At 45.2% G+C, this 71289-nt stretch overlaps 4 protein-coding genes across 4 annotated transcripts; 3 read left to right on the top strand and 1 right to left on the bottom strand.

Annotated features, from left to right (window-relative positions):
• The first annotated feature begins 39081 nt into the window (after nucleotides 1-39081).
• LOC123060411 (uncharacterized) lies at nucleotides 39082-40043 on the top strand. Its single transcript, XM_044483120.1, has 2 exons — nucleotides 39082-39557; nucleotides 39655-40043. Exons 1-2 carry the CDS (start codon nucleotides 39222-39224, stop codon nucleotides 39877-39879), a joined length of 561 nt encoding a protein of 186 aa, XP_044339055.1. The 5' UTR covers nucleotides 39082-39221; the 3' UTR covers nucleotides 39880-40043.
• Nucleotides 40044-40063: 20 nt separating this feature from the next.
• Nucleotides 40064-42534, bottom strand: LOC123060409 (phosducin-like protein 3). The gene is made up of 4 exons (XM_044483118.1): nucleotides 42197-42534; nucleotides 41796-41939; nucleotides 40982-41190; nucleotides 40064-40405 (listed from the first exon to the last, which is right to left on the bottom strand). Exons 1-4 carry the CDS (start codon nucleotides 42436-42438, stop codon nucleotides 40260-40262), a joined length of 741 nt encoding a protein of 246 aa, XP_044339053.1. The 5' UTR covers nucleotides 42439-42534; the 3' UTR covers nucleotides 40064-40259.
• Nucleotides 42533-46700, top strand: LOC123060410 (FACT complex subunit SSRP1). The gene is made up of 11 exons (XM_044483119.1): nucleotides 42533-42797; nucleotides 43684-43757; nucleotides 43842-43950; nucleotides 44037-44123; nucleotides 44255-44347; nucleotides 45346-45543; nucleotides 45630-45781; nucleotides 45874-45922; nucleotides 46021-46122; nucleotides 46230-46373; nucleotides 46477-46700. Exons 1-10 carry the CDS (start codon nucleotides 42744-42746, stop codon nucleotides 46332-46334), a joined length of 1023 nt encoding a protein of 340 aa, XP_044339054.1. The 5' UTR covers nucleotides 42533-42743; the 3' UTR covers nucleotides 46335-46373; nucleotides 46477-46700.
• A 9496-nt stretch (nucleotides 46701-56196) lies between these two features.
• Nucleotides 56197-62968, top strand: LOC123060408 (FACT complex subunit SSRP1-A). Its single transcript, XM_044483116.1, has 16 exons — nucleotides 56197-56462; nucleotides 57326-57511; nucleotides 58477-58582; nucleotides 58659-58795; nucleotides 58913-58996; nucleotides 59083-59180; nucleotides 59286-59394; nucleotides 59497-59583; nucleotides 59681-59773; nucleotides 60543-60740; nucleotides 60868-61019; nucleotides 61113-61263; nucleotides 61359-61457; nucleotides 61556-61759; nucleotides 62411-62489; nucleotides 62635-62968. The coding sequence occupies exons 1-16, from the start codon at nucleotides 56409-56411 to the stop codon at nucleotides 62760-62762; spliced, it is 1965 nt and encodes a 654-aa protein (XP_044339051.1). The 5' UTR covers nucleotides 56197-56408; the 3' UTR covers nucleotides 62763-62968.
• Nucleotides 62969-71289: the final 8321 nt, after the last annotated feature.

Here is a 71289-nt window from a genome sequence, read left to right as displayed (position 1 = left end):
CGCCATATAAAACGAGTGAAGGGGCAATGAATACACAAATGTTGAACTGACTCACCCTAATCACACAAGCAACATTTATTGCTTTGTGTCTAATTATGCTTAGTCAGGTTATCCTTCAAGGTAAATCCCTTACAAAGATGTCGCACAAACATCTTCATTTCTTATTGATTTTTTAGTTTTCAAATAACATTGTTGGTTGAGTTGGGTTAGAATGTACTCCCTCCGGTCCTTTTTAGTTCGCATATAAGATTTAACTGAAGTCAAGCCTCGTAAAGTTTGACCAACTTTATAGAAAAAAGTACCAACATTCACAATCTGAAATCAATATCAATAGATGTGTCATGACTTAAAGTTTCATATTGTATAACTTTAGCATGGCAGATGTTGATATTTTTTCATATAATACGGTCAAACTTTGTGAAGTTTGACTTTAGAGAATTCTAATATGCAGAGTAAAAAGGACCGGAGGGAGTATGGATCTTTTGGTTTCCAAATAAACCTTGCCGGTTAGAGTTGGACTATAAGGTGATTTTGTGTCAGGACTTGGGAGAAATATTTCATGTTTTTTTCTTGTGCACTAGTCCCTCTAGCTTGGTTTTTTTAATAACCCTATGTTCAACACGTTTACAGTTTACCCAAGGCACGCAATTAAGAAAAAAAACACCCCCGCAAGATTTGCAATCTACATATACAAGCGCGAGCCCGTGAAGGTTAGCATACAAGTATACCAAAAAGTCAACCTAATGCACTTTTGTTCATTCATATAAGACTGGCTTCAAAATGACTTGTATGCGGGATTCAAGGGATGCCCACTTTCATCCTTATATGTATGTGCTAGTATGTCTACATGGAACAGTGCATGATCACCATCCATACATGGCTCTGCTTATAGAAAAATATATGCATATTAGGTCACACTCATCCATACATGGATTTACTTTCATTGCAATGCAAGTTAACCACTTGTTCGTTTCCAAGGTTGGCATATTCATCAACAAGTGAACACTAAGAGCAATAGAGCATTATAGGTGGCATTGGACTGGATTGCCATCCACCCTTCTTGACACGGGTTGCTGCAAACAGGTAAGCAAAATGTGTGTTCAGAATTTCAACTTACTCAAATAAAAACAAGCAATGGTTGAAAAATATGGAGCATTCAAATGCAAGAACACATTAGCAAGTGGATTCTAAAATTGTGATACAAACATTTTTCTTGTGCCAAAAAACACCAAACTGCATCGCTAAGAGATACAAAGGTGCACACGCACTAGAGAGCGTTAAAAAATACATGAAGAAGTGGAGTCATATCATGAACAGTACCTCAAACGGGTAATTAGAATTACAAGGAATAGCTTGTTCAGCTATCATCGAATTCAACATCCCTGAGGTAAGAAGAAAGCAAAAAAATCCTTCAAGCTCAGAATGATATCAGGGAGCTCTTTAAGGCATTTTAGAACTCCTGGTTCAAACTTTAAACTCCTGGGCACTGACGGTGTAGTTGGAGAGGAACTGGATAATTGTAAAGGGAAGCTCAACATGAAGAAGGAAGGTAAAACATATCGTGCTCATGGCTCTGAAGATCCTCTCTTTTATCCCTTCCTTGAGGTCACACTAGTAGATTTCACAATAAAACAACGATATGTATGCGTCGTTTTAGCGGGTCATAAAATTCTTAAAAGGAAGAACAACCAATGTCTCGGAAGGATGTGTTGGAAATATGAGCAATTTACCATATGATTTTATTAACAGAAATGGTTGATAAAACATGACTATTATAGTAGGGATGAAACTAGTCATGTAATCTAGCAGAGTGAAGGCAAATAGCATCTGCACATGTGAACTAGAATAGAACATATGTAGAACAGAGGCTAGAACAAGAAAGGCTAGAGGAAGAAACTTAGGCAAGATCTTAAACAGAGAGAACACGAAGACATATGGAGCAACGGCAGAAGCACCAGTCTTGGGGCAGTGTCCTCGCCAGCCATGTCGTCGAAGAGGTTGTCGACATCGGGGAAAAAGTCGTCTTTGGGGAAGTGGTTGTCGGTATCCGGAGCGTCCGTGATGAACCGGTCAGTAGTCGCACAAAGCGCTCCCCAAAAACCTTATTAGCCTTCTCCCGTACAGGACTCAAAGAGGTGGGGTTTCAGAGGCCTACTGTCTCGACCTATGGTGCACGCTGCAAGCCGGGGTGTGGAAGATCGTAACAGTAGCTCAGTGCTCGGGTACTCGATGGCGAGAGGAAGATGATGTTCTGATTGAAGGAAATATGCCCTAGAGGCAATAATAAAGTTATTATTTATTTCCTTATTTCATGATAAATGTTTATTATTCATGCTAGAATTGTATTAACCGGAAACATAATACATGTGTGAATACATAGACAAACAGAGTGTCACTAGTATGCCTCTACTTGACTAGCTCGTTGATCAAAGATGGTTAAGTTTCCTAACCATAGACATGAGTTGTCATTTGATTAACAGGATCACATCATTAGGAGAATGATGTGATTGACTTGACCCATTCCGTTAGCTTAGCACTTGATTGTTTAGTTTGTTGCGATTGCTTTCTTCATGACTTATACATGTTCCTATGACTATGAGATTATGCAACTCTCGTTTACCGGATGAACACTTTGTGTGCCACCAAACATCACAACGTAACTGGGTGATTGTAAAGGTGCTCTACAGGTGTCTCCAAAGGTACTTGGGGCTGGCGTATTTCGAGATTAGGATTTGTCACTCCGATTGTCGGAGAGGTATCTCTGGGCCCACTCGGTAATGCACATCACTATAAGCCTTGCAAGCATTGCAACTAATGAGTTAGTTGCGGGATGATGTATTACGGAACGAGTAAAGAGACTTGCCGGTAACGAGATTGAACTAGGTATTGAGATACCGACGATCGAATCTCGGGCAAGTAACATACCGATGACAAAGGGAAAAACGTATGTTGTTATGCGGTCTGACCGATAAAGATCTTCGTAGAATATGTAGGAGCCAATATGGGCATCCAGGTCCCGCTATTGGTTATTGACCAGAGAGGTGTCTCGGTCATGTCTACATAGTTCTCGAACCCGTAGGGTCCGCACGCTTAACGTTCGTTGACGATATAGTACTATATGAGTTATGTATATTGATGACCGAATGTTGTTCGGAGTTCGGGATGAGATCACGAACATGACGAGGAACTCCGGAATGGTCCGGAGATAAAGTTTGATATATGGGATAATAGTGTTTGATCACCGGAAGGGTTCCGGAATTCATCGGAAGGGGTTCCGGATGTTTCCCAAAATGTTTGGGTACGAGAACACTTTATTTGGGCCAAAGGGGAAAGCCCACAAGGTTTTTGGAAAGCATAAAAGGAAGTTTTGCGGAGTCCAGGGGCCAGACGCCAGGGTCCCTGGCGTCTGGGTCCAGATGCCGGGAACCCTGGCGTCTGGCCTTGGAGTCCGAGAAGGACTCTTGCCTTTCGGGTGAAACCGACTTTGTGGAGGCTTTTACTCCAAGTTTCGACCCCAATGCTCAACATATAAATAGAGGGGTAGGGCTAGCACCCAAGACACATCAAGAAACACCAAGCCATGTGCCGGCAACCCCGTCCCCTCTAGTTTATCCTCCGTCATAGTTTTCGTAGTGCTTAGGCGAAGCCCTGCGGAGATTGTTCTTCACCAACAACGTCACCACGCTGTCGTGCTGCCGGAACTCATCTACTACTTCGCCCCTCTTGCTGGATCGAGAAGGCGAGGACGTCACCAAGCCGAACGTGTGCAGTACTCGGAAGTACCGTGCTTTCGGTACTTGGATCGGTCGAACATGAAGACGTACGACTACATCAACCGCGTTGATATAACGCTTCCGTGAACGGTCTACGAGGGTACTTAGACAACACTCTCCCCTCTCGTTGCTATGCATCTCCATGATCCTGCGTGTGCGTAGGAATTTTTTTGAAATTACTACGTCCCCTAACACTGATGTGTCTCTCTGGAGAGGAGCGGCCTCTCTTTTATACGCACGGGAGAAGGAGGCGAACTAGCTGTGACGGAAGGTGAAGCAAAAGAAGAAGATGAAGCGAATAACCTACAGCCGAAGAGACCGTTCATATACCCGTCTTGCATGGCAAAAATTTAGACATCGGCTCGGCTAATTCCCGCAACCCGCGGCGCGTCGTAGCGAGGTGAGGCGGGCGACGGAGGAGGAGCGTGCGTGAATGTCCCTCTTATTCTCATGCTCATACATGTGGGGAAACAACCTCCCTTATAAAGAGGTTCAATTCCTACCAAACTAGCAACGTGGGACTAAACTTTGGTAGCACCCCTTGCCTTGCACGAATGGGCTAAGTGGGCCTCTAGGATTTATTAGGAATTTATGGAATTACTATTGGCCTGTCCCAAATTAGACTAAATTCTAGCAGGATGAGCATCGAAAGACCTCATCAGAACAAAGGTACCATTGCTCACATAATTTCCAATGTAGATAACACCAATAAACTCAGCCTCTTATAAGGATAAGTGTGCTTGTCCTCCCGCGTATTGAAACGTCCACTGCCAACAACAAACATAAGTCATAAAATAACCAAGGTGTGTGCATAACCACATAACGAGTGACAAAAATAGCAACCATCTCCTCGGTGATCAGGGGCATCGTGAAACAAACCAAGTAGCCAATGAAAGGGTTGAGGATGCATGTCACGCGAGGCAACTTCATGTCCATGAAGATGAAGGAGCCACCTTGTGTGGTAGCGACAACATAGTAGTTGTGTAGCAATAGATGTCCTTGTGGAGGGCGCAACATATGGTGATGTTCACCAAAAAGTGCATAAATGTGTTAAAATTAGTTGACCTCGTTGATCATGATACACTATTTTGGGAAGAAACTAAGATCTGGCTTATTCTTCGGGTAGTCAGTAACATGGTGCTAGGTGTTGCACAGGAAGCAGAGGTCCATGTAATAGCGGAGACAGTTGGCGAGATGGTTCATGAGATCATACGAGAGCAAAGACCGGCCTGCAGATTCCGCCATGATGACCCGAAGGTTTCACAACAGATAGAACACACAAGAACTTGATTATACTTTGCCCTTTCGTTGGTGTTGGAAATATGCCCTAGAGGCAATAATAAAATGGTTATTATTATATTTCCTTGTTCATGGTAATTGTCTATTGTTCATGCTATAATTGTGTTATCCGGAAATCGTAATACATGTGTGAATACATATACCACAACATGTCCCTAGTGAGCCTCTAGTTAACTAGCTCGTTGATCAATAGATAGTCATGGTTTCCTGACTATGGACATTGGATGTCATTGATAACGGGATCACATCATTAGGAGAATGATGTGATGGACAAGACCCAATCCTAAGCATAGCACAAGATCGTGTAGTTCGTTTGCTAGAGCTTTTCCAATGTCAAGTATCATTTCCTTAGACCATGAGATCGTGTAACTCCCGGATGCCGTAGGAGTGCTTTGGGTGTACCAAACGTCACAACGTAACTGGGTGACTATAAAGGTATACTACAGGTATCCCCGAAAGTATCTGTTGGGTTGACACGGATCAAGACTGGTATTTGTCACTCCGTATGACGGAGAGGTATCTCTGGGCCCACTCGGTAATGCATCATCATAATGAGCTCAATGTGACCAAGTGTTTGGTCACGGGATCATGCATTACGGTACGAGTAAAGTGACTTGCCGTTAACGAGATTGAACGAGGTATTGGGATACCGACGATCGAATCTCGGGCAAGTAACGTACCGATTGACAAAGGGAATTGAATACGGGATTGATTGAATCCTTGACATCGTGGTTCATCCGATGAGATCATCGTGGAACATGTGGGAGCCAACATGGGTATCCAGATCCCGCTGTTGGTTATTGACCGGAGAGTCATCTTGGTCATGTCTGCATGTCTCCCGAACTCGTAGGGTCTACACACTTATGGTTCGGTGACGCTAGGGTTGTAGAGATATTAGTATGCGGTAACCCGAAAGTTGTTTGGAGTCCCGGATGAGATCCCGGACGTCACGAGGAGTTCCGGAATGGTCCGGAGGTGAAGATTTATATATAGGAAGTCCAGTTTCGGCCATCGGGAAAGTTTCGGGGGTAATCGGTATTGTACCGGGACCACCGAAAGGGTCCCGGGGGTCCACCGGGTGGGGCCACCTATCCCGGAGGGCCCCATGGGCTGAAGTGGGAGGGGAACCAGCCCCTGATGGGCTGGTGCGCCCCCCATGGGCCTCCCCCTGGGCCTAGGGTTGGAAACTCTAGGGGTGGGGGGCGCCCCACTTGGCTTGGGGGGCAAGTCCCCTTGGCCGCCGCCCCCCTTGGAGATCCCATCTCCTAGGGCCGGCGCCCCCCCTAGGGGCCCTATATATAGTGGGGAGGGAGGGCAGCCGTACCCAAGTCCCTGGCGCCTCCCTCTCCCCTCGTAACACCTCTCTCTCTCTCTCGTTGGAGCTTGGCGAAGTCCTGCCAAGATCACCGCTGCTTCCACCACCACGCCGTCGTGCTGCTGGATCTCCATCAACCTCTCCTTCCCCTTGATGGATCAAGAAGGATGAGACGTCTTCCCAACCGTACGTGTGTTGAACGCGAAGGTGCCGTCCGTTCGGCGCTCGGTCATCGGTGATTTGGATCACGACGAGTACGACTCCATCAACCCCGTTCTCTTGAACGCTTCCGCTCGCGATCTACAAGGGTATGTAGATGCACTCCCCTCTCCCTCATTGCTAGATGACTCCATAGATTGATCTTGATGATGCGTAGAAAATTTTAAAATTTTGCTAGGTTCCCCAACCACTAGTGCAGAACCGGGCAATAGCACCGGTTCGTAAGGCCCTTTAGTGCCGGTTCGGTAACCGGCACTAAAGTGTGGGCACTAAATCCCCCCCCTTTAGTACTGGTTCAGCACGAACCGGTGCTAAAGGGCAACCACGTGGCACGAGCCAGCTTCGGGGGCAGGGAGCCCTTTAGTACCGGTTGGTGACACCAATCAGTATTAAAAGGTTGGGGGGGGTTGGGTTTATGATTTCTTTTTCATTTAATTTTGTGTTTTCCATTTAATTCTTTTTCGTTTGCTGGTATTTTACGATACTACATATTGTACACGTTATGCATATATATAAATAGACTTTCTAGTAGAACCGGTCATAATATATATATATATCATCGAATGTCTCACAACCACCATTAATTAATTCACACATATATACACACATGTATATATATACAATTAGCTAGCTATCTACAATTTCTCCTAATTGGTGCCTTCGGAGCCAGTGGCATTAGCCTAATTGGTGCCTTCGGAGCACGATAACAATTGGAAGTGGTTCATAGGGGCGGTAGCGGGTAATAGTATTCTCCTTTGGGATCTATGACCTGGTCGAGCAAAAATCCCGCTATTTCCTCTTGAATTGCTTCTATGCGGTCCTCTGGTAGGAGCTTCTCCCGCACCTCTTTGAACTATTAAGAAGGAGATCAATATGCATGTGTATTAGTTGTGTGACTACATATCGATAATGGTGTAAAAATTGTGAATAGTGTTCTGACAAACGTACCCACTCCTGTCTTTGAGACCTGCTCCTTTCGGACGCCATCATGCGAATGTTCTTGCAAACATAGTATGCACATAGATTATTCCCCAGCGCCTGCTTCAGGGCCTTTACGAGAATGGAATTTGATCAGATAATAATTAATCAATCATGATAATTAAAGAGATGGCAGCTAGCTAGTACTACTTAATTACTTACCTGGGGTCGATACCATTTTAGATTTTGTTTCCATGGGCCTGGAGTGACCCTGATGAACTTTGCCCAAGCCCTGCCCGCCGACAAAGAAAATGAATAACTGGGTTATTAAATAGTTGTTATCAGGAAATGACGAACTAATTAAATAGGCTGAGATATAGTTAATAATGATTGAAATTACCTGTTGACTATCCCCTTCACGATGGTGTAGTCAGTTGGTTTCTTAAGTAGTGAGTCTAGTACTTCAACTGTTCCTTCATCAACTTTAATGATTAACAAGATCCAGTAAAATCTGCATGCACACACGTTTGCATGTCTTAATTAAGCGGGCATATGTAAGCAAAAACATGTAGCTAGCTAGTAGGCAAAAACAGAATTTGTAGTACAAGACAGTGTGACTCACTCGAAGTTGTAAGGAAGTAGTATATCTTCATTGTATTTGAGGCGCTTGAAGAACTCTAGCATGCTTTTATCTACACTTTTTTCGTAATATGGATCTAATTTCCATGTATATTCATTAATGGTATTTGGGTCAACGAACCCAATGCCATAGCGTCCACCTTTTTTCATTTAATAAATCTTCATCCTGCATAATACCACAGAAAAGAATATAGTGAGGATAATTACAGGTAATGATTGATCAAAATGATCACTACAGCTAGCTCGAGACTTAAATTACAGAAAGAAATCACTTACAGACAATAGCAACTGACGATAGATTTGTCGAGTGCGTCTTGATTGTATAGCTGAAATAGTTCTGAATACTCAATGGACACAACTTTCTCATGGTAGTAATGATCCTTCTTGACATTCACCATGAGGGACTCTCGATTGGAAATCTTGGTAATGTCCATGTACCATTGATGCAATTCATACATTCTCGTTGGGAGCTTCTTGACCTCGTCTGGCTCGACCAAAGGTTGGCCCCGGACATATTTCCGTTTTATTTCCTCCTCTCTAGTCGGAGACATGGGCTCGATATCGAGGAGTTGTCCAACAGTGATCATGAGCGTTTCAGCCTGCTCAATATGCTCCTCGGTTATTACCACATCGCCCAGCCCGGGAACGTTAACGGTTTGCCCACAATAATATTGGGCGCGCCTACTCTCATGTGTTGTTGGCACAACAAGCGGGGGGATTGATTGCGCCACCTGTTCTCCCAGCTGGGGAACGGTTTTACCGCTCCTTTTGCCAGCTGATTTGCTCGAGCTCGAGCTCGCCTCTTTCTGTAGACGTGCTCGATTTAACTTCTTGATGTGGCGCTCATAGTCTGTGTCAACAGGCTTGGGAGCTGGTGCTCTAGCCATACGAATGAAGTGGTCAATCTTTTCCTCAGGCACTTTCTCCCTTGGCGGCGGTGGCGGTTTCGGTGCAAAATGGGCTTCCACCTCGGCCTTCGATATGGCTATGTTTTCCTCCTCGGACTTGTTGTAAGGCCTTTGCGGAAGAGGCGCGAGGCTTGGACCATATTGAAATCGCTTGCCTCCGCCTGTACCTCCAGTACTACCTCAACTTGTACCGCTACACACCATAGCTGAGGCGGCTCTCTTCCGTGATTGCTGAGGCGGCGAAGACGGCTGACGTGGCTGAGTTGGAGGAGGAGGAGTGGCCTGAAGTTGTGCCGGACTCGGAGGAGGAGTGGCCTGAAGCTGTGCCGGACTCGGAGGAGGAGTGGCCTGAAGCTGTGCCAGACTTGGAGGAGGAGTGGCCTGATGCTTTGCCGGACTTGGAGGAGGAGGAGTGGCCTGAAGCTGTGCCGGACTTGGAGGAGGAGTGGCCTGAAGCTGTGCCGGACTTGGAGGAGGAGTGGCCTGACACGTTGGTGGACTTGGAGGAGCGGGAGTCTGCTGACTCGGTGGCGGACTTCGACGAGGAGTCGGATGACGCGGTGTCGGTGGCCTTTGAAAGATGATGCAATCCTTTCTCCATAGGATGATACGATGGTTGGCCTCTCCCAGTGTGTGCTCATCGTCACCTCCAGGAATGTCAAGCTCTAGCCCCGAATATTGGTCCACCACCTCATCAACCAAGACACGACCATAGCCCGCTGGAATCGGGTTGCAATGGAAGGTTGCCTCGAGGGGATTTGTAAAAGCAAGGGCGTCCGCCACCTTCATGGATATGTTCTTCATTTTGAAGTGTAGCTCACAGTTAGTGTTCTCCATGATGTCATCCACTGGGTAGCTATCCAGCAATGCGTCGCCCGGGGCGGAACCTACGCTGCTTCTTGGCATGGATGGGATGGTGCTATCCAATGCTGGATCATCCGCTAGCTGTTGCAGCTGCTGAGACCCCATTTGCTGGCTAAGTGAGTCGATCTGCTCCTGCTGCCGCTGGAATTTGACTGCCAAGTCCGCGTGCGCTGATTCTAGGCCTTGAAGGCGTTCATAGTCTAGCTTCCTCTGCTCCTCCTCCATCTTCCTCTTCTTCTCCTTCGCAATCTTCTTTCTCGCACGGGTTCTGTAGTCAGTGTTCCAGTCCGAAAACCCCTCATACCACGGAATAGCGCCCATGCCTCGTGTTCTTCCCGGGTGTTCAGGATTTCCTAGGGCACGCGTAAGCTCGTCGTTCTCTCTGTTGGGCTAGAACACCCCCGATCGAGCCTCTTCTATTGCAACAAGTAGCTTATCTTCGGCTCCGTCCAGACATGCCTTCTTCGAAACTTTGCCTGTCTTCGGGTCCAACTCCCCCACATGCGCATAGAACCAAGTCCTGCACCTGGGGGGCCAGCTTAATGTTTCTGGAGTGACACCTGCATCCTCCATCTCTTTCTCAGACTTATCCCACTTAGGCATTCCCACCGCATAGCCACCTGGCCCCAGCTTATGGAACTTATCCTTTTTTTGCGGCATTGGCCTTGTTTATTCTCGACCGTTCCTTAGATAATTCTGAATCCTTGAATTTCATGAAATCGTCCCAATGAGCACTTTGCTTCTCTAGTGTTCCCTCGAATACTGGAGTCTTCTGTAATGCCCTCGATGCGGCTATAGCTCCCACGTGTCGAGGCACGACTTAGAGGCATAACCGCATTGAAAGCAATGTCACAAGTTAGGCAATCATCACAACATCCCATGTAATATAGATAATAAAAGGGGAGATACATAGTTGGCTTACAGTTGCCACGTCAATCAAAGTACATGAATATCATTACAACATTCAAACACTCATGGCCCGACTACAGCGCCAAAACAAAAGATAACCCAACATGCGACACGGTCCCGATCACCCCAACTGGGCACCACTACTGATCATCAGGGAAAGACACGTAGTAACAGCGTGAGTCCTCGTCGAACTCCCACTTGACCTCAAGTGCATCATCTAGAGCGGAATCATCAGGCCCTGCATCTGGTTTGGAAGTAATCTGTGAGCCACAGGGACTCAGCAATCTCGCACCCTCGCGATCAAGACTATTTAAGCTTAAAGGTAAGGCAAGGTAATTATGTGGAGCTGCAGCAAGCGACTAGCATATATGGTGGCTATCCTGTTTGCAAAAGAGAGCGAGAAGAGAGGGCAAAGCGCGAACGAGAAACTAGAGAACAACCTGCGCAAGCATTACTCCAACACCGTGTTCACTTCCCGGACTCCACCGAGAAGAGACCATCACGGCAACTCACACAGTTGATTCATTTTAATTAAATTAAGGTTCAAGTTATCTACAACCGGACATTAACAAATTCCCATCTGCCCATAACCGCGGGCATGGCTTTCGAAAGTTCAAATCCCTGCAGGGGAGTCCCAACTTAGCCCATGACAAGCTCTCATGGTCAACGAAGGAATAGACCTCCTCCCGAGACATTCCGATCAGACTCGGTATCCCGGTTCATCAAGACACTTCGACAAGTCAAAACCAATCCAGCAACACCGCCCGAATGTGCCGACAAATCCCGATAGGAGCTGCACATATCTCTTTCTCAGGGCACACTCAGATTGTCCTAGGTACGGGTAGGCCAGCCCAGAGTTGCCCCTGGTGGCCACCGGCAGCTGACAGGTGGACCAACACTCAGAGGAGCACTGGCCCGGGGGGGGGGGTCTAAAATAAGATGACCCTCGGGCTCCGGAAACCCAAGGGAAAAAGAGGCTAGGTGGCAAATGGTAAAACCGAGGTTGGGCATTGCTGGAAAAGCTTTAATCAAGGCGAACTATCAAGGGGTTCCCATTATCACCCAACCGCGTAGGGAACACAAAAATCCGGGAACATAACACCGATATGACGGAAACTAGGGCGGCAAGAGTGGAACAAAACACTAGGCGAGAGGCCGAGCCTTCCACCCTTTACCAAGTATATAGATGCATTAAGATAAAAGGCAATATAATGATATCCCAACAAGTAAATAATGTTCCAACAAGGAATGGTCTCCAATCTTCACCTGCAACTAGCAACGCTATAAGAGGGGCTGAGCAAAGCGGTAACATAGCCAATAAACGGTTTGCTAGGACATGGTGGGTTAGAGGTTTTACATGGCAATTTTGGAGGCATGATAAGCAAGTGGTAGGCATCGTAGCATAGGCATAGCAAAAGAGCGAGCATCTAGCAAAGCAAAGATAGTAGTGATTTCGAGGGTATGATCATCTTGCCTGCAAAGTTGTCAGAGTTGACTGGATCCTCGAAAGCAAACTCAATGGGCTCCTCGTTAGCGAACTTGTCTCCCGGCTCTACCCAAACAAGACAAACAAGCAACAAGGACACAATCAACCACGTGCAAGGATCAAACAACATGATGCAAAGATGGTATGCTATGCGGGATGCAATATGTGATGCATATGCAAGATTTGACAGGGAATGCATGAACCTGGCCTCAACTTGGGAATCCAAGTGTGCCACTGGAAAGATGAGATGAAATCGCTTGAAAACGATATAAAGAACGCCGGAATCGGAGTTACGGTTTGGAAATGGCAAGCAATTCAAATATGACCACGTTCTGCGATTTATAGCAAGTAGCCATCTAAATGCAACAAGATGGACATGCTACAGCACCCAAACATGGCATCAAAATACATGGCAGGGATCCATTCATGAAGCTTAACAAAAGTCTAGCACTGAGCTACGACCAATTCATCCATTAACAGGTTCAAACAAGCATGACAAAAATGCATTTGACAAACAGATTTCAGACTTAGTGAAATTAACACTTGTCTGGAATTTCAGATCAGATAGCACTCTTTGGAGCATGAAAACAATATGCTACATGATCTGAACATGGCAAAGTAAAGCATGGCATGGAGATACTCAAAGAGCTTAACAAAAGTCCCTTAGTGACCTTGAGCCAAAAGGGATCAGAAAATACATTTGCAAGCATGTGAACATGGTAAAAACATAATTAGTTCTCAGACTTAGTGAAAACTGGAGCATGCTGAAACAAATATCAAGTAGGCATGTTTACGAGCTCGATGCACTCACTACAGAGCAAGTCATGACAAGCTAAGCATACACCCATCAAGAATACACAAAATGCAAGCTAGACATGGCAAGAATAATAGCATAGCATGCACGGATCAACTACAACATCCTCGGCAAAATCGCTAACAAGTAGACAATCTGCCTAGATTCACGAAATAGCAAAAGTAGAGCTCGATTGACTCAAGCTAGGGTGCTCCATAATTGCAAACAAAGACATGGATGGATAGAGCACTACAATATTAACAAAACATCCTTACTGATCATCCTCAAAAGAGGCACGGATCACTAGGAAACAACATGAACATATGGCCATATGAGATAAACAGGTCAAGGACTTGGTGGCAATGCTAAGTCCCTGAAATCAGCATTAACAAATGCCTCACTTTGCAAGCTTGTGCTAGTCACCACACACATCACAAAAATACATGGGTTGCACCTCCGGATAGATGGCAAAACATATAACAAAACACATGTAGAGCTCATGGGCATATCATGCACACAATAATCATGGCAAAAATGACAAATATCTAATTGGAGCAGCAGATCTGACAATTATCTCAAATAGCACTCTTCTAACAGCATTTCGGGCACCAAGATGAACTCAAATGAAAATGATGCAATGAGATGAAATGATGTACTCTCTGAGACGAACATTTTGATATGCTATATGCCCAAAACGGAGCTACGGATGAGGAGATACAACATGGTGAACAAAGGCATTTGGACTGCAGACTTAGGGGGAAAAAAGGAAGTCAACCCTTAGGGTTTCCTGTAGCTAGATCCCGATCTGGCGGCACGCGAATCGAGGCGGCCGGATCCGCTTGCCGGAGAAGAGGGGCGGTGGCCGGAGCTCACCGAAGGAGCGGCCGGCCGGATCTGGCGAGGGGACGGCGACGGCGCGGCCGGTCGGTGATGGACGGTGCGGCGAGGGCGTCCGCGGTAGGGCGGCGACAGGAGCGGCCGGGCGGCGCCAGGGGCGGCCGGGCGGCGTCGGAGTTCGGCCGGAGACGATGCTGGGCGGCGAGGTGGCGGATCGGGCGAGGTGGAGACGAAGACGCCGGGCGGCGCGCCGGTTTGGGCTGCGGGGGCCCGATCCGGGCTTCCCGGGCCGACGGCGGAGGGAGGCGGTGATGGGCCACGTGGCGCGAGCTGAGTGGTAGCGGCGGTGTGTCCGGCGCGGACGGACAATGTCCGGCACGACGGAGACGATTTTTAGGGTTTCGGGGAAGAAGGAGATCCGGATTTCGGAGGGGGTCTATTTATAGAGGTAGAGGGAGCTAGGAGTGTCCAAATGAGGTGCGGTTTTCGGCCGCGCAATCGTGATCGAACGCTCTAGATGATGGAGAAGGTTTTGGTGGGTTTTGGGCCAACTTGGAGGGGTGTTGGGCTGCAACACACACGAGGCCTTTTCGGTCCCTCGGTTAACCGTTGGAGCATCAAACGAAGTCCAAATGGTACGAAACTTGAGAGGCGGTCTATCGGTAGTAAACCAAGGCCGCTTGGCAAGTCTCGGTCCAATACAGAAATGTTTAATCCCCACACACGGAGACAAAAACCCGAACCCGAGAAAATAAAATAACTTAACGCCGGAAACGACAAGAGTTGGATTACATATTGGGTAAATCATATCCGGGGTGTTACATCTTCCTTCCTCCCTTGACGTACTTGGCCCATTCACGATTCTTGTGGTTGTTGAATGCAACCTCCATCTTCCTAAGAGCAGCGTCCTTGACTTTCTCCACATCTGCATCTGTGAAATGATCTAGTAGGGTGAAATGTTCCATGAGCGTTTCCCAAAGCAGAAGTTTTTGTCTGTCGTCGACAAAAGTAACTCCTGGACGTGGCTTTGCTGGCTCTCTCCATTCTTGAAGGGAGATCGGGAGTTGGTCCTTCACAAGAACTCCGCACTGACGAATGAACTTGTCCGCAATCTTCTTAGGCGCTAATGGTTCGCCATTAGGTTTGATGGCCTCGATATTGTACTTTACGCCCTCCTTCAACTTTTTTTTCAGGCCTCGTTTCCTGTTGCCTGAAGATTTGCTCGATCCGGATGGCTGAAAGAAGAAAGATCGATTCGTTAATACATCTTCAAGTCATTTAAAACATGTGATGATCACCAGATGCCTACTTATATAAATATATATACCTCGCTGGTCTTTGTTGTTTCAAGATCAACATTTTCTTCGTCATGTTCATAGTTCATGACTTCATCAATTCGGTCGTCGCGATCGAATATCATATCACCCTCCCCGGTGTTGTTTAGATATTCAGAGCCGTCATAATCTTCTTCATTCTGATCATCATCTGGCCCGCGAGGATTGCGTATGATATTGAACAGGGCCTCTTCTCCCTCTCTACCGGTATTGTCCGCCATAGGTTTTGTTTAACTAATCCAAAAGAAATATATTCAAATTACAATGCATGGATGCAATCAATTAATAAGGAAAAACTGAATCAATCATAGTACATAATAAGCATCATCGAATATAATCTCGAATACGTCGTCTCGAATAATAGACATAATCTCGAATACATCATCTCGAATAATATATATAATCTCAAATAAATCATCTCGAATATTATATATTGAATACATCACTAGCTAGCTAGCTAATAAAAATCGAATACTAGAGAGTAATCTAGGCGGTGGACAACCAAAGTGAAGGAACCATCACTGGATCATAGCTCGGGTGATCTCCCCAAAGAACCTGCCAGGTATTGGAGAACCTGACGTCCATAGCAGCCATGTAGCGTGGACGTGCTCGTCCTCCTCCCTGACATGGCGACGTACCACCTCCGGCGGGGCCGGCTCCCTCCGCACCGAAAGTGGCCCACGCGAACGCCACCAAAGGAGATGAGGGTTGACGATGGGACCCGGGGCCGGGTTCCTCACCAAGCGTCGCGCCCCTGAAGGTAGCACCTCCCAGTGCTAGCCCGGTGGAGCCCAGTCCCGGACATGGGTCCTCTGAAGCAGGACGTCGTCGCGAACGGGTCGACGGCGAGGATGCGGGTCGGGCATCATCGACAACAAATACTATATGCCGCAAAAGTAAAGTAACATTTTTTAAATGATGGATTGTGATTTCATATATGCAAATTCTAAATTTTATAACTAAAACTAACATTTCTAATATTTCTATAACTAACATTTCTAATATTTCTATAACTAAAAAACATTTCTATATAACTAACATTTCTATATAACTAACATTTCTAATATAACTAACATTTCTATATAACTAACATTTCTAATATTTCTATATAACTAACATTTCTAATATTTCTATAACTAAAAAAACATTTCTATATAACTAACATTTCTAATAATTCTATAACTAAAAAACAGAAAGATTGTGTGTGTGTGTGTGTGTGTGTGTGTGTGTGGTACATGGCGGCTGGGGCAGAAGCTCATCGGCGAGGCGCGACGACGGGGGGCGGCGACGGGGACGGGGACGGCGACGGGGACGGGGCGGCGACGGGCCGGGCGGGGACGACGGGAGGACGGGGCGGGGCGCGGCGACGGGGACGACGGGGACGGCGACGGCGACGGCGACTGACGGCGACGGGGTCGGTGACGAGAGGCGGCGGCAGCGGGGCAGAGGAGAAAGAAGCAGAGGGAGAGACGAGAAACTAAATTTTTTTTGAAGTGTTTTCTTATATAGAATAACCTTTAATACCGGTTGGAGCCACCAACCGGTACTAAAGGTCTGTTTTGGCCAGGCCAAGCGGCGGGAACGGCACCCCATTAGTACCGGGTGGTGGCTCCAACCGGTACTAAAGACCCCCCTTTAGTACCAGTTTGAGCCACCACCCGGTACTAAAGGGGGTGCGCTGGCGCAGGTGCGGTGCAAAATGTTTAGTCCCACCTCGCTAGCCGAGGGGCATCCGCACTGGTTTATAAGCCCCAGTGTGGTAGCTCCCTCGAGCTCCTCTCCAAAGCAGGCCAACTGGGCCTAAATGTTGTGTGCTGCCCTATGGGCCTACTAGGCCTTTGCGGGCCTGCATCCTGGCCCAACAACTGGTTGGGTTTCTAGTCGTATGCAGGCCGCTGTGGCGCAGTAGGTGGGCTTTTTTCTTATTTTTTTGCTTTATTTATTTTTGCTTTATTTATTTTTGAGTTGTTTTTTGCTGTATTTAGAGTTTTTTTGTGAATATTTTTGCTTTAGGTACAAAAAATTACAAACTTTTTGTTAGTACCGGTAGTTTACAAATTTGAATAGTTTAAATTTTGAATTATTTGAAATTTGTGTGAATCACTAGTTTGTGAATAACTTAACTTTGAAAATAGATTTTTCAGTGATTCTTTTTTATGTTTAATATTAGTGTGTTTTATCATTATATTCAATTTGGTAATGCTTAGGTTATTTAAAAAATGAAATGCCTTTGTAACGGATGAGTTTTCGTCCGAAACCCTGATACTTCGAAAGAGATTGTCCATTTTGTATACGAAGTGCATCCAGTTTTTGCCGTAACCCTCTCTACTTTTTTGCACATGCTATGTGGGTGAAATTATGATACCATGCCAACTTTCAACCTTTTCTGAGTTCATTTGAAATGCTTTTCAATTTCAGGGTCATTTAGCTGAAAAAATCAGTAAATGCATGAAAGAATTTACTTGCACATAAAATTTCTTCGCGTTTCAAATGCCAAAACACATAACTAGCTACCCTAACTATTACAGAGATGCCCTCCTGGGTGTGATACACAGAAGAAAGTGATGATAGTGAAGTCGATCACATCCCAGATCTTTGGGTGTGAAACTTTTTCTTCATGTGTGTCCCTTTGCGCCGTAGCCATGGAAAATCTTCATCATTTAACTGGATGCTCGGGTCAATATTCACTGTGAATGGAGCAATTTCATCAAACCTTTCATAATCTCCTGACATGTCTATCTTGTCATCCACTCACACAATGTTTCTCTTCCCAGAAAGAACTGTGTGCCGCTTTGGCTCATCGTACGATGCATTCGCTTCCTTATCTTTTCTTTTTCTCGGCTTGGTAGACATGTCCTTCACATAGAAAACTTGTGCCACATCATTGTCTAGGACGAATGGTTCATATGCATACGCAAGATTGTTGAGATCCACTGTTGTCATTCCGTACTGCGGGTCTTCCGTTACCCCGCCTCGTGTCATATTGACCCATTTGCACTGAAACAAAGGGACCTTCAAACCACGTCAATAGTCAAGTTTCCATATGTCCTGTATATAACCATAATATGCTTCCTTTCCCGTCTTGGTTTCTGCATCAAAGCGGACACCACTGTTTTGGTTGGTGCTCTTCTTATCTTGGGCGATCGTGTAAAATGTATTACCATTTATCTCGTACCCTTTGAAAGTCATTATATTCGAAGATGGTAACTGGGACAGCAAGTACAGGTCATCTTCAATAGAGGCGTCATGCATGGTACATGTCTACAACCAGCTGGCGAAACTCCTGGTTTGTTCACGTGTAATCCAGTGATCAGACCGCTCCGGGTGTTTGGAGCGTAGCAAATTCTTGTGTTCATCCATATACGGAGCCACCAAGGCGGAATTCTGTAGAACTGTGTAGTGTGCTTCAGTGAGAGAATGTCCGTCCATACATATTATTTGTTCCCCTCCTAGCGTGCCTTTTCCATCCAGTCTGCCCTTATGCCGCGATTCAGAAACACCAATCGGCTTAAGGTCAGGAATAAAGTCAATACAAAACTCAATGACCTCCTCATTTTCATGGCCCTTGGAGATGCTTCCTTCTGGCCTAGCACGGTTATGAACATATTTCTTTAAGACTCCCATGAACCTCTCAAAGGGGAACATATTGTGTAGAAATACAGGACCCAAAACGTTAATCTCTTCACATAGGTGAACTAGGACGTGCGTCATGATGTTGAAGAATGATGGTGGGAACACCAACTCGAAACTGACAAGACATTGCACCAAATCATTCTCTAACCTTGGTATGATTTCTGGATCGATTACCTTCTGAGAGATTGCATTGAGGAATGCACATAGCTTCACAATGGCTAATCGAACGTTTTCTGGTAGAAGCCCCCTCAATGCAACCGGAAGCAGTTGCGTCATAATCACGTGGCAGTCATGAGACTTTAGGTTCTAGAACTTTTTCTCTGCCATGTTTATTATTCCCTTTATATTCGACGAGAAGCCAGATGGTACCTTAATACTGAGCAGGCATTCAAAGAAGATTTCCTTCTCTTCTTTGGTAAGAGCGTAGCTTGCATGACCCTGATGTATGCCGTCTTTTCCGTGCATACGTTGCTGGTCCTCCCGTGCCTCAGGTGTATCTTTTGTCTTCCCATACACGCCCAAGAAGCCAAGCAGGGTCACACAAAGATTCTTTGTCACGTGCATCACGTCGATGGAGCGGACCTCTAGGTCTTTTCAATAGGGCAGGTCCCAAAATATAGATTTCTTCTTCCACACGGGTGCGCGTCCGTCAGCGTCACTCAGAACAGGTTGTCCACCAGGACCCTTTCCAAAGACCACCTTCAAATCCTTGACCATATCATGTACATCAGCACCAGTACGATGGCGAGGCTTCGTCCGGTGATCCGCCTCACCTTTGAAATTCTTGCCTTTCTTTCTTACGGGATGCCTGCTCGGAAGAAATTGACGATGTCCCAGGTACACATTCTTCTTAAAATTAGCCAAATATATACTGTCGGTATCGTCCAAACAGTGCGTGCATGCGCGGTATCCCTTGTTTGTCTGTCCTGAAAGGTTACTGAGAGCAGGCCAATCATTGATGGTCACGAACAACAACACCTTTAGGTCAAATTCTTCCCCCATGTGCTCATCCCATGCACGTACACCTATTCCATTTCACAGTTGTAAGAGTTCTTCAACTAATGGCCTTAGGTACACATCAATGTCGTTGCCGGGTTGCTTAGGGCCTTGGATGAGCACTGGCATCATAATGAACTTCCGCTTCATGCACAACCAAGGAGGAAGGTTATACAAACATAGAGTCACAGGCCAGGTGCTATGGTTGCTGCTCTGCTCCCCAAAAGGATTAATGCCATCTGCGCTTAGACCAAACCATACGTTCCTTGCGTCATCTGCAAACTCCTTTCCGTACTTTCTTTCGATTTTTCTCCACTGGGACCCGTCAGCGGGTACTCTCAACTTTCTATCTTTCTTACGGTCTTCTTTGTGCCATCGCATCGCCTTGGCATGCTCTTTGTTTTGGAACAAACGTTTCAACCGTGGTATTATAGGAGCATACCACATCACCTTGGCAGGAATCTTCTTCCTGGGGCGCTCGCCCTCGACATCACCAGGGTCATCGCGGCTGATCTTATAGCGCAATGCACCGTATACTGGGCAAGCGTTCAAATCCTCGTACTCACCGCGGTAGAGGATGCAATCATTAGGGCATGCATGTATCTTCTGCACCTCTAACCCTAGAGGGCAGACAACCTTCTTTGCTTCGTACGTACTCTTAGGCAATTCGTTGTCCTTTGGAAGCATATTCTTTATCATTACCAGCAACTTTCCAAATCCCTTGTCAGATACACCATTCTCTGCCTTCCATTGTAGCAATTCCAGTGTGGTGCCCAGCTTTTTCTTGTCACCTATGCAATTCGGGTACCACAATTTTTTGTGATCCTCTAACATGCGCTACAACTTCTTCTTCTCCAAATCACTTGCGCAGTTTCTCTTTGCATCGGCAATGGCCCGACCTAGATCATCAGCGGGCTCATCCGATGCCTCTTCTTCAGCTTCTTCCCGCATTGCCTACTCAGCTTCTTCCTGTTGGGGAACGTAGCAGAAATTCAAAAATTTTCCTACGTAACACCAAGATCTATCTATGGAGAGACCAGCAACGAGTAGAAGGAGGAGAGGAGAGTGCATCTACATACCCTTGTAGATCGCTAAGCGGAAGCATTCAAGTGAACGGGGTTGATGGAGTCGTACTCGTCGTGATTCAAATCACCGATGATCAAGTGCCGAACGGACGGCACCTCCGCGTTCAACACACGTACAACCCGGTGACGTCTCCCACGCCTTGATCCAGCAAGGAGAGAGGGAGAGGTTGAGGAAGACTCCATCCAACAGCAGCACAACGGCGTGGTGGTGGTGGAGGAGCGTGGCAATCCCGCAGGGCTTCGCCAAGCACCATGGGAGAGGAGGAGGAGGGAGAGAGGCAGGGCTGCACCAACGAGAGATCAAATCATGTGTTATGGGCAGCCCCTAGGCCTCATATATATAGGGGAAGGGGAGGGCTGCGCCCCCTTTAGGGTTTCCCACCCCAAGGGGCGGCGGCCAGCCTCCAGATGGCATCTGGTGCGGCGGCCAAGAGGAGGGGGAGGAGTCCATCCTCCCCAAGGCACCTCGGAGGTGCCTTCCCCCTCAAGGACTCTTCCCTCTAGGGTTCCCTAGGCGCATGGGCCTCTTGGGGCTGGTGCCCTTGGCCCATGTAGGCCAAGGCGCACCCCCCACAGCCCATGTGCCCCCCCGGGGCAGGTGGCCCCACCCGGTGGGCCCCCGGGACCCTTCCGGTGGTCCCGGTACAATACCGATGACCCCGAAACTTGTCCCGATGGCCGAAACAGGACTTCCTATATATAAATCTTTACCTCCGGACCATTCCGGAACTCCTCGTGACGTCCGGGATCTCATCCGGGACTCCGAACAACATTCGGTAACCACATACAAGCTTCCTTTATAACCCTAGCGTCATCGAACCTTAAGTGTGTAGACCCTACGGGTTCGGGAGACATGTAGACATGACCGAGATGTTTTCCGGTCAATAACCAACAGCGGGATCTGGATACCCATGATGGCTCCCACATGTTCCATGATGATCTCATCGGATGAACCACGATGTCAAGGACTTAATCAATCCCGTATTCAATTCCCTTTGTCTATCGGTATGTTACTTGCCCGAGATTCGATCGTCGGTATACCGATACCTTGTTCAATCTCGTTACCGGCAAGTCACTTTACTCGTTCTGTAACACATCATCCCGTGATCAACTCCTTGGTCACATTGCGCATATGATGATGTCCTACCGAGTGGGCCCAGAGATACCTCTCCGTTTACACGGAGTGACAAATCCCAGTCTCGATCCGCATAAAACAATAGATACTTTCGGAGATACCTGTAGTGCACCTTTATAGTCACCCAGTTACGTTGTGACGTTTGATACACCCAAAGCACTCCTACGGTATCCAGGAGTTACACGATCTCATGGTCAAAGGAAGAGATACTTGACATTGGCAAAGCTCTAGCAAACGAACTACACGATCTTTGTGCTAAGCTTAGGATTGGGTCTTGTCCATCACATCATTCTCCTAATGATGTGATCCCGTTATCAACGACATCCAATGTCCATAGTCAGGAAACCATGACTATCCATTGATCATAACGAGCTAGTCAACTAGAGGCTCACCAGGGACATATTGTGGTCTATGTATTCACACGTGTATTACGATTTCCGGATAATACAGTTATAGCATGAATAAAAGACAATTATCATGAACAAGGAAATATAATAATAATACTTTTATTATTGCCTCTAGGGCATATTTCCAACAGTCTCCCACTTGCACTAGAGTCAATAATCTAGTTCACATCGCCATGTGATTAACACTCACAGGTCACATCACCATGTGACTAATACCCAAGAGTTTACTAGAGTCAGTAGTCTAGTTCACATCACTATGTGATTAACACTCAATGAGTTTTATGTTTGATCATGTTGCTTGTGAGAGAGGTTTTAGTCAACGGGTCTGAACCTTTCAGATCCGTGTGTGCTTTACAAATCTCTATGTCATCTCCTAGATGTAGCTACCACGCTCTATTTGGAGCTATTCCAAATAACTGTTCTACTTGGAGCTATTCTAAATCGTTGCTCCATTATACGTATCCGGTATCTCTACTCAGAGCTATCCGGATAGGTGTTAAGCTTGCATCGACGTAACCCTTTACGACGAACTCTTTTACCACCTCCATAATCGAGAAAATTCCTTAGTCCACTAGTTACTAAGGATAACTTTGACCGCTGTCCTATGATCCATTCATGGATCACTCTTGTACCCCTTGACTGACTCATGGCAAGGCACACTTTCGGTGCGGTACACAGCATAGCATACTGTAGAGCCTACGTCTAAAGCATAGGGGACGACCTTCGTCCTTTCTCTCTTTTCTGCCGTGGTCGAGCTTTAAGTCTTAACTTCGTACCTTACAACTCAGGCAAGAACTCCTTCTTTGACTGGTCCATCTTGAACACCTTCAAGATCATGTCAAGGTATGTGCTCATTTGAAAGTATTATTAAGCATTTTGATCTATCCTTATAGATCTTGATGCTCAAGTAGCTTAATCCAGGTTTTCCATTGAAAACACTTTCCAAATAACCCTATATGCTTTCTAGAAATTCTACATCATCTCTGATCATCAATATGTCAACAACATATACTCATCAGAAATTCTATAGTGCTCCCACTCACTTCTTTGGAAATACAAGTTTCTCATAAACTTTGTACAAACCCAAAATCTTTGATCATCATCAAAGCATACATTCCAACTCCGAGATGCTCACTCCAGTCCTTAGAAGGATCGCTGGAGCTAGCATACCTTTTAGCATCCTTAGGATCGACAAAAACTTTCTGATTGTATTACACACAACCTTTCCTCACGAAAACTAGTAAGGAAACTTGTCTTGACATCCATCTGCCAGATTTCATAAATGCAGAAAATGCTAACATGATTCCGACGGACTTTAAGCATCGCTATGAGTGAGAAAATCTCATCGTAGTCAACTCCTTGAACTTGTCGGAAAACACTTCGCCACAAGTCGAGCTTCATAGATGGTGACATTACCATCCACGTCCGTATTCTTCTTAAAAAGATCCATTTATCTCAATGGCTTGCCGATCATCGGGCAAGTCCACCAAAGTCCATGCTTTGTTCTGATATATGGATACTATCTCGGATTTCATGGCTTCTAACCATTTGTCGGAATTCGGGCCCACCATCGCTTCTCCATAGCTCGTAGGTTCATTGTTGTCTAGCAACATGACCTTCAAGACAGGATCACCTTACCACTCCGAAGTAGTACGTGTCCTTGTCGTCCTACGAGGTTTGGTAGTGACTTGATCCGAAGTTTCATGATCAATATCATAAGCTTCCACTTCAATTGGTGTAGGTGCCACAGGAACAACTTCCTGTGCCCTGCCACACACTAGTTGAAGAGACGGTTCAATAACCTCATCAAGTCTCCACCATCCTCCCACTCAACTCTTTCGAGAGAAACCTTTCCTCGAGAAAGGACCCGATTCAAGAAACAATCCAAATTGCTTTCGGATCTGAATTAGGAGGTATACCCAACTGTTTTGGGTGTCATATGAAGATGCATTTTATCCGCTTTGGGTTCGAGCTTACTCCTGAAACTTTTTCACATAAGCGTCGCAGCCCCAAACCTTTAAGAAACGACAACTTAGGTTTCTCTAAACCATAATTCATACGGTGTCATCTCAACGGAATTACGTGGTGCCCTATTTAAAGTGAATGTGGTTGTCTCTAATGCCTAACCCATGAACAATAGTGGTAATTCGATAAGAGACATCATGGTACGCACCATATCCAATAGGGTGCAACTATGATGTTCGGACATACCATCACACTATGGTGTTCCAGGCGGTATTAATTGCGAAACAATTTCCACAATGTCTTAATTGTGTGCCAAAACTCGTAACTCAGATATTCATCTCTATGATCATATCATAGACATTATATCCTCTTGTCACAATGATCCTCTACTTCACTCTGAAATTACTTGAACCATTCAATAATTCAGACTTGTGTTTCATCAAGTAAATATTCTCAACATCTACTTGAATCATCTGTGAAGTGAGATCATAACAATATTCACTGCATGCCTCAGCACTCATTGGATTGGACACATCAAAATGTGTTACTTCCAACAAGTTGCTATCTTGTTCCATTTTACTAAAACCGAGGTTTTTCAGTCATTTTGCCTAAGTGGTATGATTTGCATATCTCAAGTGATTCAAAATCAAGTGAGTTCAAACGGTCCATTTGCATGGAGTTTCTTCATGCATATATACCAATAGACATGGTTCGCATGTCTCAAACTTTTCAAAAATGAGTGAGTCCAAAGATCCATCAACATGGAGCTTCTTCATGCGTTTTATACCATTATGACTTACATGGCAGTGCCACAAGTAAGTGGTACTATCATTACTATCTTATATCTTTTGGCATGAACATGTGTATCACTACGATCGAGATTCAATAAACCATTCATTTTAGGTGCAAGAGCACTTATTCAGGTTTAATACTAATCTTGATGGTAGAGGGAGCGTGCGATGTTAGATCATATCAACCTTGGAAACACTTCCAACATATATCGTAAGCTCACCTTTAGCTAGTCTCCGTTTATTCCGTAGCTTTTATTTCGAGTTACTAACACTTAGCAACCGAACCGGAATCTTATACCCTGGTGCTACTAGGAGTACTAGTAAAGTACACATTAACATAATGTATATCCAATATACTTCTATCGACCTTGCCAGCCTTCTCATCTACCAAGTATCTAGGGTAATTTTGCTCTAGTGACTGTTCCCCTTATTACAGAAGCACTTAGTCTCGGGTTTGGGTTCAACCTTGGGTTTCTTCACTGGAGCAGCAGCTGATTTGCCGTTTCATGAAGTATCCCTTCTTGCCCTTGCCCTTCTTGAAACTAGTGGTGTCACCAACCATCAACAATTGATGCTCCTTCTTGATTTCTACTTTCGCGATGTCAAACAACGCGAATACCTCAAGGATCATCTTATTTATCCCTGATATGTTATAGTTCATCACGAAGCTCTAGCAGCTTGGTGGTAATGACTTCGGAGAAACTATCACTATTTCATCTAGAAGATCAACTCCCACTTGATTCAAGTGATTGTTGTACTCAGACAATCTGAGCACAAGCTCAACGATTGAGCTTTTCTCCCTTAGTTTGTAGGCTAAGAAAATCGTCGGAGGTCTTATACCTCTTGACGTGGGCACGAGCCTGAAATCTCAATTTCAGCCCTCGAAACATCTCATATGTTCCGTGATGTTTCGAAAACGTCTTTGGTGCCTCTACTTAAACCATTTAACTGAACTATCACGTAGTTATCAAAACGCGTATGTTCGATGTTCGAAACATCCACAAACGATGTTTGGGGTTCAGCACACTAAGCGGTGCATTAAGGACATAAGCTTTCTATTGATCGCATAATCGCTACTGTCAACTTTCAACTATATTTTCTCTAGGAATATATCTAAAACAGTAGAACTATAGCGTGAACTACAACATAATTTGCAAAAGGTCTTTTGACTATGTTCAAGATAATTAAGCTCATCTTATGAACTCCCACTCAGATAGACATCCCTCTAGTCATCTAAGTGATTACATGATCCGAGTCAACTAGGCCGTGTCCGATCATCACGTGAGACGGACTAGTCATCATCGGTGAACATTTTCATGTTGATCGTATCTACTATACGACTCATGCTCGACCTTTCGGTCTCCGTGTTCCGAGGCCATGTCTGCACATGCTAGGCTCGTCAAGTTAACCCTAAGTGTTTTCGCTGTGTAAAACTGTCTTACACCCGTTGTATGTGAACGTAAGAATCCATCACACCCGATCATCACGTGGTGCTTAGAAGCGACGAACTGTAGCAACGGTGCACAGTTAGGGGAGAACACTTCTTGAAATTTTGTAAGGGATCATCTTATTTACTACCGTCGTCCTAAGTAAACAAGATGCATAAACATGATAAACATCACATGCAATCAAATAGAGTAGTGACATGATATGGCCAATATCATATAGCTCCTTTGATCTTCATCTTCGGGGCTCCATGATCATCTTGTCACCGGCATGACACCATGATCTCCATCATCATGATCTCCATCATCGTGTCTTCATGAAGTTGTCACGCCAACGACTACTTCTACTTCTATGGCTAACGCGTTTAGCAATAAAGTAAAGTAGTTACATGGCGTTCTTCAATGACACGCAGGTCATACAAAAAATAAAGACAACTCCTATGGCTCCTGCCGGTTGTCATACTCATCGACATGCAAGTCGTGAATCCTATTACAAGAACATGATCAATCTCATACATCACATATCATTCATCACATTCTTCTTGGCCATATCACATCACATAGCATACCCTGCAAAAACAAGTTAGACGTCCTCTAATTGTTGTTTGCATGTTTTACGTGGCTGCTATGGGTTTCTAGCAAGAACGTTTCTTACCTACGCAAGACCACAACGTGATATGCCAATTGCTATTTACCCTTCATAAGGACCCTTTTCATCGAATCCGTTCCGACTAAAGTGGGAGAGACTGGCACCCGCTAGCCACCTTATGCACCAAGTGCATGTCAATCGGTGGAACCTGTCTCACGTAAGAGTACGTGTAAGGTCGGTCCGGGCCGCTTCATCCCACAATACCGTCGAAACAAGATTGGACTAGTAACGGTAAGCATATTGAACAACATCAACGCCCACAACTACTTTGTGTTCTACTCGTGCAAAGAATCTACGCAATAGACCTAGCTCATGATGCCACTGTTGGGGAACGTAGCAGAAATTCAAAAATTTCCTACGTAACACCAAGATCTATCTATGGAGAGACCAGCAACGAGTAGAAGGAGGAGAGGAGAGTGCATCTACATACCCTTGTAGATCGCTAAGCGGAAGCGTTCAAGTGAACGGGGTTGATGGAGTCGTACTCGTCGTGATTCAAATCACCGATGATCAAGTGCCGAACGGACGGCACCTCCGCGTTCAACACACGTACAGCCCGGTGACGTCTCCCACGCCTTGATCCAGCAAGGAGAGAGGGAGAGGTTGAGGAAGACTCCATCCAACAGCAGCACAACGGCGTGGTGGTGGTGGAGGAGCGTGGCAATCCCGCAGGGCTTCGCCAAGCACCATGGGAGAGGAGGAGGAGGGAGAGAGGCAGGGCTGCACCAACGAGAGATCAAATCATGTGTTATGGGCAGCCCCTAGGCCTCATATATATAGGGGAAGGGGAGGGCTGCGCCCCCTTTAGGGTTTCCCACCCCAAGGGGCGGCGGCCAGCCTCCAGATGGCATCTGGTGCAGCGGCCAAGAGGAGGGGGAGGAGTCCATCCTCCCCAAGGCACCTCGGAGGTGCCTTCCCCCTCAAGGACTCTTCCCTCTAGGGTTCCCTAGGCGCATGGGCCTCTTGGGGCTGGTGCCCTTGGCCCATGTAGGCCAAGGCGCACCCCCCACAGCCCATGTGCCCCCCCGGGGCAGGTGGCCCCACCCGGTGGGCCCCCGGGACCCTTCCGGTGGTCCCGGTACAATACCGATGACCCCGAAACTTGTCCCGATGGCCGAAACAGGACTTCCTATATATAAATCTTTACCTCCGGACCATTCCGGAACTCCTCGTGACGTCCGGGATCTCATCCGGGACTCCGAACAACATTCGGTAACCACATACAAGCTTCCTTTATAACCCTAGCGTCATCGAACCTTAAGTGTGTAGACCCTACGGGTTCGGGAGACATGTAGACATGACCGAGACGTTCTCCGGTCAATAACCAACAGCGGGATCTGGATACCCATGATGGCTCCCACATGTTCCATGATGATCTCATCGGATGAACCACGATGTCAAGGACTTAATCAATCCCGTATTCAATTCCCTTTGTCTATCGGTATGTTACTTGCCCGAGATTCGATCGTCGGTATACCGATACCTTGTTCAATCTCGTTACCGGCAAGTCACTTTACTCGTTCCGTAACACATCATCCCGTGATCAACTCCTTGGTCACATTGCGCATATGATGATGTCCTACCGAGTGGGCCCAGAGATACCTCTCCGTTTACACGGAGTGACAAATCCCAGTCTCGATCCGCATAAAACAATAGATACTTTCGGAGATACCTGTAGTGCACCTTTATAGTCACCCAGTTACGTTGTGACGTTTGATACACCCAAAGCACTCCTACGGTATCCAGGAGTTACACGATCTCATGGTCAAAGGAAGAGATACTTGACATTGGCAAAGCTCTAGCAAACGAACTACACGATCTTTGTGCTAAGCTTAGGATTGGGTCTTGTCCATCACATCATTCTCCTAATGATGTGATCCCGTTATCAACGACATCCAATGTCCATAGTCAGGAAACCATGACTATCCGTTGATCATAACGAGCTAGTCAACTAGAGGCTCACTAGGGACATATTGTGGTCTATGTATTCACACGTGTATTACGATTTCCGGATAATACAGTTATAGCATGAATAAAAGACAATTATCATGAACAAGGAAATATAATAATAATACTTTTATTATTGCCTCTAGGGCATATTTCCAACACTTCCCGCATTACCGGCTCAGCTTCTTCCCTCATTGTTGTATCATCGTATTCAGGGAACCCATGGCCAGAACAGTTGTCGTCGTCCTCTTCTTCTTCATTGTCTTCCATCATAACCCCTCTTTCTCCATGCTTGGTCCAAACATTATAGTGGGGCATGAAACTGGACTCAAACAGGTGGACGTGAATGGTTCTTGACGTAGAGTAATTGTGACCATTCTTACAGCCAGCACATGGACAAGGCATAAAACCATCTGCCCGCTTGTTTGCCTCAGCTGCAAGCAGAAAAGTACGCACTCCATTAATGAACTCGGGAGAGCATCGGTCATCGTACATCCATTGCCGGCTCATCTTCAATACACAGCACCGAAAACACCAAATTAATACAATACATAAAGATCATACAACACTTAAATGCAACAAACAAATAACTCTCTAACTAAAGAATTTAAATGCAACAACAAATGCGATCAAGATCGCAACTAAGGTAACAATTGATCCAACAACATAATGATACCAAGCCTCACTATGAATGGCATATTTTCTAATCTTTCTAATCTTCAAGCGCATTTTCTCCATCTTAATCTTGTGATCATCGACGACAGCAGCAACATGCAACTCCAATTCCATCTTCTCCCCCTCAATTCTTTTCAATTTTTCCTTCAAATCCTCGTTTTCTCTTTCAACTAAATTTAACCTCTCGACAATAGGGTCGGTTGGAATTTCCGGTTCAACTACCTCCTACATACAAATATCTATGTCAACTTGATGGGCATAATTTGTCATAAACACGAAATGCAATGAATAGTTTTAAAAGAGAATATACCACATCCGAATCATAACCCGGACGAGGGCCGACGGGGACGGATATCAAAACCATGGCACTATGTATAACAAACAACGTATGGGTAAGATAATTATACGAGTAACTATATATCCAAATCACACAAACATCAATTTTTTATATAAAACTTCATGAACAAGAGGCTCACCACAAGGTGGTGCCGGCGACGGGACGTTGTGAGCGATCGACGGTGGTTACGACGGAGATTTAGAAGGTACTAAGTAAACCACACCTACATATGCAAACTAAGTGTTATTTTTGACCTCAAATTGCATATAAATCAAATACTAGCACATATATATAATTCCTCCCAAATTACTAAACTCAAAAATCAATCACTATATAAAGCATTGCACGAGCTAATCTAGCAATGAGAGATGAAAGGACAAAGTTGCTAACCTTTGTGATCATTTGAATGGATGGGGGCCTTCAAATCTTGACAAATTTTGGGCAAAATGTGTGATGAGCTTGAGAGGAAGAGGGAAAAGAACAGAGAGGAGAGGGGAAAGGGGAAGAACAGAGCGAGCTCGGGTGGACGAAGGGTCTATGTAGGACGACCTTTAATACCGGTTCGTGATACGACCCGGTACTAAAGGTGCTGGAGGGGCCCCGGACTGACAACATCCTGCCACCACTCACTTTAGTACCGGTTTGTGGCACGAACCGGTGCTAAAGGTTCACCACGAACCGGTACTAATGAGAGCGTCCGGCTAGCCATTGGAATCGGCACTAATGCACACATTAGTGTCGGCTCAAATTCAAACTGGCACTAATGTGCTTCACATTTGACCCTTTTTCTACTAGTGAACAGCGGTATCAGAGTCAGGTTTATGCGTAGTTTCTATGCACGAGTAGAACACAAGTTGTTGTGGGGTTGATTTTGTCAATTTACTTGCCGTTACTAGTCTTATCTTGATTCGGCGACATCGTGGGATGAAGCGGCCCGGACCGACCTTACACATACGCTTACGTGAGACTGGTTTCACCGACTGACATGCACTAGTTGCATAAGGTGGCTAGCGGGTGTCTGCCTCTCCCACTTTAGTCAGATCGGATTCGATGAAAAGGGTCCTTATGAAGGGTAAATATAAGTTGGCAAATCACGTTGTGGTTTTGATGTAGGTAAGAAACGTTCTTGCTAGAAACCTATAGCAGCCATGTAAAAACATGCAACAACAATTAGAGGACGTCTAACTTGTTTTTGCAGCATATGCCATGTGATGTGATATGGCCAAAAGGATGTGATGAATGATATATGTGATGTATGACATTGATCATGTTCTTGTAATAGGAATCACGACTTGCATGTCAATGAGTATGACAACCGGCAGGAGCCATATGAGTTGTCTTAATTTATTTATGACTTGTGTGTCAATATAAATGTCATGTAATTACTTTACTTTATTGCTAAACCGTTAGCCATAGTAGTAGAAGTAATAGATGACGAGACAACTTCATGAAGACACGATGATGGAGATCATGGTGTCATGCTGGTGACGATGATGATCATGGCGCCCTGAAGATGGAGATCAAAAGGAGCAAATGATATTGGCCATATCATGTCACTATTTGATTGCATGTGATGTTTATCATGTTTTTGCTTCTTATTTGCTTAGAACGACGGTAGTAAATAAGATGATCCCTCACAATAATTTCAAGAAAGTGTTCCCCCTAACTGTGCATCGTCGCGAAAGTTCGTTGTCTCGAAGCACCACGTGATGATCGGGTGTGATAGATTCTAACATTCACATACAACGGGTGTAAGCCAGATTTACACATGCAAAACACTTAGGTTGACTTGACGAGCCTAGCATGTACAGACATGGCCTCAGAACACAAGAGACCGAAAGGTCGAACATGAGTCGTATGGAAGATACGATCAATATGGAGATGTTCACCGATGATGACTAGTCCGTCTCACGTGATGATCGGACACGGTCTAGTTGAGTCAGATCATGTATCACTTAGATGACTAGAGGGATGTCTAGTCTGAGTGGGAGTTCATTAAATAATTTGATTAGATGAACTTAATTATCATGAACTTAGTCTAAAAACCTTTGCAAAATGTCTTGTAGATCAAATGGCCAACGCTCATGTCAACCTCAACTTCAACGCTTAGCCTAGAGAAAACCAAGCTGAAAGATGATGGCAGCAACTATACGGACTGGGTCCGGAACCTGAGGATCATCCTCATAGCTGCCAGGAAAGCATATGTCCTAGAAGCACCGCTAGGTGATGCACCCATCCCAGAGAACCAAGACATTATGAACGCTTGGCAGTCACGTGCTGATGATTACTCCCTCGTTCAGTGCGGCATGCTTTACAGCTTAGAACCGGGGCTCCAAAAGCGTTTTGAGCGACACGGAGCATATTAGATATTCGAAGAGCTGAAAATGGTTTTCCAAGCTCATGCCTAGGTCGAGAGATATGAAGTCTCCGATAAGTTCTACAGTTGTAAGATGGAGGAAAATAGTTCTGTCAGTGAGCACATACTCAAAATGTCTGGGTTGCACAATCGCTTGTCCCAGTTGGACATTAACCTCCCGGACGAGGCAGTCATTGACATAATCCTTCAGTTGCTCCCACCTAGCTACAAGAGCTTTGTGATGAACTACAATATGTAGGGGATGGTGAAAACTATTCCTCAAGTATTTTCAATGCTGAAATCAGCAGAGGTGGAAATCAAAAAGGAACATCAAGTGTTGATGGTTAATAAAACCACTAGTTTCAAGAAAGGCAAGGGTAAGAAGAACTTCAAGAAGGACGGCAAGGGAGTTGCCGCGCCCGGTAAACCAGTTGCGGGGAAGAAGTCAAAGAATGGACCCAAACCTGAGACTGAGTGCTTTTATTGCAAGGGAAAGGGACATTGGAAGCGGAACTGCCCCAAATACTTAGCGGACAAGAAGGCCGGCAACACTAAAGGTATATGTGATATACATGTAATTGACGTGTACCTTACCAGTACTCGTAGTAGCTCCTGGGTATTTGATACCGGTGTGGTTGCTCACATTTGTAACTCAAAACAGGAGCTGCGGAATAAGCGGAGACTGACAAAGGATGAGGTGACGATGCGCGTCGGGAATGGTTCCAAGGTCGATGTGATCGCCGTCGGCACGCTACCTCTACATTACCTACGGGATTAGTTTTAAACCTCAATAATTGTTATTTAGTGCCAGCTTTGAGCATGAACATTGTATCTGGATCTCGTTTAATACGAGATGGCTACTCATTTAAATCCGAGAATAATGGTTGTTCTATTTATATGAGAGATATGTTTTATGGTCATGCTCCGCTGGTCAATGGTTTATTCTTAATGAATCTCGAACGTGATGTTACACATATTCATAGTGTGAATACCAAAAGATGTAAGATTGATAATGATAGTCTCACATATCTGTGGCACTGCCGCCTTGGTCACATTGATGTCAAACGCATGAAGAAGCTCCATACATATGGACTTTTAGAGTCTCTTGATTTCGAATCATTTGACACGTGCGAACCATGCCTCATGGGTAAAATGACCAAGACTCCGTTCTCCGGAACAATGGAGCGAGCAACCAACTTATTGGAAATTATACATACTGATGTGTGCGGTCCAATGAGCGTTGAGGCTCGCGGTGGCTATCGTTATGTTCTCACTCTCACTGATGACTTAAGTAGATATGGGTATGTCTATTTGATGAAACACAAGTCTGAGACCTTTGAAAAGTTCAAGGAATTTCAGAATGAGGTAGAGAATCAACGTGACCGAAAGATAAAATTCTTACGATCAGATCGTGGGGGAGAATATTTAAGTCACGAATTTGGTACGCACTTAAGGAAATGTGGAATCGTTTCACAACTCACGCCTCCTGGAACACCTCAGCATAACGGTGTGCCCGAACGTCGTAATCGCACTCTATTGGATATGGTGCGATCTATGATGTCACTCACTGATTTACCACTATCATTTTGGGGATACGCTCTAGAGACAGCTACATTCACTTTAAATAGGGCACCGTCTAAATCCGTTGAGACGACACCGTATGAATTATGGTTTGGGAAGAAACCTAAGCTGTCGTTTCTAAAAGTTTGGGGATGCGATGCTTATGTCAAGAAACTTCAACCTGAAAAGCTCGAACCCAAGTCGGAAAAATGCGTCTTCATAGGATACCCTAAGGAAACCATTGGGTATACCTTCTACCTCAGATCCGAAGGCAAGATCTTTGTTGCCAAGAACGGGTCCTTTCTGGAGAAAGAGTTTCTCTCGAGAGAAGTAAGTGGGAGGAAAGTAGAACTCGATGAAGTACTGCCTCTTGAACCGGAAAGTAGCGCAGCTCAGGAAGATGTTCCTGTGGTGCCTGCACCGACTAGAGAGGAAGTTAATGATAATGATCAAGGTACTTCGGATCAAGTTGCTACTGAACTTCGAAGGTCCACAAGGACACGTTCCACACCAGAATGGTATGGCAACCCTGTCCTGGAAATCATGTTGTTAGACAACGGTGAACCTTCGAACTATGAAGAAGCAATGGCGGGCCCAGATTCCAACAAATGGCTTGAAGCCATGCAATCCGAGATAGGATCCATGTATGAAAACAAAGTATGGACTTTGACAGACTTGCCCGATGATCGGCGAGCGATAGAGAATAAATGGATCTTTAAGAAGAAGACGGACGCGGATGGTAATGTTACCATCTATAAGGCTCGACTTGTCGCTAAGGGTTATCGACAAGTTCAAGGGGTTGACTACGATGAGACCTTCTCACCCGTAGCGAAGCTGAAGTCCGTCCGAATCATGTTAGCAATTGCCGCATACTATGATTATGAGATATGGCAAATGGACGTCAAAACGGCATTCCTTAACGGCTTTCTTAAGGAAGAATTGTATATGATGCAGCCGGAAGGTTTTGTCGATCCTAAGAATGCTAACAAGGTATGCAAGCTCCAGCGCTCCATCTATGGGCTGGTGCAAGCATCTCGGAGTTGGAACATTCGCTTTAATGAAATGATCAAAGCGTTTGGGTTTATGCAGACTTATGGAGAAGCCTGCGTTTACAAGAAAGTGAGTGGGAGCTCTGTAGCATTTCTCATATTATATGTGGATGACATACTTTTGATGGGAAATGATATAGAACTTTTGGACAGTATTAAGGCCTACTTGAATAAGTGTTTTTCAATGAAGGACCTTGGAGAAGCTGCTTACATATTAGGCATCAAGATCTATAGAGATAGATCGAGACGCCTCATAGGTCTTTCACAAAGCACATACCTTGATAAGATATTGAAGAAGTTCAATATGGATCAGTCCAAGAAGGGGTTCTTGCCTGTGTTGCAAGGTGTGAAATTGAGCTCAGCTCAATGTCCGACCACGACAGAAGATAGAGAAAAGATGAGTGTCGTCCCCTATGCCTTAGCCATAGGGTCTATCATGTATGCCATGCTGTGTACCAGACCTGATGTAAACCTTGCCGTGAGTTTGGTAGGAAGGTACCAAAGTAATCCCGGCATGGAACACTGGACAGCGGTCAAGAACATCCAAAAGTACCTGAAAAGGACTAAGGATATGTTTCTCGTATATGGAGGTGACGAGGAGCTCGTCGTAAAGGGTTACGTCGACGCTAGCTTCGACACAGATCAGGATGACTCTTAAGTCACAAACCGGATACGTGTATATTTTAAATGGTGGGGCAGTTAGCTGGTGCAGTTGCAAGCAAAGCGTCGTGGCGGGATCTACATGTGAAGCGGAGTACATGGCAGCCTCGGAGGCAGCGCATGAAGCAATCTGGATGAAGGAGTTCATCACCGACCTAGGAGTCATACCCAATGCGTCGGGGCCGATCACTCTCTTCTGTGACAACACTGGAGCTATTGCCCTTGCCAAGGAGCCCAGGTTTCACAAGAAGACCAGGCACATCAAGCGTCGCTTCAACTCCATTCGTGAAAATGTTCAAGATGGAGACATAGATATTTGCAAAGTACATACGGATCTGAATGTCGCAGATCCGTTGACTAAACCTCTTCCGCGAGCAAAACATGATCAACACCAGAACTCTATGGGTGTTCGATTCATCACAATGTAACTAGATTATTGACTCTAGTGCAAGTGGGAGACTGTTGGAAATATGCCCTAGAGGCAATAATAAAATGGTTATTATTATATTTCCTTGTTCATGGTAATTGTCTATTGTTCATGCTATAATTGTGTTATCCGGAAATCGTAATACATGTGTGAATACATAGACCACAACATGTCCCTAGTGAGCCTCTAGTTAACTAGCTCGTTGATCAATAGATAGTCATGGTTTCCTGACTAGACATTGGATGTCATTGATAACGGGATCACATCATTAGGAGAATGATGTGATGGACAAGACCCAATCCTAAGCATAGCACAAGATCGTGTAGTTCGTTTGCTAGAGCTTTTCCAATGTCAAGTATCATTTCCTTAGACCATGAGATCGTGTAACTCCCGGATGCCGTAGGAGTGCTTTGGGTGTACCAAACGTCACAACATAACTGGGTGACTATAAAGGTATACTACAGGTATCCCCGAAAGTATCTGTTGGATTGACATGGATCGAGACTGGGATTTGTCACTCCGTATGACGGAGAGGTATCTCTGGGCCCACTCGGCAATGCATCATCATAATGAGCTCAATGTGACCAAGTGTTTGGTCACGGAATCATGCATTACGGTACGAGTAAAGTGACTTGCCGGTAACGAGATTGAACGAGGTATTGGGATACGGACGACCGAATCTCGGGCAAGTAACGTACCGATTGATAAAGGGAATTGAATACGGGATTGATTGAATCTTCGACATCGTGGTTCATCGGATGAGATCATCATGGAACATGTGGGAGCCAACATGGGTATCTAGATCCCGCTGTTGGTTATTGACCGGAGAGTCGTCTCGGTCATGTCTGCATGTCTCCCGAACCCGTAGGGTCTACACACTTAAGGTTCAGTGACGCTAGGGTTGTAGAGATATTAGTATGCGGTAACCCGAAAGTTGTTCGGAGTCCCGGATGAGATCCTGGACGTCACGAGGAGTTCCAGAATGGTCTGGAGGTGAAGATTTATATATAGGAAGTCCAGTTTCGGCCATCGGGAAAGTTTCAGGAGTAATCGGTATTGTACCGGGACCACCGGAAGGGTCCCGGGGGTCCACCGGGTGAGGCCACCTTTCCCGGAGGGCCCCATGGGCTGAAGTGGGAGGGGAACCAACCCCTGATGGGCCGGTGCGCCCCCCATGGGCCTCCCCCCGCGCCTAGGATTGGAAACCGTAGGGGTGGGGGGCGCCCCACTTGGCTTGAGGGGCAAGTCCCCTTGGCCGCCGCCCCCCTTGGAGATCCCATCTCCTAGGGCCGGCGCCCCCTTAGGGGCCCTATATATAGTGGGGGGAGGGAGGGCAGCCGTACCCAAGTCCCTGGTGCCTCCCTCTCCCCTCGTAACACCTCTCTCTCTCGTTGGAGCTTGGCGAAGCCCTGCCGAGATCATCGCTGCTTCCACCACCACGCCGTCGTGCTGCTGGATCTCCATCAACCTCTCCTTCCCCTTGCTGGATCAAGAAGGAGGAGACGTCTTCCCAATCGTACGTGTGTTGAACGCGGAGGTGCCGTCCGTTCGGCGCTCGGTCATCGGTGATTTGGATCACGACGAGTACGACTCCATCTACCCCGTTCTCTTGAACGCTTCCGCTCGCGATCTACAAGGGTATGTAGATGCACTCCCCTCTCCCTCGTTGCTAGATGACTCCATAGATTGATCTTGGTGATGCGTAGAAAATTTTAAAATTCTGCTACGTTCCCCAACAGTTGGGCCCACACGAATGAACAAGACTACTGGAGTGGGGAAAGGGATCGCTGATTTGCTACTATGGCTGAAGACAGCTCATCGAAAATGCACTCTACCATTTGTGAAGTCCAGAGACCAGTCATAAGTTGCAACACACCAGTTCTCGATTCCAAGGAAACAAAGTTCATGCCTCACAGGTACTCACCGTGGGCATGGTGAACATGGTGGCAACAGTCAGGATGACGGTGAGCCGAGAATCTGGAGGGGGATTCGCCGGTCCAGGTTGGATTAGCGCCGAATTAAAGGGATCTCGCGTATGGGGAGTAGGGAAGCGGGGAAGGACGAGATGGGATTCAGGAAGGGTTTATGGACTGGTGATGGAAGAGGCACATAAGAGCAAGTCCAACAATTCTCCTAATTTTTCTCCCCTATATCTCAAAATAGGGGATTTCCTTAAAAAGATTCCCTCCTAAAAATTGCTCAGCTCTAGCAGTTCCCCTAACTTCTCCCTTATTCTATACTTTAAGAATATTTCATAACTACCAACAACTAGTTTTTAAAGAGGCGAAGGCGTTGTGGCGGGAAGGAGCTTTTCAAAGGCAGCGGTTGCATCGGCCACCGAGTCGGGGAGGGGATCGGGGAGGTCGCCGTTCCTTAGATAGAGGGGAGAGAGAGGGCGATGTCGGGGAGGCCAAAAAAACGGGGAGAGCATCGGGGAACTGCTGGAAGCAGTTTTTTTTGCTCTTTTCCTCTAAAATAGCGTTGAGGGATGGTTTGGGTGTGCTGCTGGACTTACTCTAAGACAAGAGCAAGCAGAGTTTCTACCTAGAGTGACTGCAGCGTGTTTTAATTTTGGCTGATTATTAATGTGAGCTTACATTTCACGCTTTCAAAATTTGTCTACGCTTTCACGTGGTTTACTCTCTCCGTATCAAATTGCTTAAATTTTTGCAAAGTTAACTACACAGGTAGTGCTCCTCCAGCACCGGGAGTACTACTGTACTAGTGTAGAGTAGCCATAGACACTGTAGCATCACCAGTTCACTGCGCACCGACGCCAAACCAAGCACCGGGATCCGAGGCAGACGCCCATGGCCGACGACGAGGTGGTCGCCGCGTCCGCGGAGGAGTCGCTGACCACTCCGCTACTCGAGCCAGCCGCGAGCCCCGGCGACCCATCGGTGGAGGTGAGTCTGTACCGGCGGGGCGCCGGCCCGCCCAAGGTCTTCCGGTCGGGCCTGAGGGGTCCTCGCCGCGACCGCCTCGACGTGCGCGGCATCCAGGCAGAGCACGGGCTCCGCGCCCTCTTCGCCTTCAAGCCCGGGGTCTCCCGCCGCGGCCTCCGGATCCGGCCAGACCCGGCGACCGGCCACTCCGCCGTGCCCTTCCGCGACGGCGCCGCCATCGCCCTCGACGGCGAGCCCAAGGTAAAGGAGCTGATCCCTGCCCGTTTTGCGTTTCGCACCCCGCGGTGTGGGGATTTCGCAGAAGGGCTTGACGGACTGGATTTTCCTCGTCGCGCAGGTGCAGGTGTCGTGGACCAAGCCTGTGTTGATGATCGCCGCCGGCCTGCTGGTGCCGGCGGTGATGGCGGTGGTGGCTTTCAACGGGGTGCCTGAGTCGCTACTGTCGTCGAGCGTAGTCAACGCCCTCTTCTCGCCGTGGATCCTCGCCAGCGCGGTCATCGTCTTCGTCCGTCTCAGGATGCGGCCACAAGCTCCTCCATGGAGCCGAGCTACTGTAATGTAATAGCCCTCCTTTGTACTATCAAGAAGAAGCTCCTGTTATCTCTTTTCTCTTCAGAAATTATGTGCAATGGAGACAAAACTCCAGAATAAATGTGTGTGCAGTTTGCTTCAACGCAAATAATCATCTCCGCTGAAGAAATTTTCCATTTGAGTATGCAAGTTCCATATTCCATAATCATCTCTCAGAACCAGAACACAAAGATACATTACCACCACGTGTATCACATAAGTTACTGAAACAAAGTTTATACAGAACCTCCTCAAAACAGCTTTCAGATTTTTCACACACAGACAACCAAATAAGATCAGGAAAGCCAAGACTATCCGTGGATCCAAATGTTATCACTGAACCAAACCAAAACTAGCAGAAAGGAGTAAGTTTTAGTCGCTATCATCTTCGCCTTCTCGCGTTTCAAGCTCGGAGACAACCTTTTCTATGAACTTCCTGCGAACGCCTTCCATGACATTGTTACCACCTTGCCCATCATTCAGTACTGGGTCTGAGTGGCAAAGCGCCAATGCAACAGCTGAAATAAACAGAATGAAAGTTTAGCATAAAGAGTGGAAGACCGTCTGTGACACTTAAAGATTCCGTGTGCTCACATCGGTCGGTGCAATTTAAATGATGAAGAAAAATCCTTTGTCGTTTCTTATTCACACGACACACTCAGTTTAGTGGTAACAGCAGCATAACTGTGAACTAGGTATGTCACTGTGTTAGGCACTCATCTAAAAATTTGTTCCCTCATTTTTTTTCTCTCTTTTGCCATACATTAGGACCATATATCCACTGTAGACATGCCTGTCGTAATGAACATGTTTTCCTCTTAGTACGAAAAGAAAAAGACCTCATCCTAAGGTCAAAGATTATAGTCAGTGAGTCATGTTAAGGCATCTAGATTGTAATATCCACAGAACTTGTGTATTGTATCCTGCGACTGGCTAATTGCAACTTTAAGCAGCCATACACACAAACTGTTCACTAGTGTATACTAACAATGTTTTTGTCCAACCAACTAAATAAAGAAGAGTAACTTGAACTAACCTCACAAAAAGAGAACTTGAACTAAGATAATGAAAACTGATTGTGTGGTATTTCTTACATTCAGGTGTGCATTTCTTTCCACCGAACTTCTGTAGACCAACATAAGTCCCTTTGACAGCACTGTTGTTGTACACCAGTATTGTAGGAACATTCCTGTCTGGGTAGTTGGGAATACAGTCCGTGGAAATAATTTTAACAAACTTGGTTTCTGCATATTTTGTCGCCAGTTCCTCCAGGCAAGTCTCAAGCAGCCCACATTCTGGTATCCTGCAATAAGATCCATAGAAGTCTCAGACAATGAACAGCTCGAGATAGAATTTCTTCCTAAAGTCATTTATGTATTATGAGCACCTTTAGGAAGCAGTTAAACAGTATATAAAACAGAAGCACTGCAAATGTTTTATAGAAGCACAGGGCATAATGGCCTAAAATCCTACAATTTCCAGTCAAAATGAGTATAAATCAAAATACGAGTAAAGGAATTATGAAAAGTGGAGAGCATGTGGAGTAAATCGAAGTAGAAAAGAAGTGGAAAAATATCGTGGTGTGGTGTGGTGTGGTATGGTTTGCTAAGCTAAGTTATCTTGTTTATCTGGTTTGACATGGTAGTGGATTTTTTTGTGTGCCAGAACACTGTTTCAACACAATTGAATCTCAGGATAAAAAGATTCCAAGAACCATAGTGGACAGTACTCATTTTCAAGCTGCCATAGTTATTTTTCCTACTTCTAATCAACACGACCAAATATGTATAGTTAGATAGTTAGTCACGAATAAAGTTCTACACGCCCATAAAAAAATTAGCTGTTTCTTGGTGTAGTTTCTGACACAAGAAGATCATCATATTGTAAACAGGATGGATTTCGCCTTACGCATCCTTGTAGAGGAAGACCACAACCCAGACGTCCGGTGGAGCCTGCGAAACCTCACGCACAAAATCAGAGCCTGTGATGGGCTGTATTGTGCCGAATCTCGCAGTTTTTGCTGCCTCCTTGAGCTCTGCAAGCCTCATCCTCCTGTAAGCACACCACAACATCAAAAAATTCGTGGACATGTATTTTTGGCTGCATGGATCAGAATGAGACTTCTCCCAAGTGGATCAAAAATAACTGAAACAGACCAGATTTCTACGGAAATCACACGAATTACCCCCATCCTACTGTGCAATTCGGGTCAAATCAATCACGAAAAGCACTAGTGGGACACATCTCATGGATCGCCAGACGCGCGGGAGACCAGATCGAGGCCGAGGGGAACAGAGAGCGGGCGTTACCTGTACTGCTCGAGGAAGCGGTCGTCGTCGAGGTCGTCCTCGAGCTCCTCGAGCTCGTCGGGGTCGCGCGCGTCGAGCCACTCCTTGGACCTGGGCTGCTCGTCGGCGTCGGCCCTGGGGGCGAAGGGCGGCGGCTTGAAGGGCGCCGGCTTCTCGGGCAGGTTCCCGAGCTTGCGCTGGATGTCGTCCCACTGCGTCGTCGCCCCCTCCACGTCCTTGTACACGAAGTGGTAGTCCGCCATGGCCGAGCCTCGAAGGAGGGAGCGAGCGAGAGAGAGATCGGGACAGGAGGAGAAGCGGAAGGGGAACGGGGAGAATGGGAGGGCTCGGCTGACAGGTGGGCCCCACGCACTCGCGATGGACGCCGTCGCGCGTGGGATCGGAGCGGACGGACCCGCGTGTCCCTGGCAGGCTGGGCCCGCTGGTCATTCAGACAGAGGCTTTTCGCTGGACGAGACATATCGAGTGTCACTGCGGCGCGGCCGGCTCTCTGATCGCGAAACCAAAACCGAGGAGGAGCGGCGAGATCGTCTTCGGGGCGGCGGAGATGACGGTCGGCCATCTCGCCAACGACGCCGTCCTCGGAGGCCACGACGGCACGGTGAGCTCCTCCTCCTCCGATTTGCTCGATGCAATGTGTGACGTGTCAATGTGTGTGGGGTTGGAGGTTAGGGTTCTTCGCGGTGCGGCTGCCGCAGCGGACGGACTGGGAGGAAATGTAGTGGGGTAGTGTTTGGTTGTGGAGAAAAAGTGTGACACTAACTGTATATAACTGTTAGGAAATACACCATGACTGTAATCAATGGAACGAGTAAAGACTGATTTTCTATGGTTCATCAAGGTAATATAAGACATTTTTGCAGTTCAAATTAAACTGCAAAAACGTCTTATATTTAGTTACAGAGAGAGTATATGATATGCGCGTTTGTGCGTATTCTAGAAAAATATTCTGACTAAAAGATGGCTTGCACATGATTGTTCAAGATCAGATTGGATGGAATATTGAGAATGAATTTTTTAGAGTAACGGATCTAGCAAAGCCGCGCCATCGCCTGTTGCCACCTCCTCCCAGCCCTGAGCCGGCCGCCCCGACCATGGAAGGAGGGGATGTTGTACGCAGGTACTCCTCCCTTTACGTTCTGGTTGTGGCGGACAGGGAGTAATAGCAATTCTCCTGGACAAATTCGGAAGGGGAATAAAGTTGAACAGTCATTAGAGACTGATATATTGACTAGACCAAACTACTCTGACAGTGCCAACAAGCATGATAGTAATAACAATACTACTGTAAGTCTGTAACTACTCTGAGAGGGTCACCTCGGAACAACATTAAACATTCTTGTCATCTTCATGGCTAAGGTAGTTATCCGTTTGTTGGAGATGAGATTCTCTCTTCAGCCCAGGTGACATGCCATGAAACATGCAGCGCATTGAATTTATTCTAACTACGGTGATGTCTTCTAAATTTTTATTTTCCCTTTTTGTAGTGGGAGACAATATTGAAATATTCTTCTGAAGCCGCAGTTGACACCTATGAAGAAATAGCTATTATCATACCAAGGTTGGAAATATGGACCATTCATGTTATACCATCTTCTTTTTGTTTACCCCTCCCCCCAAAGTTAACAAGTCTTTGGCTATGCAGAGGACGACGTACTGTTGAGCTTCATCTTTCATTTCTGCGACTCCATGGACAAGCTGATGATATTAAAATCCAATATAGCAGCATCATTCGCCTTTTTGTTTTACCAAAGGTTATGTGTGTACTGTAATTATTGTGATATTGTATTGGTTGATCCTAGATATGTAAATAATTCGATTGCATGGTTGTGCTTTCCAGCCAAACAGTCCCCATACCTTTGCGGTTGTCACTCTTGATCCGCCAATCCGTAAAGGCAGAACATTGTACCCTCACATTGTCATTCAGGTTATGTGCCGCAAAATTTGCTCGTAATGTTTAGGTGTTATATGTAATTTTTGATTTGGCAACTTGGTTACAGTGTTTGTTTTGCTGGACAATATAGCAATTGTTTAACTCTTTCCCTTATTCTTTGACAGTTTATGACAGAGGTAATAGTCAAAACAGATTTGAATTTAAGCAGAGATCTTCTGGCCGGAAAATACAAAGATAAGTTGGAGGAATCTTATATGGTGAACATTTTGCTACTTCGAAACATTATTTGTTAGTACTTATGTTGATGTGCTCAAAATGGAACCGAATATCATGTTGAAATCATAAAATATATTCCCTCTGTTATCTATTATATGATGTTTTAGATATTTCAATAAGGACTGCATACGGGCTGAGATGCGTGAACAAACACACTAAAATGCGTCTATATACATCTGAATCAGAAAAAAGTTAGAACATCTTATAATTTGGAACCGAGGGAATACATGGCAATGTGCAGAGACAAGTTTGTTAGTACAGAAAACTCCACCAGGAGTGTTCTGTATGGTCGAGATACAAAGAGATTCTTCGAGCCACCAATGACTTTTTTCTGTTAGAAAATTGAATCCCCCTTTTGTGGTTTGTTAATAATCACATTCAACCTTTCATCAAACTTGAATTGGATTTGAACAAGAAGCTTAAGTTAGGCCAAACAATTTCATTCGTTTTCAAAAGAACACACATGGTTTTTGAGATGGATAATACTCATTTATTCCCAAATACTCCCTCCTTTCCTATATAGAAGGCCTACGTGTTCCCAAGATCGACAATTCAAGCACTGTAATTTAAATTGTTTGTCACAAAAGTTATACCATTAGAAAATATAACATTTGAAGTTTCTAATGGTGAAATTTTTGTGATCTATAACCCATCTTACGTTGGTGAGATTATCCATCTAGGCATACACGTGGGCCTTTTAAACCGGAAAGGAGGTAGTATGCCTCTACTGACTACCCCATTACAGGAAAGGGTAAATTTGGTGGATATTTATGGGAAGGCTTATAACCAAATAATTCTGTTACTCTCAAGTCTGAACCTGTACACTGTACGAGGTTCTGTTATAAAACTGGCGCTTGCCCTTTTGAACTAGTTTGTAATTCTTACTTAACTTATTCCTCTCTACTGACAGTTCCTTGGGTCTGGTAAATCCTATTGTGTTAAATCAACTAACTTACACAAGGGTTCGATTCATCCTTAGGGTCCAATACATGAGGTATTCACCAAAGTCCTTTGTGGCCTATCTGGTGCCAAAGTCACAAGGCCGGGTTCTTACAGAACTTGCCAAGGTGAATATGCAGTTAAAACATCTCTGAAATCTGAACATAGACTGCTGTATCCACTTGGAAAAGGTTTCTTCTTTCTGCCAGAGCCCCCTATGCTCATCCTTTATGAAGAGGTATTAGTTTTTCCTTATGCTAGAAATTGATACCGTCCCTCCGTGCATTGCTGAAATGATATATCATTTACTACTATTTGATGTAGGTTGAGTTTGTTGGGTTTGGAAGTTACCGCCGTGAGGGCGCCGGTAAATCAGATTGCTATTTGGACCTCCTTGTCAAGCGAAAAAATGGCCAAGAGCATATCTTCAGAAATATTCAAAGGAATGAATACTTTAACCTTTTCAACTTCATCAAGTATGTGCCCGTCTGTTGGCTTCAACATCCTTCTTTCTATATATATACTTAAGCGCTATGAGTATCTTCATTTTTATATGGGAAATTTGCAGTGGAAAGCAGTTGAAAACAATGAACCTTGGGGACGAGCAAAGTGATGAGGTAGATTGCCTCGTGTTGGCATGTTTGCTTGATGCTGACATTTTAATCTTGTTATTAAGTCCCTCCATATACTTGTGTTGTTTATTGCTTCACGCCAGGATGAAGATTTTGGTTCCTTTATGGGTGGCGGAGGATCTTCTACTGATGATGATTCTAGCGGGGACGAATCAGAATCTAGTGAAAGTGGGGGTGAAAAGGAGGTAATTATATTTATTGCTTGCTCTCGTAAGCCTTAAATGTGAAGCTACTATGCCAATGATCCCTTGCTCATTGTTTCTCTTTTCCTTTCTATAAATCACCCGAGAAGGGAGCCAGTAGTGGCGGCGGAGGTTCGAAGAAAAGGAAGTGGAAGAAGAAACACGCGACGTACCGTTGGCACAGGATGAGCTGGCGAGGGTTCCGTGTCCGATGACGAGTCACACTAGGCTCTTGTCCTCTGGGCACGATGGAGGTATATGTCTGTTGGTCACTGACGCAGAGTTTGGCCTTTGAAATCATGCATCCCAGCTTGCACTGGAGCTGATCATTGATTTTCCGATATGTTTTTTTGTCAGCGAAAGAAACCAAGAGCAGATGAGAGGGGGGGATTCAGTATCATGCTCGAAACTAAACAGTAGGCGGAACAATTACAACAAAGCACCTTTCAGATTTTATTTACTTTCACAATGAAACATAAGATTGTTAGTTGTCATATAAGTATGGTATATCTGAGTGAGATTGGATTATGGCATATGCCATTCCCATTTCAGCTATGGAACAGAACATCATTATTATTGTACAACAGCACTACAGGAAAGGAGTTTCGTGAAATCAAAGTATTGGCCATATGACTGAAAATTTGTCCACCAGCTCGAAGAATACTACAGGAAAGGTGGTGAACGCCTCACCTGTACCTGGTGTTCGGTGTACTCGGCGACCAAGGCGGCCGTGAACCAGCTCGCCTGTAACTGTAATTAACCTCGCAGTCGAGTTACCAAGCAGAAGCAGCAGTATACAAGCGAGCCAATTAATCTCCCCGGTGGTGTTGGCTCGTTTCATCCGTGGCCGGTGATATATAATGTAACCTTCTCGCCGGCCCGATGGGACGTACAGTGCGTACGTAGAAATCGCTACGGTTAGGAACGAGCCGTGGACCCGTTTTTCTTGGAGGTACAGCTTCGCTGGCTTCATATGCGCGGCCGTGGCCTACGGCGCTGGAAAGGAGCCGTCGTTTCTTATCTTCCAAACGATGCACCGATCTCTTTCCTTCTTTGCAACGGGGACGTACGTAGACGGTTGCTTCAGTGATTTCATGCGTGGCCTACGATTAGGGGTCGAAACGGATCGGATGCGGATCAGATAGTGCTCTTACCACTTTCATTTTCATATTTCAAAACGGATACGGATCCGAATACGGATGTTCTCGAATACGGATGCGGCTCGGATATTATTCGAATACGGATACGCATCAGATATTTTCTTGATTCGGAACGGATACGAATAATATCAACATATTGCTTAAGTAAATTAGTTGATAGCTATGTGACCTAAAATAATCAACTTGTGACATACAATAAGTCAATAATAAATAGATTTATGAATAAATACTATTGTAATGCATAATAATTTATAAGTTTAATCATATAAAGAGTAAAATTTGACCATTTATTTGGCTTTTATGTTGGATAATTGGAATATTGGGCCTAGAATTTTAAAAAATACCTCTCATAATCTTATTCGGATACGGATATATCCACTTCCATATCCATATTTGTGTCAAAATCTCCTACCATATTTTATTTTGTATTTGTTTAATAAATTCGGACACGGACAATTTCCATTTCCATTTTGGTTCGGATATGGATGTTTCGGATACGAATAGGCATTTTCTCGAAGGGAAACGTTTACAGCCGGGGCACCGGCCGAAACTTTGGCCGGTCCACTCGCTCACCCCGCGCGTAGCGCTAAAGCAGGAGAGACACGTCATCCCGCGAGGGCCCGCACACCGCTCTGCTTCCTTATCCTTTCCAGCGCGGCTGCTGTCCACACACACCACATCTCCTTCCTTTCTTGCCTGGATTTCCCACGCCGCTGCTTCTGCCTATCTATTTTTTCTCAGACGCCATTGCTGTAGAGTTGCTGCACGGGGCGCCCTCACCCACGAAGCGCGGCGCCGCGGGAGTTGTTGCTGCTGCAAGGGATGCCATCGCCATGGCCGAACACGACGGGGCTGAGCACCGGCGCTATTACGACAGGGGGCCATGGTCTGCGAGCTCACATGCCAGGGCGGCCATGGCTACGAGCTCGAGGCATGTTACTACAACTCCAGATTTGCTTCCATGTTTGTTTTTGCTGGAACCAGTGTACTAATTTGTTACCATCGTCTTTGTTTTTTGCTGGAACTAACCAAATTTTGCTGCCATGTCTTTTTGCTGGAATCATTTTTGTACCACTTTTTTGCTACAACAGTTTTGGTTTTTTGCTACTACCGGCACTGTCGTTTGTTACATCCTTTTTCATGAGATTGTCGAGACCCTGCGCTTGTGTGTTTTGCTACAACCTTGTACTGTTTTTGCTACAACCTTCTACATTTTTTGCTACTACTGGAGAAGCCCCTAGCTGGACCACAAGTTATTTTTGCTACAACCGTTTTGTGGTTTGCTGCAACCAGTGTCAATTTTTGCTACCACCGACTTCTTTGATTTTTCTGGAACCAGCGCTCGATTTTTTATTTTTGCTACCACTAGCGTTTCGATTTGCTGGAACAAGCTTCAATTTTTGCTACCATCAGGTTTTTGGTTTGTTGGAGTGTCGTCGATTTTTTCTAATTTTGCTACCAACGTTTTATTATTTGCTGGAACCGTCAAGAATTTTTGCTACGGCCGGTGGAATTTTTTGCTGCGACTGGCAAATTAAGGATGAGGAACAACACGAGCTCTACAACGGGTGCTGCGGCCGGTGACGTGAGGCTCCGCGAGCCGCGGGGGGCCTCGCCGGAGATGCGCCGCGGGGGCGTTGCTGGAGCTGGGCCTCGCCGGAGATGCGCCGCGGGGCTGGAGCTGGGCCTCACCGGAGATGTGCCGCGGGGGCCTTTGCTGGAGCTGCGCGGTGCTGCGAGCCGCGGGGGATCTCACCGGAGATGCGCCGTGCTGCGAGCCGCAGGGGATTTCGCCGGAGATGCGCCACGGGGCCCGAGGAAGAAGAAGCTGGGGCGATTTTTTATTTTTTTTGGCTCCAGATCCAACCGCCGCGCTGTTCGCATCGAGCGGCTATGGCTGGACCGGCCGAAAGTTTCGGCCGGTGCGCCGGCGCCTAGTGGTGCCCTTTCTCGAATATGAATATTGGACATTTTGAATTATCCGCTACCACTTTCCACCCCTACCTACGACTCAAAGGAGCAGTCCTTTCGTATCTCTCCCACGGTGCATCGCGATCTCTTTCCTTCCTTGAGAGACCGCTACTGTCACGCTTGATCGCCATGGTTTCGTACCTACGGCTGCAAATACTCATCATTTCCCCCTGTGTCCGGTGAGACCAATGATTGAACCGCCTGTATATACGTGCCCCGTTCCACTCGCATTCTCATCTCACCATCCCCATTCCTGAACTGCAAAGCGAGAAGGCAGAGCTCTGGGAGTCTGGGTATAGTCATGGCTGCCACAGTGGTCGTGGCGTGCCACGCTTCGAGGAGCGGCGGTGTGGCCAGGTGCTTTCGTCGGAGCACTGGCTTCCGGTCGGAGTGGCCGAGCAGCTGCGCCTGCACGGTACTCTCTACCAAAGGCGGCCTCGCTTCTCTTCCACTCTACCAGCAGCCACGCCTCGCCCACGACCATGGCGTGGCCGTTGGTAGAGTAGGAGACGAGCATGGCCACCTGTTCGACGCCCGGCAATCAAGGCGTGCCAGCGTACTGCCAGAAGGCCTACCCGGCGGGCTGCCCAGCTCCACGCCATGCTCCTCATGAGAGTTAATTGCAAAAAACCACCACATTTGGGGCATCGATTGCAGAAAACCATCTAGTCCCTAATTTTGTGCAAAAATCATCGCGTTTCTAGTAAACTTTTTGCAAATTGCACTGATCAGATGATTTAGCCTGATTGATCACTTTCTGACAAGTGGGACCGGATTGTAAGGAGATGATTTGATAAAAAATTGACATACACCTCCCTGGATTTCACAAAGACACCCTTATTCAAAAAATGAAAAAGCAATCAGCCCCCTCCCACTCCCGTCGCCTTCCTCCTCTGGGGTGGTGGCTGGCCACGGCGAGGCGGCCTCCAGCGGGACGGCCTCCCTCCTCCCTGGCCTTGCTCGTGGGCGGGGTGGCCTCCCTCCTCCCTGGTTGTGTCGCGGGAGCTTCGACGCTCGGCGAGTGATCCGCCCCGCGCGCTGCTGTGTGCTGCTGCTCGGCACCGCAGCTCCCCGCCGGTGCTGCTCCGGGCTGCCGTGCAGCAGGACGCCGCGAACGAGGCCGCGTGCTGCTCCGGGCGGCCGCGGACGAGGGCGTCGTGCTGCTCCAAGAAGTCGTGGATAAGGCCGCCGTGCGCTGGACACCGCGGACGAGGCCGTCGTGCTGCACCAGGACGCCGCGCAGCGGGACGTCGAGGACGAGGCCGCCGTGCCTGTGGGCAGCAGCAACACCACCGCGGGGACCTGCGACCCGGACGGACTGCTCAACAGCTTCGAACTCCGGCGAGGACGAGCTCCTGCGCGCTGTGACCCTTCCGCTCCGGCGAGGCGCGGCGCAGAGATGAGGAGAGGCGGGGCCGACGGTAGGCTTCCGGCGGTTGCGACGTGAGCCGGTCGGGCTGGCGTGGTTGGCTATCGTTCCGGCTCGAAGCGTGGTGGGCGGCGGCAGCAGGGAAAGCCTACAGCCATGGAGGGGCGGAAGGCATTGCCCTCACCGGCACCTCGTCCGGCCCTCCGCCCGAGCCGCTGCCGTCCACCACCGGTCAAGCCAAGAAGGACCGGCACCACGTCCACCAGGGGCTGTGCAGTGAGGATGGATAGGTGGGACGGAGTAGGGAGGCCATGCCCGCGATGGTTTGTGACCGTCCACTTGCGCGGCAAGCACCGGCCGTGGTCAACGCGAGGTCGGGGATGAGAGACCACGGGATTGGATCGGGGCAGGAGTTGATTGCTTTTTATTTTTAGATCAAGGGGTGTGTGTGTAAAAAAATTACTCTTACAATTTGGCCCCACTTGTCAGAAAATGGTTAAATGAGACAAATCAACTGATCAGTGCAATTTGCAAAAAGTTTACTAGAACGCGATGATTTTTGCATAAAATTAAGAACTAAGTGGTTTTCTGCAATCGATGCCCTAAATATCGTGGTTTTTTGCAATTAACTCTCCTCATGGAGAAGCTTGTCCTGTGGTACGATCCACATCCACATGAACTACGACATGGCCGCCCTGTCTTAGTTTATCGATCGGGTAGAGTGTCTGTGGTATGGTGCCGTGTGTGCGTGGCCCGTACAGGAGTGGCTATATATGAGTGCGTGTGTAATAACTCTCCGAATAATGGAGTGAGAAGTGATTTGAACCTCCCCCTGTTCTCTCTGCTCTCGCCTAACCTCTCCTCCTGTCCCCTCTGAATCCCTACCAAACTCTCGTCTCCTGTGCCGATCCCAAAATTTTTTGCTGCCCGTGTTCTCATGTCCTCATGACGATCCGTAACATCCAGTGGTTAGGGTGCAAATTTGCCTTGGTGAATTTTTGCACGAAATCCCGTTGCTCAGTTGGATCCTTTCCGAGCGAGTTTTTTTTTTTGAGAGTGCAACATGGTGCAAATATGATTGCACGCTCAGGTCTTCTATAATGCAAGGTGCTTAGAAAGACGTTTAGATAAATGAACCGGGTTTTTTTAAAGCGGCGGTGCCTATTTCTAGAGGAGAGACGACTAATTAAGCATCTACCCTATACAAATAAGCACAGGCGCTTAGAAAAAGCCTGGTTTATTTTTCTAAGCACCTTGCATTGTACAAGGCCTCATACTCGCCCTCTGTCTCGGTCTAGCATACGAAGCGAAGCAACCTAACATTCAGGCTGAAATACGCGAGAAATATTGCTGTAGAAAATATTTGGGTCGGGTTAGAAAATATGTTTGATATTTCTATCCATAATTTTGAGTCTGTTGCGAAGCTATGGCTTTGTGAAAAAAGATTCCTGCATTTGAGTGTGATTACATCTGCAATTTTATGGGGGTCTGGAACTTAGGAATTCGGTGGTGTTTAATGGATGTACCTGGATTTCTTTGGTGCTAGGCCTAATCTCGTGTTATCTGAGAGATTGAACAATACAGTTCAAGGATCTTCAGGGGGTAAAGTGTTGAATATCCAGAACCTGCTGTGGAAGAGATCGAAAGACCCTTTTGCCTCAGAGGCAGACTAATTGAACGCGAGAGATGGTTTGACTCTGTTTCCTGTGGAGCTACACTTGGCGAAAATGATGTACATGGAGGAGTCAATTGATCATTTGCCCCACATTTTGCTCTGCCTCGGCCAATATGCCCCATCTACATTGCAATTGCTAAAATGCCCCATTTTTGCTATGGCACTTGACAAAAATAACCCACACTGCAAGTAAACACATATTTTTAGTTAACTACTTAGTGTCATTTTCATCAAATTTTCACCATTAATTAACATGCCTAACTAACAACTAAGAAAAAATAACTAAGTAATCCTAGCTCATAGTTAAGTGTTTAAATATGCCATCTTAGTTAGATCAATGCATAGATCATTACTTTGTCGTATTCATGCATGTTTGCATCGACTAAAATGGTATGGCTTACACCTTAGTTAACCTTTCTTTTGTTATGGAATAATTGGAAATGTCTATATGATGTTGAGTAAATAGGCAATTTTTGATTAGTTTAATCAAAGAATAAATCAATAGCATGGCATTGACAGAAATAAACACATGCTGATATTCGATCATGCAAGTACACACTACACTAATCGGTTGGTCAAAAGCAATTAAATTTCCCTGAATGATAGTCATATTAGTTTTTATTTTTGAGATTTTTAAACAATTTTGGCCAAAATTTAACTAAAAATTAAAAAATCTATAAATCTCTACTCCAAATTTGATGACAATTTACGAGATTACTAGAAACAATACGGTTGCCGTTGTGTAAAAAATCATAAATTTCTAGACACTTTTTTTGGGTCAATTTTTTGGCTAAAAATGAAAAATCGGCTTTAGATTGAGAGGATTGAGAGATTCATCGATTTTTCATTTTCAACCAAAATTTGGAACCAAACAAAAGTGTAGAAAAAAAATGAAAAATCTCTCTAAAATGAACACCAATATGATGATCAGTGTGGGGAAGTTTCACTATTTTTGACAACCCAACTAAAAATTACAACAAAAATACCAATTCAACCCCTACTTGGCATGCCCAGTCAGCGCCCAGTTAGCATTGACTCTAATCAAATCCAGTTTACTTGGTCCAAACCGAGACCTGGGTTGTGTTTTTGAAAACCTTGTGGTAAGCTGATGGTGTATTTTATCCGGTTTCGAAGTTGAAGATTGTATCTGAACCAAGTGATCAGTTTGAGGTTGAAATATGCACTTTTATCTTTCTTTTAGAGCGATGGGTTGCTGAGCCTTAGCAAAATGGATTAGCTCTCCGGTCCAACAAAAATGCTCATGTTCCACGCTCAACGCCCGGAAAAAGCGAGGTAACACACACGTTGTTAATACATAAAGCCCGATAAGCAAGTCATGGGTTGATACACAAACAAGATCCCAATAGCGGGAGATTAGAGATTCATACGAGAAAACATAAGTAAACGGCCTTCTGCCAGGGCTTCCAAGATAAAGATAGATGAACAATCATTTGATCTCCATCAAAGTCTGCATTGAAACCCTTACACACTAATGGGTGTAAAGAAATTGTACACCCCTCTACTAAAGTGAGTTGAAGGATCTGTATGCCTAATCTATGCAGCATAGGTGCTCCATTTAACTGAACAAGATGTCCCCGCATCATTTCTTGAATTATTTCCCGTACAATGGCCCACTACTAGTTTGGGTGTAAAAAAGAAAAGAAAATATCCACACGAATCTTAACGTAAGATCAATGATATGGACTTAGATGTGCAATACTTATGGCACATCCGGATGTGCTTTAGCAAAACTGAATTTTATATTAAACCACACACAGTAGGCAATTCCTATTTCGCGTTTCAGCCCCCGTTACAGTATAAACTGCAAACGGGCGCACAACCCCTGCTTCGCTCTGGGCTGTCCCATTTTTGTTATATTATTTTTCCCGTTTAAACTCCCAAAAAGGTGCTGGCTGGCGATGGGATCGAACTACCGATCACATCGTTCGAAGGGAAGTGCAGCAACCACAAGGCCACTCACCCTCTTACGAACATGTACTTTCTTTTTTTCTTCAGTTTGGTTTGTTCTTTTTCTTTTTTTCTTGTCCTTTTTTTGTTTACTTTAATAATGCATGTTCTTTTTTAAATTACTGTTTTTTCTTCAAAATTGATGATTTTTAAAATTAGATGATCTTTTTTTTCAAAATGCATGTATTTTTTAAAATTTTATGAAACCTATCAACATGGGATCTAGTTTTGAAGATCTCGACGCGAGGAATCCAACGATAAAAACGGTTCGAGATTTGGACGCACGATTTAAAAAATAAAACTTTTTAAATAAACGAATCGATGAAAAAAGGAAAATTCTCAGGTTGCGACAAATGGCGCACTGCATATGCGCCACTTATCACAACCAAGAGAATTGGAGTATTCTTTGCAACGAGTACACCTCAATTACTGATTTCTGGATCAAACAGCTTGAGCGAGCGACCAGACGAGGCGAACGGTGAAGCGATCGAGCCCTTGCCACATGGGCCGGCCCACAAGCAGGCGGCTGCAAGCGTCATGGGAGTTATTTCCTGCTTCCGTCTCACCCTAGGAGCAATTCGGGTTCCGCGGGAGCCGTTTTCTTCCGTTTTCTTTTATTCTTTTATTATGCGTGTTTCCTGTCTTGGTTTTTTATGTTTTTTCTTGCCAATTTTATTTTTTGTGTTTCTTTATAAGTTTTCTTCGTTTTATCCTTTTATTTTTATTTTTTAGTTTTCCTTTTTATTTTCATCTTTTTCAACATATGTCTATTTTTCAGTACACGTTGTACAATTTTCTTAAACACATGTAGCATTTTTTATACACGTTAAACTTTTCTCAAAGACATGCTTTAGATTTTTTTATGAATACAAGTTTTTTTTTCAAATATACATTGAACTTTTATTAATGTCACACAACATTTTTTTTAATCAACATGAACTTTTTTGTACATTGTATTCACATTTTAGAAAAATTCACAAACTCTTTTTTGGGAACGGGTGAAGTTTTTTTTAAATATCATGTTAATTTTTCTGAATGTTAGGATATTTTTTTGAATTACTTCAGCATTTTATTTACATTGTGTAACATGTTTCGAAAATTCCACAACCTTTTTTCTTTAAATATCATACATTTTTTAATTATACTGTTTTTACATCGTATAATTTTTTTTCAAAGATTCCACATACATTTTCTTGAACTCGTGAACATCTTTCAATTGTCATGAGCAGTTTTTTTAATGCAATCAACTTTTTTTTGACAATTACGCAATATTTTTAAGAATATGTCCAAATTTATGGTGGAAATTTTAATTTTTTTAATTCAATCAGGTTTTGGGAATATATAAAATAAATAAAAAATGAACGAAAACTAGTGCAGGTGCCTACGTCCATGCCTATGTGAGCATGTGTGATCATGGACTAACCCATTTTGATTTTTTTCTGAATTACAAAATATTTCCAAATTTAAAATAATTTCTTAAATATTAAAAACAGCATATTTTTCAAATGCATGATTAAAAAAACGAATTAAAACATATTTACTCAAATATTGTAGGCGGTTATAAACGCGGAAGCCAAAATTTGAAAACAAGCTTCTCTGCAACAACCACAATGCATGTGGGGAGAGGATGCGAGGGAGGCGTGTAATGCGCAGTGAAGCACATTTCGATGGTTTGGATGCAGCGCATCATACGGCTGGCGAGCCGACCGAATCTTCCCCCAACTCGCTCGATTACAAAAAAAGATGTTTTCATCTAAAAAAGTACGTAACTGGAAACCGTTAACGGATGTGCTTTTTTCTCCCTCGGTGATAATCATCAACTCATCAATCTTGCGACTGCCTCAAAAAAAAAAACCCAATCTAGCGAGTAAGCTCAATTTTAGTCTTTATTATGCTCATTTTCGGCAGACGGGTGCACGGCACAACTGCACTGACATCCAGGGCCCGCAGGCCGATTGTGAGCGATGATCTCCCAATAGAGCGAGTGCCACTGCGCCGCGGCCGCGCGCTTAAGATCAATCACCTCTCCGTCCGTAGAGCCGATCGAAGCAAGCGAGCGAGGCACCCGTGTTCGCTTCGCCGAGGAAGGGCGGAGCGGGAGAGGCGGGCGGGCCGGAGGGGCGCGCGCGCGGCGGCGGGGGCGGAGATGGCGGACGGCCACCTCTTCAACAACATTCTCCTCGGGGGCCGCACCGGCACGGTGAGCGCCTCCCTCCGTTCCCCCTTCCCTCTTCCTCCCGCGCGCCCCTGCTTCAATGCCCTAGGGTTTCGCGAGATTCCGTCGCCGCTGGCAGAGTTCTGAGGAGCCGGAGGTCACGGCCGAGCGGATGGCCTTGTAGCTTGCTGCGGTGATTGATCGCGGGCGCGCATTGTGCGGATTCTAGGGTTTTCGCGTCGTACGGGGATGCATTTGCGCTCTGTTTTGTTGCGCTGCTAAGTTGGGTTGTTGAGGCGAGTGCTTGGTAGGAGACGCCTTCTCCTCTGAATTGCTTGGTTTCCTGATCCTGCCCGATCTCTGTCGAGGGTTTTAGGGAAATCTCAGGTTTCTGTCGGCGCTGCTGCTGCTGCAGCGAATTGGGACTTTTAGTACCATCGGGAGTTGGCAGGATTGCTCCCAAACCTGAGACCCTGTTGTGGGATTTGTCGAATTAGGCATGAGCTTCTGATCTGCAAATGATTTAGCATGTCGTGTACTTACTGCAAATTAGAAAGTGTGTTTCACTTTTTTCATGCTTCAGACTTTCAGAGTCGATGTTTGCCATGGCTGCAAATGTTTCTTCTGATGTACAGCGTACTTATCTGAACTATGTACACTTAAGCTTTCTCTGACCCTTGACTTTCAATGCTTGCACCAGTCATCACTCTTCAATGCGTCTTTGATAATCTTCATGTAGAGTTATGTCGTACCACCTTTAGTACTTAATGACTTTGAGGCTGCAAGTTATGACTTCCTTCTTTTACTCTTTGAAGATGTTCACTGGTGTTTATGACTATTATTTGATTAATTATTGTTTCAGTACATCGAGAATCTTGTCATGTTTCATTACTCTTGCTCCTGTACAGAATCTTGGTCAGTTTAAAGTGCACTCTGGAGGGCTCGCATGGAAGAGACAAGGTGGAGGAAAGACAATTGAGATCGATAAAGCTGATTTAACTTCTCTGACATGGATGAAAGTCCCCAGGGCATATCAGCTTGGAGTCAGAATCAAAGATGGCCTGTCCTACACATTTATTGGCTTCCGCGAACAGGTTATTAATTGCCGTATCACTCTTTCCCCCCTTTTTAATAACTGAGTAATGACATGCTAGATCTGATGTGAAGAGGCTGCTTGAAACGTGATAAATGTTTGCGGTATGATCTATGACTATCTGAGCACAATATTAGGAATTGTTTTAGCAGAATTTTGGATCCTGATGCTCACTACTTTGCTAAACCTACAAGATTAAAAGTAGAACTAACATTTGTAGCACCATCAACACTCATGAAGACATGGATTTTCCCTTCTTGATTTGCTGTATTGCAGTCATGTTATTGTAACATACATTGTATATGTTTGTATGGCTGAAAATTATGTTCATGATGAACATGTTGGTTTTCCCAAACCAGGTATATGTAACATTAGTAATCTATATTCTGCTATTTGATATGTTTATTGTATGAACTCGCCATATGTTTCTTACCAGACCTGCGGTTGAGACATCCTAGTCTGTATCATGTGATCTGTATTTGAATCAGGATGAAGTTGCAAACTGGTTGCTATGTTCCTTTGTATCATATATGGTGTAACTGAATTTGTCTCGCAGAATTGATTATCTTCTGTGTGAAGGATACATTATGTGTATGTGAACCTTCAGGAAATATTGAAGGAACAGTTTACGCAATAGCACTTGTGTAATCTATGCAAGACGCTGTCTTAATCATGCTATCACCATGAAAAGTGTCTGGATACTCTATTGAGATGTATCTCACTCGAGCCTTCCAGTTTTTCACTACTATTCTATAGTGGATTCGCACGTTGTTATTGTTCTCTGGTGGAATTACCATAAGATGCGTCTCAACATTAGACTAACCATCCAGTTTGCCTTAGACAAGCGGGATTTCCCCCCCAGAATATTGGCAGTCAACTCTATGAGTATGAACTTGCTAGCAACAATGAGTGCTGAGGTCAGTGTATTCTGCTGATGCAATGTTCATCATGAACTTCCTTTCATAGGATGTAAGCAGCCTGATCAATTTCATGCAAAAGAATTTGGGCATCTCACCAGATGAAAAGCAGTTATCTGTTGGTGGTCACAACTGGGGAGGGATTGGCATAGTTGGTAAGCTCCTTGACCTTTAATTTCTGTAAATAATATTCAGTTTTAATTATATTTTGAGCCACACTTTCTATTATAGGAAGCATGCTTACCTTTATGGTTGAATCGAAGCAAGCATTTGAAGTTTCTCTAGCAGACGTCTCACAGACCCAGATACAAGGCAAAACAGATGTTCTCTTGGAGTTCCATGTTGATGATACTACTGGTGCTAATGAGGTTTGTAGCGTATCCACTCACTCTTTCTATCATGTGTTGTTTATGGTATTAGTTAGCACTTATTCCTCATGCACAAGTTGGAATTTGATTTTGAATTATAATCTCCTGTGGTTGTAGAAAGACTCGCTCATGGATATGAGTTTTCATGTACCCACGTCAAATACTCAATTTCCTGGAAACGAGAATCGTACTTCAGCTCAGGTGACGCGATATGCAACATGAAGCACGTTGAAATGTGAAATGCTGACTATTGTGGAATCTTCTTATTTTGATTTTCCTTTTTGTAGATACTGTGGGAGGCAATACTTGCTAGGGCTGATAATGGTTCCGGCTCTTCTGGAGAGGCAGTTGTCACCTTTGAAGGAATAGCTATTCTTACACCAAGGTGGGATATATGGATAATTGATCGTATTGGAAACTCAAGCTGACCTCTTTATGATTATCTTCTCTATGTTTACCTCCCAAAACTAACAGATCTTTGGCAATGCAGAGGACGATACGCCGTTGAGCTTCATCTTCCATTTCTGCGCCTTCAAGGACAAGCTAATGATTTTAAAATCCAATATAGCAGCATTCTTCGCCTCTTTGTTTTGCCAAAGGTTATGTTTGTTCTCTATTTTATGGCGTGCACAGCTTTGATGTTGTTCATATTGTTGATGCTAGACATGAAAATAGTTGTCTCGTGCGATTGTGATTTGCAGTCAAACAACCCTCATACAATTGTGGTTGTCACTCTTGATCCGCCAATCCGTAAAGGACAAACGCTATATCCTCACATTGTCATTCAGGTGATGTGCTGCAAATTTTGTTTGTGATGTTTGGATGTTATGCTATGTTATGTTTTGGCTACTTGATTGTTTGACTGTTTCTCTTATTCTCTGACAGTTTGAGACGGATACAGTAGTTCAAAAAAACATGAAATTAAGCAGAGAGTTGCTTGATGAAAAATACAAGGATAGGCTAGTGGAATCTTATCAGGTGAAAGTTTTGTTACTTTGATAAAATATACTCTTTTGCTTTTGTTTGTTCAGTTAAAATGGAATCGCTAATCTGTCTTCTAAGATGAAATCATAAACTATGCATGAGAACTGCTCATGGCAAGTATGTTGTTTTAGTACTAAAAACTCCACCTAGATGTATGCTGAGATAGAAAGAGCTGCTTCAATAATCCGACCTTGAATTGAAGCTGAGGCTTAAATTAGTCCAAGCAGGCAACTCTTTTGTTTCGAAAAGAATGTCATTTGAGTAACAAATTATATACTCCCTCCGCCCGGAAATACTTGTCATCAAGATGAATAAAAGGGGATGTATCTAGACATATTTTAGTTCTAGATACATCCCTTTTTATCCATTCTGATGACAAGTATTTTCGGACGGAGGGAGTATAAAATTAACACTATATGGTTTTCGGACAGATCATATGGTCATATCTTCCTAATGGTGCTCCCACCAACTACCAAGTTAGATGTAGAGACAAATTTGGTGGGCATGGATGTCACACAATATTAGGTCTCAGTGGGAGGGTTATTTGCACATAATTGCATTACTTTCAATTCAACCTGTACATTTTATAGAAGGTTCTGTTGTAGAGTGATGTTTGATTTTCAAAACTAATTTGCAGTTCTTACTTCACGTATTCTCCTTTATTAGCAGTTATGACATATTCTCCTTTATTAGTAGTTATGTTGTTCTGTTAATTACCTGTCATGACAAATTAACTTACACGGAGTGTTCAATCTATCCATAGGGTCTAGTACATGAGGTATTCGTCAAAGTCCTCCGCGGTCTTTCTGGTGCTAAAGTCACAAGGCCGGGTTCTTTCAGAAATTACAAAAATGGATATGCAGTTAAATCATCACTCAAAGCTGAAGATGGACTGTTGTATCCACTTGAAAAGGGTTTCTTCTTTCTGCCAAAGCCCCCTACACTCATTTTAGATGAAGAGGTGTTACTTTTTCCATAGACTATAAACTAATTTTCATCCGTTCATGCATTACTGAAACAGTGTATCATAGTCCAACCGTTGGAATTTTAATCACAATGCCCATTTACTACTATACTATTTATTGTAGATTGAGTTTGTTGAATTTGAACGGCATGGTGCTGGTGGCGCCAGTATGTCATCTCAGTATTTTGACCTCCTGGTCAAGCTAAAAAATGACCAAGAGCATCTCTTCAGAAATATTCAGAGGAGTGAATACCGTAACCTCTTCAACTTTATCAAGTACGTGCCTTTCTGTTGGCTTCATCACCCCTCTTGTTAAATTTATACATAAGACTTATGCGTGTTTTTCACTTTCTTCTGGTAAATTTCAAGTGGAAAGGGCTTGAAACTAATGAACCTTGGAGATGGTCAAGGTACAAGTGGTGTCACAGATGTTCTACAGGACACTGATGATGTTGCTCCTGATCCACACCTAGAGAGAATAAAAAATCAGGCCGCGAGTAGTGAGGACAGTGATGAAGAGGTACGTTGCCTTTTGTTGGCTTGTTCCTTGGTGCTGACTTGTGAATCTTATTACTAAGCCATCGTATATACTTGTCCTTTACCATTTCATGCCAGGATGAAGATTTTGTTCTGCATAAGGATGATGGCGGATCTCCTACTGATGATTCTGGTGGTGAGGAATCAGATGCTAGTGAAAGTGGTGGCGGAAAACAGGTTGTTAGATTTCTTATTTTCTGTAGCAAGTCTGAAGTGTGAAGTCAACTCTGCTAATGATCTCTTGGTGTTTATTTATTTTTCCTAATCTCCAAAAGTCATCCAAAATGGAAGCCCGTAGTTCAAAGCCACCTGTGAAAAGGAAGCCTAAGGGCAAGGATGGCGAAGGTTCAGGGAAAAGGAAGCCTAAGGGCATGGATGGCGAAGGTTCAGAGAAGAGGAAACCAAAGAAGAAGAAAGATCCTAACGCCCCCAAAAGACCAATGATGCCATTCATGTATTTCTCAATGGCTGAGCGGGCAGTAAGTTACTATGACCAGTTATCCGAAACATAGCTGCTAACTAGCTACTCTAGCACTACCTCCGTCCCATAATATAAGAAAACTTTTCAAGCTATGTTTAGCTTGAAAAACGTTCTTATATTATGGGACGGAGGGAGTAATTCATAAGTTAATAAGTATACCTGAATAAATCTAGAGTTATTTCGCGTAAAGAATTCTGAACTTCTCGGGATCGGAGATTTTTTTGTAGTACTCCCTCTAAAGAAATATTAGAGTGTTTATAGATAACTAAAGTAGTGATCTAAACGCTCTTATATTTCTTTACGGAGGGAGTAATTCGGTAGCACAAAAGACTATTTAGTAAAGAAACGCATATCATTGGTCATGAATTTTCGAAGTATTGAAGAAAAGAGGTTGTCCTTCAGTGACATAGAAGAACTAAAGCTTATTGTCACAATAAATTATGGCACTAGGGAGGGGACGACAAATGAACCATGTACACAAAGAGTTTAATGTTTAACCGCACTTTCTCAGTTATGAGGCAGTATATATAGCTTCCTCCTTTTTGGTTAAGCATTATTCCTTGATGGGTAACTGAATTCTTTCTGGAGCATATATACCTGCTAGTATGAGATCTTGAACAAAGGCTTATCTGCTGTTTCCTTGGCTCAGGGTGTGAAGGGCAGCAATCCAGATTTGGCTCCAACCGATATTGCAAAGAAGCTTGGCGAGATTTGGCAAAAGATGTCAAGTAATATTCTAAACTACAGTATATATTACTCCGTTATGTGCCCTAATGCATTTTCCTCCCGCACGTGTAACATATATCAGTTGCGTTCACAAACACAAGAAAATCCTCGTGCTCATGATTTCCTTGCTCTCCCTGTCATGACCAGCCGAAGACAAGCAACCTTACATTCTGCAGTCTCAAGCCGACAAGAAGCGGTACGAGAAGGAATCTGCTGCCTACCGCGCTGCTGCCCCAGTGGACGTGGACGCCGGGTCCGGCAATGGCTCTGACTAGAAGAATCTCACACTTGTGCACTCAGCAGTCGACACGATCGATGAATCTGTAAATCACCGTAGGGCAGTTTGAACAAGATGACCGAGCATCTGTAGATCGCCATAGTGCAGTTTGAACAAGAACACACATGCTAACATGAACCTGCATACCGTGAGGGGGCTACTTATGGGTCTTTTCTTTTGAGAGGTAAAGGGAGGCTGTACTTATGGGTCTTTGTGTACGCGTTCGTTTTTTTTTTGGAGACAAGTGAGCGCATTCGGTTTTTTTTTTGAGGGATGAAAGACTTTATTCATTCATCGAAAACCACAGTTTGTGGGATACAAAGAGGATTATGGGGATTAATAAGCCACAGGTGGCGCCCCTTAGCTAAAGAAAGCGAAAATTTAACTAAACTATGAGCATCTCCGTTCGAACGACGCCCTTCAAAAACTAACTGACAATTAAAACTCGAGATTTTAGACTTGATTTCTGAGATCACCATGCCATAAGGACCCATACTGTTGCTGGATATATCTTTGACCACTTGTCTTGCGTCAGACGCCACTATCAGATTATGAACTGATAAATCCTCAGCTAGTGCTAAAGCTTCTCTGCATGCCAAACATTCAAGAATTGCCGCATCCTGCATTCCTTCAACCACCAGTGCTGAGCTCCCCAAATAGTTTCCCCGGTCATCATGGCATACAGCCATTGCTGCACCTCTCCCATGGCGTTTAGATACCCCCGCATCGACGTGGATTTTGACAAAACCTGCCGGCGGAGCCTTTGGCCTTACATTGCCCCTTACTGCTGTTCTGGTTGTCGCATATACTGGCGTTGCATGGTTGTTTTCCTTGACTATTTCCAGATCAACCAGGTAGCGGTTGATGAATGCGTGAGTCGCATGAGGACTCTGGAAGATGCCTTCGTGAATTGCCTTTCTCCTTGCTGTCCACGTTGCCCAAAGTGTTACTGCCAGTTTTACAAAGACTTCATGCGGTAATGATCGTATTAATGAAAACAACCACTGTTTGGCGCTCAACTCGCCTGATTCCCTCAGTTGATCCGCTAGTTCCGCATCCGCGAGTGCCCATATGCACCTAGACATAGAGCAGTCAAGAAGCGAGTACCTCCAAGAATCTTGTGCACCGCACAAACCACATGAGCTTGAAGTTGCCATGTTTCGGTGTTCTCTGACATCTTCCATGGGTAATGAGTGCCTGGCGAGTCTCCAGAGGAACATCCTTATTTTTGCAGGAACGCTGACATGCCATATTGATTTCCAAGAGCTCTTTTCTTGTTGTATATTCGAAGTCCTTGCTGTTCCTTCTAACCAAGCTTCTCTTCTTTGCTTTGTTGCTACCAGCATATTATACGCAGAGACGCCATTCTTCTCAAAGTTCCAGCACCAGCAATCTGAGAGATTCATAGTGCATAAAGGGATGCTAAGAACATGAGGAATATCTATAGGCAGGAGGACTTCTCTGATCCGCTGGATGTTCCAGCACGCCGCCGTGCTATCAATTAGTTCAGAAACATTTGCCGGGGGGTTTGCCAATCTACTTCCATAAGGTCTCATAAATTCCTCTTTTGGGATCCAATTATCGTTCCAGATATTAGTACTTGCACCATTACCTATCCTTCTAATCAAACCTTGTTTTAATATATCTCTCCCTTCAACAATTGCCCTCCAGATTTGGCTCGGATGGCTACCGATGTTGGCTTCAAGAATCGTTGTATTTGGGAAGTAAATTTCTTTCAGAATTCGTGAGCTCAATGAGTCTGGATTTTGCAAAATTCGCCATGCCTGTCTAGCGAGCAAGGCTAAGTTAAACAACTCAAAATCCTTAAATCCCAGTCCTCCCATGTCTTTGGGTTGGGTCATATCCTTCCAGGAAACCCAGTTTGGCTTACGCTTGCCATCTCTACTCCCCCACCAGAATTTGCGGACTAGCATGTTCAAGTGTTCACATAGCCCCCTCGGCAGCTTGAAACACGACATTGAGAAAACTGGAACGGCCTGCGCAACAGATTTGACCAGAACTTCTTTCCCCGCCATGGACATTGTTTTCTCGATCCACCCTTGGATTTTATTCCACAGACGGTCCTTGAGATATCTGAATGCCCCATTCCGAGATGAGCCCACATCCGATGGCATTCCAAGATATTTCTCATTAAGTGTCTCATTGGGCACATGCAATTGCCCTTTTATTTCTGCTCGAATACTTTCCGCGACCCCTTTGCTAAAGAATATTGACGATTTCTCAAAATTAATTCTTTGCCCCGTTGCTTGACAGTAAGTATCCAACAGTTGGTGCACCTCCGATGCTCCCTCTACATTTGCTTTGAAGAACAACAGGCTGTCATCTGCGAAGAGTAAGTGGTTAACGGGTGGCGCCGAAGAAGCCACTTGTATCCCACCAAGGTTTGATGACTGTTGTCTTGATTTAATCAGGCACGAAAGGCCCTCTGCTGCCAACAAAAACAAGTAAGGAGAGATTGGGTCCCCTTGTCGGATGCCACGGGTGGGTTTGAACGGTTGAAGCCTCTTCCCATTGAACATCACAAAAAAACTGACAGATGTGATCATCCCCATTACAATATCTACCCACCTTGCCGAGAAGCCCAATTTCAGCATGATGGATTGCAGATAAGACCACTCTACTCGGTCATAAGCCTTCGTCATATCCAGCTTCAAGGCACCATGTTGATTTTTCTTAGCTCTATTTCTCTTCATAAAGTGCAGACATTCATATGCTGTGATAATGTTATCAGTAATCAACCTGCCAGGGACAAAGGCAGACTGTTCCTCTGATATGATATCTGGTAAGATTACCTTCAGACGGTTGTAGATGACCTTGGATGCAATTTTGTAGAGAACATTACACAGACTTATTGGCCAAAACTGTGACAGAAGTGTCGGGTTCTTTACCTTTGGGATTAGGACCAAAAGGGTGTCATTAATGCACTCTGCTGATTCCTTTCCTTCCACTATTAATATCACTGCCTTCGTTACTTCTTCTCCACATATTTCCCATTGCCGCTGAAAGAAGTGTGCCGGGAAACCGTCCAGGCCCGGTGCCTTTAACGGAAACATCTAGAAAAGGGCCCTCTTCACTTCCTCCTGGGTGTACGGAGCATTTAGTGTTTCATTCATCTCGTCAGTTACCTTGCGCGGGACCGTATCCAGGACATGGTCCATATTCTGCACCCCCTCCGAGCTATACATGTTGTCATAAAAGGCAGTAGCGGCCTCTTCCAACTCCCGCTTATCATGCGTTATTCTGACATCTGGAAGTTGAAGGGATTTTATCTGGTTTTTCCTGCGCCTCCTACTCGCCCGGAGATGAAAGAAATAAGTGTTTTTATCACCGTGTACCAGCCAATCTAACCTTGCTCTTTGACGCCATAAAATTTCCTCTCGGTGATATAATTCAACCAGCCTGTCAGCTATCTTTGTTTCCAAGTGCGTTGGGGCATATCTGCTCGGATCTGAACATAAAATATCCAGCTGCTTTTTCAGTTCGCTGATCTCCCGTTTGACACTGCCGAAGTGATTGCGTTCCCATGCAGACAAATTGTCCGACAACAGCGACAACTTGCCTTGGATTCCCGCCACACTCTCGACTGATTTATCTTTCCAGCCTATCTCCACTACCCCGACCAGGTCCGGGTGGCGTTCCCATGCGAGTTCGTATTTAAAGGGCTTGGGCCCCTTCCTGCATGCATGCACGTGGTCAAGTCGCAAGAGCAAAGGTGCATGATCCGATGAAGCTGCTACCTTGTGTTCCAACTCTGCCTGAGGGAATGCCAACATCCAGTCCGGCGTTGCGACGCACCTATCCAAATGGACTCTCATAAACGTGCCACCGGTTACCTTTTTTTCAAAGGTCCAGCTATTTCCAGTATACCCAATGTCCACAAGGCCGCATGTATCAATCGCATCTCTGAAAGCATCCATCTGGGCCTGGCTGCGCTGACCAACCCCGTCGTGTTCATGTGCATGCAAAACTTCATTGAAGTCACCAATCACTGCCCATGGAAGGATGCTTTGCATTGCAATTCCCGTGAGCATATCCCATGTCTTATATCTTTCTGGCACCCGCACTTCACCATACAAAAGTGTCACTCTGCTCTTTGTGTCACCAAAATCTGTTGGAAATATGCCCTAGAGGAAACTCAGATACATGTGTGGATACATAGACAACACCATGTCCCTAGTAAGCCTCTAGTTGACTAGCTCGTTGATCAATAGATGGTTACGGTTTCCTGACCATGGACATTGGATGTCGTTGATAACGGGATCACATGATTAGGAGAATGATGTGATGGACAAGACCCAATCCTAAGCATAGCACAAGATCGTGTAGTTCGCATGCTAAAGCTTTTCTAATGTCAAGTATCATTTCCTTAGACCATGAGATTGTGCAAATCCCGGATACCGTAGGAATACTTTGGGTGTGCCAAACATCACAACGTAACTGGGTGGCTATAAAGGTGCACTACGGGTATCTCCGAAAGTGTCTGTTGGGTTGGCACGAATCGAGACTGGGATTTGTCACTCCATGTAAACGGAGAGGTATCTCTGGGCCCACTCGGTAGGACATCATCATAATGTGCACAATGTGACCAAGGAGTTGATCACGGGATGATGTGTTACGGAATGAGTAAAGAGACTTGCCAGTAACGAGATTGAACAAGGTATCGGGATACCGACGATCGAATCTCGGGCAAGTATCGTACCGCTAGACAAAGGGAATTGTATATGGGATTGATTAAGTCCTTGACATCGTGGTTCATCCGATGAGATCATCGTGGAACATGTGGGAACCAACATGGGTATCCAGATCCCGCTGTTGGTTATTGACCAGAGAACATCTCGGTCATGTCTGCATGGTTCCCGAACCCGTAGGGTCTACACACTTAAGGTTCGATGACGCTAGGGTTATAAAGGAAGTTTGTATGTGGTTACCGAATGTTGTTCGGAGTCCCGGATGAGATCCCGGATGTCACGAGGAGTTCCGGAATGGTCCAGAGGTAAAGATTTATATATGGGAAGTCCTATTTTGGTCACCGGAAAAGTTTCGGGTTTTATCGGTAACGTACCGGGACCACCGGGAGGGTCCCGGGGGTCCACCAAGTGGGGCCACAAGCCCCGGAGGGCTGCATGGGCCAAGTGTGGGAGGGGACCAGCCCCAGGTGGGCTGGTGCGCCCCCCCACAAGGGCCCAAGGCGCAAGGGAGTGGGAAAGGGGGCAAACCCTAGGGCAGATGGGCCCTAAGGCCCACCCTGGTGCGCCAACCCCTCTCTCCCCCTCTTGGCCGCCCCCCTTTCCCATCTAGGGCTGCCGCCCCCCTAGGGGTGGAACCCTAGAGGGGGCACACCCTCCTCCCCTCCTCCTATAAATAGTGGGGTTTTGGGCTGCCCAAGACACGCGATTTGATCTCTCCCTGGTGCAGCCCTACCTCTCTCCTCCTCGTCTCTTGCAGTGCTTGGCGAAGCCCTGCTGGAGTACCACACTCCTCCACCATCACCACGCCGTTGTGCTGCTGCTGGATGGAGTCTTCCTCAACCTCTCCCTCTCTCCTTGCTGGATCAATGCATGGGAGACATCACCGGGCTGTACGTGTGTTGAACGCGGAGGTGCCGTCCGTTCGGCACTAGGATCTCCGGTGATTTGGATCACGACAAGTACGACTCCTTCAACCCCGTTCTTTTGAACGCTTCCGCATAGCGATCTACAAGGGTATGTAGATGCACTCTCCTTCCCCTCGTTGCTGGTTTCTCCATAGATAGATCTTGGTGACACATAGGAAAATTTTGAATTTCTGCTACGTTCCCCAACAGTGGCATCATGAGCTAGGTCTATTCCGTAGATTCTATGCACGAGTAGAATACAAAGTAGTTGTGGGCGTTGATTTTGTTCAATATGCTTACCATTACTAGTCTAATCTTGATTCAGCGGCATTGTGGGATGAAGCGGCCCGGACCAACCTTACATGTACGCTTACGTGAGACCGGTTCCACCGACTAACATGCACTAGTTGCATAAGGTGGCTGGCGGGTGTCTGTCTCTCCCACTTTAGTCGGATCGGATTCGATGAAAATGGTCCTTATGAAGGGTAAATAACAATTGGCATATCACGTTGTGGTTTTGCGTAGGTAAGAAACGTTCTTGCTAGAAACCCATAGCAGCCACGTAAAACATGCAAACAACAATTAGAAGACGTCTAACTTGTTTTTGCAGGGTATGCTATGTGATGTGATATGGCCAAGAAGAATGTGATGAATGATATGTGATGTATGAGATTGATCATGTTCTTGTAATAGGAATCACGACTTGCATGTCGATGAGTATGACAACCGGCAGGAGCCATAGGAGTTGTCTTAATTTATTTATGACCTGCGTGTCAACATAAACGTCATGTAATTACTTTACTTTATTGCTAACCGTTAGCTGTAGTAGTAGAAGTAATAGTTGGCGAGACAACTTCATGAAGACACGATGATGGAGATCATGATGATGGAGATCATGGTGTCATGCCAGTGACGATGATGATCATGGAGCCCCGAAGATGGAGATCAAAAGGAGCAATATGATATTGGCCATATCATGTCACTATTTGATTGCATGTGATGTTTATCATGTTTATACATCTTATTTGCTTAGAACGACGGTAGTAAATAAGATGATCCCTCATAATAATTTCAAGAAAGTGTTCCCCCTAACTGTGCACCGTTGCGACAGTTCGTTGTTTCGAAGCACCACGTGATGATCGGGTGTTAGATTCTTACGTTCACATACAACGGGTGTAAGCCAGATTTACACACGTGAAACACTTAGGTTGACTTGACGAGCCTAGCATGTACAGACATGGCCTCGGAACACAAGAGACCGAAAGGTCGAGCATGAGTCGTATGGTAGATACGATCAACATGAAGATGTTCACCGATGTTGACTAGTCCGTCTCACGTGATGATCGGACACGGCCTAGTTGACTCGGATCATGTAATCACTTAGATGACTAGAGGGATGTCTATCTGAGTGGGAGTTCATAAGATGAACTAAATTATCCTGAACATAGTCAAAAGGTCTTCGCAAATTATGTCGTAGCTCGCGCTTTAGTTCTACTGTTTAGATATGTTCCTAGAGAAAATTAGTTGAAAGTTGATAGTAGCAATTATGCAGATAGTAGAAGGCTTATGTCCTTAATGCACAGCTCAGTGTGCTGAACCTCGAACGTTGTCTGTGGATGTTTCGAACATCGGACATACACGTTTTGATGACTACATGATAGTTCAGTGCGTAATGCTAAATGGTTTAGAATTGAGGCACCAAAGACGTTTTGAAACATCGCGAAACATATGAGATGTTTTGAGGGCTGAAATTGGGATTTCAGTCTCGTGCCCACGTCAAGAGGTATAAGACCTCCGACGATTTTCTTAGCCTACAAACTAAGGGAGAAAAGCTCAATTGTTGAGCTTGTGCTCAGATTGTCTGAGTACAACAATCATTTGAATCGAGTGGGAGTTGATCTTCCAAATGAGATAGTGATGTTTCTCCGAAGTCATTACCACCAAGCTGCTAGAGCTTCGTGATGAACTATAATGTATCAGGGACATATATGATGATCCTTGAGATATTCGCGATGTTTGACACCACGAAAGTAGAAATCAAGAAGGAGCATCAATTGTTGATGGTTAGTGAAACCACTAGTTTCAAGAAGGGCAAGGGCAAGAAGGGATACTTCATGAAATGTAAAATCAGCTGCTGCTCTAATGAAGAAACCCAAAGTTGAACCCAAACCCGAGACTAAGTGCTTCTGTAATAAGGGGAACAGCCACTGGAGCAGAATTACCCTAGATACTTGGTAGATGAGAAGGTTGGCAAGGTCGGTAGAAGTATATTGGATATACATTGTGTTAATGTGTACTTTACTAGTACTCCTAGTAGCACCAGGGTATTAGATACCAGTTCGGTTACTAAGTGTTAGTAACTCGAAATAAAAGCTACGGAATAAACGGAGACTAGCTAAAGGTGAGCTGACGATATGTGTTGGAAGTGTTTCCAATGTTGATATGATCAAGCATCGCACACTCCCTCTACCATCGAGATTGGTGTTAAACCTAAATAATTGTTATTTGGTGTTTACATTGAGCATAGACATGATTGGATTATGTCTATCGCAATACGGTTATTCATTTAAGGAGAATAATGGTTACTCTGTTTATTTGAATAATACCTTCAATGGTCTTGCACCTAAAATGAATGGTTTATTGAATCTCGATCGTAGTGATACACATGTTCATGCCAAAAGATATAAGATAGTAATAATAGTATCACCTACTTGTGGCACTGCCACTTAAGTCATATCGGTATAAAACGCATGAAGAAGCTCCATGTTGATGGATCTTTGGGCTCACTCGTTTTTGAAAAGTTTGAGACATGCGAACCATGTCCATTAGTGTATATGCATGAAGAAACTCCATGCAAATGGACCGTTTGGACTCACTTGATTTTGAATCACTTGAGACATGCAAATCATAC

Source organism: Triticum aestivum, chromosome 3A (assembly GCF_018294505.1).
Source record: "Triticum aestivum cultivar Chinese Spring chromosome 3A, IWGSC CS RefSeq v2.1, whole genome shotgun sequence".
In the NCBI taxonomy this organism is placed as follows: domain Eukaryota; kingdom Viridiplantae; phylum Streptophyta; class Magnoliopsida; order Poales; family Poaceae; genus Triticum; species Triticum aestivum.
This window is presented reverse-complemented; position numbering and strand designations above follow the sequence as displayed.

What these genes read in the sequence shown, in the direction of transcription:
- LOC123060408 (XM_044483116.1), top strand. Translation starts at nt 56,409, where the DNA reads ATGGCGGACGGCCACCTCTTCAACAACATTCTCCTCGGGGGCCGCACC. An exon ending in ATCCTCACATTGTCATTCAG is followed by an intron (nt 59,584 to 59,680) that starts GTGATGTGCTGC and finishes ATTCTCTGACAG; the next exon opens with TTTGAGACGGATACAGTAGT. An exon ending in CACTCATTTTAGATGAAGAG is followed by an intron (nt 60,741 to 60,867) that starts GTGTTACTTTTT and finishes TATTTATTGTAG; the next exon opens with ATTGAGTTTGTTGAATTTGA.
- LOC123060410 (XM_044483119.1), top strand. Translation starts at nt 42,744, where the DNA reads ATGACGGTCGGCCATCTCGCCAACGACGCCGTCCTCGGAGGCCACGAC. An exon ending in TGCTCATCCTTTATGAAGAG is followed by an intron (nt 45,544 to 45,629) that starts GTATTAGTTTTT and finishes TATTTGATGTAG; the next exon opens with GTTGAGTTTGTTGGGTTTGG. An exon ending in AAAGTGGGGGTGAAAAGGAG is followed by an intron (nt 46,123 to 46,229) that starts GTAATTATATTT and finishes TCACCCGAGAAG; the next exon opens with GGAGCCAGTAGTGGCGGCGG.
- LOC123060411 (XM_044483120.1), top strand. Translation starts at nt 39,222, where the DNA reads ATGGCCGACGACGAGGTGGTCGCCGCGTCCGCGGAGGAGTCGCTGACC. An exon ending in CCCTCGACGGCGAGCCCAAG is followed by an intron (nt 39,558 to 39,654) that starts GTAAAGGAGCTG and finishes CTCGTCGCGCAG; the next exon opens with GTGCAGGTGTCGTGGACCAA.
- LOC123060409 (XM_044483118.1), bottom strand. Translation starts at nt 42,438, where the DNA reads ATGGCGGACTACCACTTCGTGTACAAGGACGTGGAGGGGGCGACGACG. An exon ending in CGCTTCCTCGAGCAGTACAG is followed by an intron (nt 41,940 to 42,196) that starts GTAACGCCCGCT and finishes GTGTGCTTACAG; the next exon opens with GAGGATGAGGCTTGCAGAGC. An exon ending in AAAGAAATGCACACCTGAAT is followed by an intron (nt 40,406 to 40,981) that starts GTAAGAAATACC and finishes TGTTTATTTCAG; the next exon opens with CTGTTGCATTGGCGCTTTGC.